This window comes from Scardinius erythrophthalmus (genome assembly GCF_964197995.2).
Source record: "Scardinius erythrophthalmus genome assembly, chromosome: 9".
NCBI classification, from domain to species: Eukaryota; Metazoa; Chordata; class Actinopteri; order Cypriniformes; family Leuciscidae; genus Scardinius; species Scardinius erythrophthalmus.
The window spans coordinates 38,358,984-38,431,072 of NC_138229.1; the positions used below are offsets into that span (position 1 = coordinate 38,358,984).

Consider the following 72,089-nt stretch of genomic DNA (forward strand, 5'->3'; position numbering starts at 1 on the left):
GCCCGCCATTTTCTTTGAAAACTCTCCTCTCTATCGCTTAGCTGGCCTGACGATTCTCTGCGTGAGCTCTCAACCAATGATGCACTGAAGCTACACAGTGACCTCCTTCCTCATTTCCATGTTAGTACAAATAAATGAATGAATAAATAAATATCTAAAAATGAACGAATACATAAATAAATGTAAAAATAAATAAATAAATGGAAAATAAATAAAAGAATAAATAAATAAAATGTATAAGAATAAAAATAATAAATTAGGGGAAATAATAATTTGAATGAGTCATATTTATTTTATCAAGTCATTTATTCCTTTATTTATTTTCCTATTATCACATTTATTCATCTACTTATCTTTTTATTTATTCATTTTTAATTTCTGCAGGTTTGGTCCTCCATAATCCCGTGTGTATCTGTGTAAGCACTCGTTGTAAATAGACATCTTTGAAGCTCTTCACCATGTTTGTCCCATCAACGCAGAAGTGCATCCAAACTTTGAAATTAAAACGTGGTTGGAGCATCTATTATTTTACTCACACTGCTGTCCGCCATTCCGTTAAAAAACTAGGGATGTGCGCATCGACTAATTTGACAGTCGTTTGAACGGAAGTTTTGTTTAGATTAGTCAACTATTCTCAAAGTAAAAAACTCTCTAAAGACTTGTGTAAATATGATCCATTTGAGCACTTAATCTATGAATCAAACTGTCAAATCCCATAATAAAAGCTGCTAAATGCCGCACGAATAAAGCTCATTCTGATTTTCTGTTTTATTTCTAATTCAAAATACTCCCGCACCTCGTTTGTCTTTTGGTCATTTCTGTGCTCTCCATGACTGACACGAAGAAAACGCATCTGAGGTAAAATAACAAGATTCGGCCCAAGCTCTTAAAGGTCCCCTGAAATCAAAAATGTACGTTTTTTTTGTTTTTAGTATGAATATGTTAGGCTTAAGGTTACGAATAAGCTGGTGTGTTCCAAACCAATGACAAAATTCGCATTTAGGAGATTCAAATCTTCCAGTCTCTCACTTCCGCTTCTCATCACATCTTCTGTCCAATCAAATGCTCTCTAGAAGGTAAAGTGTCCCGCCCCCTATGCTATAAATACCACCTGGCCAACGTGACCATGATTGACTTGTCGCGTAGCAATGTGGGTTTTTGCCAGGGCCAATATTGTCCACGGCACTTTTTGAAACAACTCGCTCAGTAAAATCCTGTATTAGGATGTACCTAATACAAATAAATAAAAAATCTCCAGTTAACTAGCAGGGCATTCATTTCGTTCGTTTGTTAAATAAGAGGCGTTCTTGCTTCGTTCCTGAAATTAGTGGTGGGCAATACTGCAAATTTCGGTATCGATCCGATATCAAGTAAATACATGGCCAGTATCGCATATATCGATACCGATACCAATACTTTTTCATTTTAAAAGCATGCACTTGAACTTGTATGCACTTTCCTGTGCTAGAGCAGTGTGTCATGATTTATGAGGTAAATGCATCATTAATATGCTAAATCTGAAAACTTTTTCATGACTACTAAATATTTTGTGATTTGTGCTCTCAATCGCCTGTAATTAGTCAGTGACTTTTACAAAACTACCCTAATTATAGTACTAGCCTACTGTTCAAAGGTTTGGGGTCTGTAAGGTTTTTAATTCTCTTCTGCATTTATTTGATTAAAAATACAGTAAAATCTGTAATATTACAATTTAACATAGGCTATCTGTTTTCTATGTTATAGTAAACTGTTATTTATTCATGTGATCAAAGCTGAATTTTCTGCATCATTACTCCAGTCATGATGATAATTCATTTTAATATGCTGATTTGCTGCTCAGGAAACATTTCTTATTATTATCAATGTTGAAAACAGTTTCATATTTTTGTGGAAACCATGATACATTTTATGCAGAATTAACAGTGTTAAACCCTTGACTGTCACTTTTGATCAATTTAATGCATTGATCCTTGTTGAATAAAAATATTAATTTCATAAAAAAAAATCTTACTGAAGTCAACATTTTGAACCGTTATGTACACTTTTGGTTTGTTTATTGCGAAATAACTCCCGATTGTTTCTCTGTCATCTCAGCAAGGCTTCGTTCCCCAAACGCACTGGGCCTGTGAGCTCAGCGAAGCACCAGCATCGAACGCTCTCTGTGATTGATTGGTTTCGTCTTGAATCCAGATGACTAGGAGAAAAAGTTCTATCCTACACAATTATCCGCTAACAATCGCTTATTTTACGCACTGATAAAAATTTAATATCAGTTTTTCATTTAATAAAAAATGATTGGTAAAAAAAACACATTTGGATCGATATTTTTATGTGAGGATCGATCCTTTTCGATACCACGTCAGTATCGAAAGTATCGATACTTCAGGATCGATCCGCCCACCCCTACCTGAAATGTGTTGGGGTTTTTTTTTTAAATAAAGCTGAGCACTCACCGTTGCTATCAGTGGCGCGGATACAGTGTTCTCTTCTGGCTCGCGCACAGTCTTCACTTGGACGCACGCTTCAATCTATCGCCGTTGTGGAGACTCTCTATTCGTTCCGGTGAAATCACAAAACAAAATGCACACAAACGTGTCTCTGCTTGAAATACAACCACTGATAACATATTCGGTTTTGATGAGAAAAAAAAACCGATACGAGTGCGGCTTAGAACCCGGAACCCAGAACCTCTGACACGCTTGGCAAAAGTTCTGCCACTAGACCATGAAAGTGCACAAGCTATAGTCACGGATCTACGTATTTATTCTCGTTTTCCAAAAGAAAAGCTGAAACATGGACTCATCCGGACCACAGCACACATTTCCACTGTCTTCTAGACCATCTGAGATGAGCTCGGGCCCAGAGAACTCGCCGGCATCTCCACGTAGAACTGATGCATTGCTTTCTCGTAACAGATTCAAGTGGCATTTCTTAATGCAGCATCAGACTGTGAAAATTGTTTTGTAAAGTATTTGAATTGATTTTATTTGACATGGACATACAAATGACATAGGACGAACCATATGTATTAGTATGAGTGTAATAGCACACATGCTAATTTTCAACACCTGTCCACGGGAGGCTTTTAGCAAGGAAATACAATATCAAGACTAATATCACAATAATAATTACGATATTAACAAAAAATAACTACAGTATACCATATAGCTTAAAAACAAAACAAAAAAAAAACAAGAAGAGTAAACAACAGAACATCAGAATCAAAGACTATTAATAGTAGGCAATTCATGTGAGCATTGTTGTTTTGTTTTTAGCCATTGTTTAAGTCCTCTTTTAAAAGCATTTCCATCGGTCTCTAGTTTTAAATCAGTGGGTAAAGCATTCCAGAGATTTGGCCCCTTTACTGAGCAAGCAGACTGACCGAACGAGGTCTTACACTTCGGGACTAGACAGTCACCTCTGACAGTGGCTCGTGTATTCGCCCGATGATGGCTTTGACGCCTACTTACTAGTTTAGAAAATGATGGTGAGACATGATTATTTAGACATTTATAAACCAATGTAATATAATTAAAATCAATAAAACTTTCAAAGCCCAAAAGCTTATGCTTTCTCAAAACATCACAATGATGCCATCTCATGGGTTTCTTGTCCATAATTTTTATTGCCTGTTTGTAAATTGAGAAAATTTGTTTTAATTTAGATGGAGATGCTTGTGACCATGATGTAATACAGTATGATAGATGTGAAAATATCATTGAATGCATATATAGTTTAGCAGTGTGACAAGACAAATCCCTTCTGATAAAATGAAAACAATTTATAGTTGGTTTGACCTTCTTGCAGATGTGCTTAACATGATTATCAAAATTAAAATTTTTGTCCAGAATAATTCCAAGATACTTGTACTCAAGTACTCTTGAGCACATGTGCCTGTATTTAACAGAGTAGCATTATGGTTTCTCATGCTGTCTGAGGGGTCAAAGGTCACGCAAATTTAACAGAGTTCTCCTGCCTTGTCCTACATAGACTAAGATTTCTCTGGATTCCCTGAATCTTTTCAGGGAATATTTGTATGGTAGATGGTGAAAGACACAAATTCTTTGCAAACTTGCATTGAGAAATGTGATTTTTGAATTGTTTGACAATTCTCTCATGGTGTTTGTGGTGAGCCGTGACCCATCTTCACTTACAAAGACTGAGAAGCTCTTTTACACCCACACACTTTTAACAATTCACATTGTGGACTGTTGGATAATCTAACTTGGATAATCTTCTCACTTTTATGTTGTGTTGCAGCCATCAAAATAAAAAAATTGTTTATATTTACAAAATACAATTATGTTGGCCAGTAAAAACAGTGGAAAACTTTTCTTTGTACCTTTATCAGTTAAAAAAAGTTTCAAGAGAATTAACAAATAATAGATTCTTGATTTTATAAAATGTCCCAACTTTTCTAGAAATGGGGTTGTATATAAGAATATATTCCAACATTCACTTAAACACACGCTTTCACAGAAGAAGTATTTTTACATTTCTGTGTTGATTTGGAAAATATTATTTTGTAGTTTAAATGTATTGTAATAATTTACCAAAACCTGGTTGTTACTTGAAAATGTTTTTGTTTCCTTTTACTAGTCTTTGTCTTTATACAGCCAATTTAACTTAGTGAAGACCCTGTCTGTGCACAAGTAAAATAAATACATTTGAAAAAGATGTTAAAGAATGATTTTTGTTACATATTAATAAATCTTGCTACTTTGTCTATGTATCGCTAATTTGCACAAATATTAGCATTTGTTGCAACAGTGTGGGTGGGTAGCTGGTATATTGTAATAAAATGTTGGATTTCCAATACAAACAGTCTCTGAGAAATTTAAGGAGATGCAAAAAGGGTTGCGTTGCACCCGTCCTCAATCTCACCCTAATGTTGAAGCACAGTTTAAAAACAAAAACTGAACAGTTAAAAAAAAAAAAAAAAGATGATCAAGTGATCATCTTATATATGATTCTAAGAAGATGCAGTATTACATACAGAATTGTTCTGAAAGAAGAAGTCAAAATTATTTTTTATTTTTTATTTTTTTTTTATAAATCTGTTAAAAATGTTACAAGTTCATGAGATAACTAACGTCATGACCTAATAAGCATAGCCGCTTTATGTCCAGGGAAATATGAAAATATGATACACCAATGTTGAGTAGAAGATTCTTACACGTCTTCTGAGGTGCGCTGACAAGTCTGTACATCCAGTGAAACCGATGCCCCATGTTAACATAGGCGTGTTTTCTGAGCTTGACACTAAAATATTTTAAGCTTTGAAATTGCGTCAAATACACAGGAATATACACTTCAAAAACAAATTGCTTTATTATGCATACCAGTGTGTATACAACTTGTGAAACATACGTTTTTAATCATGGATCCGTGAAAAATGGCTGTGACGAATCTGTATTGTCTAACATCTGCTGGAAATCCAGGTAAAACTATCTGCGTGCACGCGCGTTCCCCCAGTTAACATGATCCCCAGTTGATCCGTAACAACACCCGGGACTCCTCAGTCGGCTGTTATTCCACAGGGAAAAGGTGTTTTGATTTTGAGCCTTTCAGTATCTAAATTGTGTTAAACGATGCGGTTTCAACTAATGCCTTTCACGTGGTAATATTACTTTAGCTGATTTTGCGTTGGTACAATGAAATTAATGTATTCAACATAATATTGTAATGCAGCAAGTCTCTCGTAAATAGCGCCAAGTTGTATTGTTTTCCCGTGTAAAGCGCATCCACGCACGAGGAACAGTTACAGATCAGTGATTTACTTTTTTTTTTTACTCCTTTCTATTTAGAAAAGTAAAATATACTTCGAGAAAAGTAAAGTTAGAAGGAAAAATCTTAGTGACATGGACATAAAGGTGGAGTTTATTAAAGAGGAGCGTGAAGACACGAGCGATCCCGAACCCTGCAGAGTGAAAGACGAAGAAACCGAGGAACAAATAGGTTGGTGTTTATTCTGAGTTGCTCAATAACTGTTGCTTTACAGTACATTTACATTACATTGTGCATTTGAGAGCATTCAAGCTACAGGGAAAACGGTAACAAAACTTTAGATTTTTTTTTTTGACCACATTTGATTTGTGTTGCGTTCAAGTCCTACTGGGAAGTTCGTATTTACGAGTTGAGAAGTCGTGTTTACTACATTATGTGCGCTCAAGTCCCTTTCGTTGGTGTACCTTCCCTTAATTAACTACACATAAATACAGCAAGGTTTTTGTACTGCTAGAAAATGAAGAACAAACAATGTGCATCAGGTGGTTTGCTTTCTAACATTTTTTTATTAATTTATGAAGCCACTGTAAGCTATATTGTTACATAATTTGTTTTATTGCAATGCTATTATACTTTGTCAGGTTTTTATTTGCAACAAAATAAGCGAATTCCCGGCACAAAGTGTTTTTTTTTTTTTTTTTTTGCCTCATGATGTCACTGCTAAATACCTATAAATATTGTGGTATTACACCACATTTCTGACTGAAATGCCCCCAACTTGTAAAAATCAGGGCTTAAAGAAAATCCTGAGCTTCCCACTCATATTTACGACTTTGTGGTAGCATTCATGTGCTTTCAAATCGTAAATATGATCTTTTCGACAGGACATGAAGACACCTTTAGAACAGTGTTTCTCCGACTGTGGAATAGTACCACCAGTGGGAAAAACCATTGGACTGACACAGAGTGTGAATGTCGCCTTAGTGAAAAAAATGTCCCCCCTCTAAGAAAATGTTGTGCATTTTAATGTTAAATTCATCAATCTGGTACACTTTGAGAGTTCAAAGTTAAAAGCTCCAACCCATTTTCAGTGTGCAAATTAAACAAAGAAAAATTCAAACCTCTTTTAGTTGTGTCTGTCTACATTACACTAATCTACAACATAATAATAGTTATAATATTATTAATCCCATGACAGTAATGGCCATATATTGTAAAACAAATGCACTGAAAAATAAAGGACGGTCATTAAAGCAGTAATGTTTGCACTTAGGTTTTATTACGCATTTAAGAGAGTATTGCAAGAAGCTGCTTACATTAACCTTACTTTCGAAAAATAATACAATCATGATTTTTCATGAAAAATTATGTTAGAATTGTAGGCCGAAAATACCTTCGTGATCAGCTTGTTTTCATCAATGGTGTAATTAATACAGTTACAATTAATTTGGTTTGTCGGGATTAATTTGTGTTCATAATCAGTAAAACAAACTCTTCTAACAAGAATAAACACATATGAACAATTAAATTATTATTGTATTATTAATTATTTTTATATCTTGCAACTACCCAAGCAGCGTTTCGTGCTCAGATGTGACGGCGGAATGAATATATTACCAAAATGTAATTACAGAATATATTTAAGTTATCCATCAAATTGTCATTTTCTCCTTAATGTCTTGCGAGTTAACAATAATGCCTGACCAGTAAATTACTTGAACAAAGAAAACATTTTGGCATTAGGGACTGGAATTAGTTAATGCCTAAAAATGTAAAAGTTTGACCTTATAAATAGAATTTAGTTTAATTTTAAAGTTCGTCGCCGGAGTGAATGGGAACATGATTTATTGAAAGTCTTGATTTGTTTCTTAAGTCAATACTTTTTAATGGCTTGTCAACTTTCCATTCCTCCACTGCGTGATTCTTGTCAGCGCTGGATTCTAGTCAGTCACTGGTCTATGACTGGAAAAATCGTTGCAAAAGTAATGATACATAGCTCAGGCTACATGTCGCATTAAACTGGAAGAAGAATCACAACAAGCGTATTGGTGAGAACACTCATTTAAACAGCATATACACACACCCGAACTTGACTGCACATCATATTATTATATGTATAATATGACATCACACTCTGCGCATATGTTTTACAACATAATTTAACATATACATAGTCCTAACACTTTTTAAATAGCCCACCTAAAGTGTTTATTACAAATAAATTACTAAATGCTTAAAATGAATAAAAGTAAATGAACAAAAATTTGCATTACATATTTAAACTCGTGAACGCCCCTCATTAATACCTTTCAAACGTCTTGCTTCTAATGCCTCCCGTTGTTCTTTGAACGCCACGCTGAGATTAAGAGAATAAATAAGAGTACTATTTAAATATGAAGTCTGCATGCTCTGCACTGCACGTCTCTGTGTGAATGTGTTTTTAGCGTCTGTCGTTTCACTAAGTCACTTCACTACTCACTTTTCACCAGTTTATTTGATAAAACTACACACACACAGAAACTCTAAGGTCTTCACGACAAACCGTCAAAATTAAAGTTTGTTTTAACTTGAAGAAATTATAAACTTGAAATTATAATAGAAAAATATTACTCTTGTACAGTAGAATGTCCTGAAAATGATTTGATTAGATTTTTGGCTATACTTTATACCAGAACTTGAATTGAACTTTATTCTAAGAGCTTGTGACTAAACCTCATAACTCGAGTGGATCCTCAAACTGTCGGCAAAACCTCATACAGTAGATCCACCCGCCTCAATCGTGAATGAAGTCCTGCACATATTTTGGAGACTGTCTAATAATAATAAAAATATTATTATTGTTATAATAATTCATTTATAATTATAAATATGGTTTTTTGAATTGAAGTACAGCATTTTCTTTATTTAACACACTATGTGTGTAAAGACTAATGTTTTATGTTTTTGAGAAGCGGAGAAGAGTGTCTTAGGCCGCATCCACACGTAGCCAGAGCTTTCCCTATCCAATATTTTTTTCCTCGTTCTACATTTTTTCCGTAAACACGGCGTCGTCTCAAGAAATACCTGCGTACACACGAAACCACTGAAACGACTCAAAATGATGTAGTATACATGTCAGACCAGTGTGTTGCACTGTAATTCTGCCACAAAGATACACTAAAAAGGGAGAAGACTTGGAGCATGCGCATAAACATTGCGCGCTGCATACAATAATAACAGGCTCAGTAGCTTTTTTTTTTTCTTTTTTTTTACCAAGAACTTTATTGAATAATATAAACAACCATAAATGATCTGGTACAAAATATGTAATGTCTTAATCAGACAACAGACAAGCATCATAGCATAAGAAAGACAATGTAACTAAGCGTTCCTGCAAAATTAGCCAAAAACGCCTAAAAAAAAGGCCTACCCAAATTAAATTGCATGCTGTTCTTGAACCATTTGGAGTATATGCATCTTTTGAAGGGGACACTTTGAATCACTTATCACCCAAACAGTCAGAATCACTTACTGGTATTGAGTAATAGAAATTTTTTCCCCTTTTTTTAGTGTGTTCAAAGTTCTGTGTAAACAGATGCCTGCAGATAACTACAGCTGGGATAACTATAGCTGGAAAACACAATGGGATCACAGCATGAAGCCTTACCAAACCTAGTTCAAAATTTTAATTTTATAACAATACCTTAGAAAATGGGTGTTTTACACGTTTATCTAAGTTTATGTCTAGGCGCTTCCTAAAAAAAGGCCACTTGGAGACTCCAAATGACCCTTTGTAACCACAGACACATAACATGCTGCTGTTCTTGAATGCTTTACTCTACAGTCATCATTTTGGGCTCTAATGAAAGGTTACACTTAGAGCTATTATACTCCTTATCCAGATTCACTGTCAGTAATTGCTGACACATAATAACTGAAGCATAAACACATTATAGTGTTTTCTTCCATTCTTGAAACCAAACTTTCTACAAATAAAGAGACAAAACAAGTGCTATGGTATTAAAACACTTTAATATTAGAACTCACACTATAATGTCATATATATATATATATATGACATTAAAACATGTAAATAAACATTTGATATGAAAATTAATGAATTTAATAACTAACCTTAACAGTAAATGAGAGAGAGAGAGAGAGAGAGAATAGTTAATGGTTAATGGTTGCTTAAAGGTCCTCTTAGTAATCTGAGGATGCACCGCAACCGCCACGGCAACTCCACTCTCTCAACTACCATCTTTATGACCGACGGTCTCAGTAATGCCTGCAATATGTTGTGCAGTTGGCTGCAACAACAGCCGAAAGAGGAACCCCGAACTGGAATTTTATTCTATACCAAAAGAAAAGGATAGAAGAGAGAATCATTTATTTAAAAGACTTGAAGTCTCATGTTGGTTTGTGGTTAATTATATTTCCATTATACTCTCAATGCCCACCATTATACAGACAGATATCGACAGATAATGTTTTTTCTTCATTTTATTTGGTGGATCTGTTGTTAAAGCATTTTATCATGGTAAGTTAGTAAGATTTGGGGTTGTTTTGAATATAACTGTATGTCTGTCTGTTAGTTAATACCTACCTAAATCTAATAAATAGTTTTCTTAAGTTCATAAAGATATTGTCTTCATCACATGTGCTTTAGATGTTATTTTGTGTAAGTAACGTTAGCTCTGCAGACAATGCATAATCTTAGCCTTGAAATGCATATTAAAGGACTAGTTCTTCCAAAAATGATAATTCTGCCGTCATTTACTCACCTTCATGTGCAAATCCTTAAGGTTACTTTCCGTGGAAGACAAAGGGACATTTTTGAATATGTATTGGAGACTCTTCTTGTCGACGTAATAAAAGTGAATGAGTAACGTTAGCCTACTGGGGGCTGTCACGCAAAAAAATAATAATAAAAGACAAAAAAAACATCACAAAAGTGATCTAATACGACTCGTCCGTTATATTAATATCGTTATTTATTCATATGATAGCTTTATGTGACGAACAAACTGCAATTTAAGTCGTTATATTATAATCACTGATGAGCTTTACCTCTTGATAGCTTTTAATCGCAGCCAAATCGTGAGTGAATCATTCAAAAAGATTCGACTCGAAAGATTAATTCATTTCGATATTTGTGTGTATTAACCCTTCTCTATAATTGAACATTGTTCTTTCGGACAGATATGGCAGTCTTTTATGATATTCGACTGATGTCTCTGGCTGTGCTGATGCTGGTGTCTCTCTGGACTCTGCCAGTGCTGCTGTTCAGATTAGATAGATTCATTCATGCCAGCCGAACAGCTGCAGATTCATAGATTCATTCATGACATCGCCATGAAGCTCTAAGACTTAAGTATTTCTATATCATGAAAGGCCAATTGGGGCAAGCCTGGGGCAGATAATAATGGACAAAACAAAACTGGGGGTAACAAATAAGGATCGGAGCCTAAAATTGACATTTTCTCCAGGTATCTCTGTCTCTCTCTCATTCAAATGGGCAGTTTGGGCGGCCATACCAGGGCGAGATCGGTCGTAAATATGGCGTTGTTCTATTAGGTAGTGACGTAGGTGGAATATCTACATCTATGAATATCCCTGTGACCCAACTAAATTCATGGTGGTCACACGTGTGTATATATATATATATATATATATATATATATATATATATATATATATATATATATATATATATATATATATATATATATATACACACACACACACACACACACACACACACACACACACACACACACACACACACACACACACACACACACACACACACACACACACACACACACACACACACACACACACACACACACACACACACACACACACACACACACACACACACACACACACACACGTATGTATATGTATTTCAAACAATTTACAAATTATATTTTTCAGAATCAAAGAAAATATCTCTTCCAGGGGCACATCTGGTACTCAAACAAAACTACGGGTGCTCTACAACAGATCCCAGCTAACATTTTTCAAAGGTTATTAGCAACATGCCAATCATTATAGCAATCCCGATTTGGAACAAAGGCACATCACAGGAGGAGCACTTTATTGGTGTCTTTGCCTGGCAGTGTCTGCACCTCAGACGACCTGCAGTGCTGTGTCCAGTGATATGCACAGGCTTGTGATGTGCTATGAGTGGAGTGGGTGATGGAGCTGGTCTGGTCAAAGGCCTTCTGGTGCATGGGTACCTCTCCTTTACCTTTAGTGATGTCCTTGTAGAGAAGGAAGGCATTCACAATAGCAATGTCCATGAAGTGATAAAAAAATGTCTTCTGGGTCTTGTGGATGACTTTGTAATAACTTATTAGGGTATCAGATAGGTCCACTCCACCCATGCACCTGTTTGGACATAAAAAAAACAACAACATTGAGATATTTTATTTCATTTCAAATAGCATAAAAGATTGTTGATTATATAATACATACCGGCTGTACTCCTTCACTGCTGGTGGAACAGAGATGTCCTTCAACACCCAGCGCCCATCTGGATCTCTTGACTCTCCTCTGAACAGTGTCCCTCGCATGGGCTGTGTGGAGTGTGGAACACATGAACATGTCCCTTGTGTCTCGCCACTGGACAAAGAGGAGGGAGTCCTTCCGGATCCATCTTATACTCCCACAGGGAGATTTAGAGTCCAGAACATTGATTTTTGTTTTTGGAAACCCAATTCTGTTTGTGCGTATGGTTCCGCACGCCCAGATCCTCTTCTGAAGGAGGTCGCTGAAAAGAGAGGGACTGGTGTAGAAATTATCTACTAACAACTTGTGGCCTGTGCCAAGCAACTGTGTGTCAAGAAGCTCCATCACAGACTCATAACTGAGCCCCTTGCCACTGTTTCCTTGCAGCTTCACTTCATATACAAAGAAGTCCCAAGTGTACCCATTGCTTGAGTCTGCAAGGACAAAAAGTTTGTATCCCCAGCGAACAGGCTTCTTTTTCATGTACTGCTTTATCTCAATAGGTGCTTTTGAGGCAACCATCCTCTCATCATTGGAAATTTCTTGGCCAGGGTGAAAGTTCCTTTTGCAGGCATCCCTCATCTCCATGTACAGGGGCTTTATTTTGCAGAGGTGATCAAATTGTGATGTTCCTCTTCTCTGCTCATTAGCAGCATCGTCCACCCTGCTACTGAGGTGAAGGGAGCGGCAGATCCGAAGAAACTTCTTTCCTGTGATAACCTTATAGGGAACGGCAAGCTGTAGAGATTTCCCCCTCGCCAGAAATCCGTTATTGAAGGGAGTTTCACAATACCAATGTAAATGACCATGGCCATGAATGCAAAAATATCCTGTAAGGTAACGTCAATCCACGGGTTGGAGGGCTTTGAGTAGTGAGTTGACCCAAAGTCATTAGTGTTTTTAATTATTGTCTGTAACAGGGTGTTTGAAAAAAAAAAAGTTGGAAAAACTGGAGAACTGTATAGGTTGCTGTAGTAATGAGCTGAGGTCCTGGTGCATTGGTGGGTCTGAAGGTAGGCTGTGGTGGTGTCACGTCTGGAAGGTCAACATCATTCCATCCATCTTCAGAAGTGTTAAGCCGCGTTTCCACCGCAGGAACTTTCCCCAGGAACTAGGAACTTTGCGCTGGTACTCGATGTGTTTACACCGCAGGAACCAGTGTCTAAATGAAGTTCCAGGTAAATATTTCCCCCTCCGATAGTCCCTGCTCATGAGGTAGTACTTTTTCAAAGTTCAGGAACTTTCAGGGGTGGGACTTGTGCGCTGCACAAGCTGATTGGTTGTGTTCACGCCGCATTTTGGTTGGATGACTCCACGCAGCATTTTATTTATTTTTAACCTCCCTTTAAAAAAAATCTATTGCGGTTTGTGTCGTGGCTTCATGCAGTAAGAGTTGTCTGTCTGCAAATATGGAATTTAATAAAAAAACTGGTGGAGTGGCGACGAGTTTCAGGCTTTATTAAGGGTATTTGTGGAAGAGGAAACTTTCTGCGCGTTCGTCCCAACCATCTCACGGTCAATGTCCGCAATAGCTGATAACATACAAATTTTATATCTAACGTTAGCATTACGAGCTTACTGAACACCCTTTATCAGTGCTCGTCTCTTTTCTGCCACAGCTTTTATTATTAAGTCATTATGTTTACACATTGTCATCTATTGCAAGGCAGTCCAAACCATGTTACAAATTTACTATAACAGGATTGAAATAGCGCTTTGAAGTTAGTAACAAACAACTATTTACAAGACTCTCACTATTTATGATTGATAGACGGGGTTCAGGCTTTTTTTAAGCGTATTTGCGAAAGAGGACATTTTTGCACGTTCGTCCCAGGCATCTCACAATAACTGATAACATATGCATACGCATACAAGCTTTCTGAACACGCTTTAGTATCAGTGCTCGTCTATTTTGTTTTGTTAATTACCTCGTCAGTAAACCAATACATAACTGCAGCACAGTTTGAATCTCCTCCATACTTATTATAAATGTGGCGCTCAAAACTGATTACTGTCCGTCGCAGACTGGGAGGAGCAGTTGCGCGCAGTTTACCTTCCCGGTACTTTAGACCACGGTGTAAACTTTTGAGTCTTACATTTTTTTTTTCATTCAACTGATTAAAGTAGCAGTTACACTTTACTTCGATAGTCCACTTTAGACATTCTACTAACTATAAGTAACTTTTCAACTACTTGTCAACTAACTCTTATTAGAGTATTAGTAGACTGTCAGTAGACTTATGGTTATGGTTATAGTATAGTTATGGTTAGGTGTTAGGGTTAGAATAAGTTGACATGTAATTGCAAAGTGACTTTTTCCAAATTTCCCCTAGAGTGGTTGAGCCAAGATCCAAACCCAATATAGTCTTGACCTGAAACGTTTCTGACTTAGAATCATTTGGATATTTTACTGCTTTTATGATTTTCTGACTCAGACAGAGAAAACACTAGCCTGGTAATACCAAACTCTGCTACTTCGCTTTGCTTCGTAGACAGAGTCTGGAATTGCATAATAGAGAAGTGTTTTCTCTCTCGCGGGGGTCGCTTGTCTGAAGTTTAAAATCATTGGTTACCTGTAAGCCAATCACATAACGTTTGGTTATGGCATGTGTTATGCGCATGCTCAGCCGCATCTAACTTCCACTGTAAACACATGTATGATGCGAAAACAAAACCATCGAGCGAAATACCGGAGTGAACATGGCTGTGAAGGACTTTTGCAGATTATGTGAAGTAAATCTACGCATCCACGGTACAATCATCGTCTACGTAACGGCTCTCAGCCCGCCCTCTATTCGTTGATTGGCCCAGCTGTTTTCAGGCCGGAGGAAAACGGAAAGCTATGACTCTGTCTCAGACTGAGTACAGAAGCGAAATGAAATTGAGCGGAAGTACGAAGTCTGACGTAGTCAGGCTAAGAAAACACCAAAATGCATCTAAAATGACCATAACATTGATAACATAACATAACAATGACCTTTTTGCACAATAAAGATCAAATAAAAGAAACGGAAAGAAATAAGTTAATTTGTCTTTTGCTATCTATCTTTAATTTGGCTTCACTTTTTTGTATTTTTTGTTTCACCTTTCTTGAACTAATATTTGTCAATTTAATGTTACTTCTAGGCCTGATGAAAGAAGTGAAAGAGGAAAGTCAAGAACTGAATGAAGTGGAGGACAACTATCATTTCCAGATACCTGAAAATTTCGCAACTGAAGAACCTGTTAGTAACCTACAGTCTGAGCATTTCTCACAAAAAGGACACCTTGGGGATCACATAAAAAAACAAACCAGAAAGAAGACTTTCACATGCCCTCAATGTGGTAAGAGTTTCAGACATAAAGGGCAACTTAATGTTCACTTAAAAATTCACACTGAAGAGAGAGCTTTTACTTGCTTTCAGTGTGGAAAGAGATTTACAGATGAAGAAAAGCTTATGCGTCACATGGAAATGCACACTGGAGAGCTTTTCTCATGTAATCAATGTGGAATGAGTTTCATTAGTAAATTAACTCTTCAGAATCACATGAAAACTCACTCTGGAGGGAGGCCTTTCTCATGCCAACAATGTAATAAGAGTTTCAGTCATAAAGGACATTTTAATATTCACATGAGAAGTCACACTGGAGAGAAGCCTTTCTCATGTCCTCAGTGTGGAAAGAGATTTATTCATAGAGGACACCTTAATGAACACATACGAATTCACACTGGAGAGAAGCCGTTCACGTGCCATCAGTGCGGAAAGAGTTTCACACAAAAAGCAAGCCTCTCATGGCACAAGAGGATTCATACATATAAAGAACTTTTCACATGCCAACAGTGTGGGAAAAGTTTCACAAATACAAGAGAACTTAAGGTTCACTTAAGATTGCACACCATAGAGAGCCCTTTAACGTGCCTTCTGTGTGGAAAAAGTTTCACAAATGAAGAAAAACTTAAGTGTCACATTGGAATCCACACTAAAGAGAATCATTACACATGCCATCAGTGTGGAAAGAGTTTCATTCATAGAGGACACCTTAATGATCACCTGAGAGTTCACACTGGGGAGAAGCCGTTCACATGCCATCAGTGTGGAAAGAGTTTCACACGTAAAGGAAGCCTTAATTGGCACATGAGAAATCACACAGAAGGAGAACTTCTCGCATGTCATCAGTGTGGAAAGAGTTTTACAAATAAAAGAGAACTTAAGATTCACAGAAGTATTCACACTGGAGAGAAGCTGTTTGCATGCCATCACTGTGGAAAGAGTTTCATTCATAGAGGACACTTTAATGTTCACACGAGAATTCACACCGGAGTGAAGCCGTTCACATGCCATCAGTGTGGAAAGAGTTTCACACATAAAGGAAGCCTTACGTGGCATATGAGAAATCACACTGAAGAGGAAATTTGGCATCAAAGTGGGGAGAATTTCACAGATAAAGAAAACCCTGTGAGTAACACAATAATTCACACTGGAGAGAAGCCTTACACGTGCCCATTGTGTGAAAAGAGTTTCACTCGTCAAGTAACCCTTCAGAGTCATGTAGAAACTCATTTTGAAGAGAATCCTTAAATATGCCCTCAATGTAAAAAAACAACAACCTTTGATCAAGGGAACCCTTGGGAGAAACAAGGCAGGTTTTTTCTTTTACTACTACCACTTTATGGAAAATTTGTCTTTGGCTTGCTCACTGTGGGCATAACAAGAATTTATCAATATATGAAAATTATATTTTTCATGAAGTTTAATGGAACTGTTAAATGATTACTTATGGAAGATATCATGTTATGAAACAATGTACATCATCATCAAACATGTAAATCATTGTAAATAAAATTGATTTGCCTTGCATATTTTTCTCTCTGCATGTAATTATTTTTTTGTTAAAATAAAAGGAGGCCTGTCAACAAATTAAAACAAAAGCAATTCATTTTAAATACTTGAATGTAGTAAATGCTTTAACAATTACAGTTCATTTTAATATCAAACTACATGTGCAAAAGGTGGGTTCCTGCAACAAATCTTTTTGAATCACACTTAGTAGTAAAATTGATTGTGTTCACACCTAAAGTTTTGGAGAAGGCAGAAAATGGATAATATTACTTGCCTTACTTTTTCTACTCAACTCATTACCAAAACAGCTGATTGTGCACCATCTGTGAATGTGGGATCTTGAGCTGAATTTGAATTTAGGTAGAAAACAACACATTATTCTGCAGAATTCAAAATATATTTTTAAGAGTGTTTGTAACCAAACAACTTTGATTCCTTATGGCTTTCGTACAATGGTTACTAACATTCCTCAAAATACTTTTCTTTAATGTTCCACAGGAGAAAGTCAGTCATACAGGTTTGGAATGATCCATTATTGGGTGGACTATCCTTTTAACTAATTTTTACACATTACACTTTAAGCCAATTCTTAAATTATGAATTTTGCCCAACTCTAGTGGGGTAGACTGATATTGCATCATAAGTTTTATCACAACTCATGGAAGTGAGTTTTGTAGAGGAAACGCCATGCTATCAGCCTTGCAGCCCAGCCTTTTGCACATCAAAACCATTTCCTGGCTGCTGTCCCATGTCTGTTTGCTTCATACCTGCAAACTCAGAAGAGGTGAAAAAGGTGACATGGTCAAAAATATTGAGAATTTAACATAAACATGTAAATGAAGCATACTGACAAAAAATAAACAACAGACAACATTTGCTTCAAGTGTAAAAGCACATTTATTAATACCAATTAAACTTTTTTGAACACCAGCCAAAACTTGGTCAAAATGTTTATTTCTTCTGTCTTTTTGCCTGCACAAGTCTTTCAAGTGCCCATTTTCGCTGCTTAGCAATGGGTCTCTTTCTTGCTATATGTTCTTCCTCTGTGGCTTTAAGCCTTTTCTCTGCAGCACTTGTAGTTGGCTGGCAGTCGAACTCCATCCTCCTCTCTCGGACTCTCAGCAACTTCCGTTGTCGCTGCCTACCTCCCCAAACCTATCATCCCTCCTGAACATCTCTAAGGCACTCTGATTCCTGGACACCAAAGTGTACTTGACAGTCTGGATGGAACTGAATGTACCGATGTTCATGCTGTTGCGTCTTGGGTCTATAATGTCACCCAGCAGATTGAAGGACGATTCCACCAAGGGACCATGGAAGATGGACAAGGCAGCTTTTACAGCTTGGCACAGGCCTGGATATTTTCCTGTTTTAAAGACTGAGGCCCACCATGTCACAATATAATCTACGTCTGTGAAAGTGGGCAGGGTCTGGTCCACACTATAATGAAGAATCTCCTGGTGAGTGGCAGCATGTGACTCAACATTTGTGTGAGCTTCTTTCATTCAAACCCAGTCTAAGAGTGCCCTCTCACAACAGGATCTATGGCAGACAAACACTGCAGGGTCTTGCTCTGCAAAGGCAGCTTTTTCTGCAGGTATTTGGCACATGTAATGTATGCCCTGGAGACTTGTTGAAGGAATGGCTTCAGCAGCTGAAACAGATCAACAACAAGCACACATACAGACCCTTTCCAAAAAATTTGAATATCATGGAAAAGTTTATTTATTTCCATAATTCCATTCAAAACGTTAAACTTCCATAGATTATAGATTCAGGGCCCACAACTTAAACTATTTCAAGTATTTAGTTGTTTATTTGTACATAATTTGGGCTTCCAGCTCATAAAACCCACGAAAACAGGATTTCAAAAAATTAGAATATTACATGAAATCACACAGTAATTACACAGTGATACCATGGTCATTGAACCAGGTTGTAACAACTGAGACAAGTCAGACACGAATATTTGTTATAGTTTAACAATTGATATTTAGAACTCACTCGGGGAATCTGTGTCCCAGTTTAGCAGTTTAATATGAATACAATGACGTAACGAATAATAATAAGGCCTTAATTGGTGAGGAGGAACATCGCTCAAACACCTTAAAAATTGCTGAAAATGGGGATTCCTTCGCCCATCTCATTTTATTTGTTCTGGTACCATCTATACGTGCGGCTAATCTGAGATTTCTTCGTCAGAGAAGGCTTACGCTCAATTTAGAACTAAACTACTATTTAATACCTTTTAATATGAGGTGTGTTTCAGGGCACGATATTTTAATAAACTGTAGGGCTCGTTTTATGAAAGCTTAGACAATCAGACCAATAAGAGACTATTAAATTCGCCTCTTCCTTTTATCAAATGCGTCATTAAATGTGTACAAATCTATAAAGTGATACAAGATCGCATAGAAATCAAATACACACTGGTTCACGAACCGTTAAAATTTAGAATAATTTCGAAATATCTATGACGCGCAACAAAGCCTGGTTACTAAAATCCCGTGACTTTAACAGTCTGATACATGCTCAGAATCACTGATTTGAGACAAATGATTCACATTGGTTTCTGAGCTTCACAAAGCACGGATAGGCGGTTTAAACTACTCCGCCCTCTCTCTCTTTCTGTCTCTCTCTCTCTCTCTCTCTCTCAACCCCCTCCCTTTTGGTTTCACTTTTAGTTGAAACCCAGAGACCTTGGGTTTTTATTTGTTTCATTTATTTCATTGTTTCATTTATTCCTATTCAGTTAAGTTGAATTTAATTAAATTTGAAATTTAATTAAATCAATTTGCTTATTCAATTTCCCTTTTAGTTACCAGGGCTATGAGGACAATCCCTGTTTACTTTTGATTTTGATTTTATTTCAATTTATTTACTCACTTTATTTCAGCCTGAATTTCCATATTCAGCTAAATAAAGTTTAACTAAATTTTAAATTTAACTAAGTCAATTGTTGTCCTTTCCTTTAGTTTTTGAGCAATAAGGACATTCTACCTTTACTTATACCTTATCTTAGGTACTTCGTATCGACATCTTCCCCTCTCTCTATAGGATTACAGTAGTTCTAGCAACTGTTGTTTCCGTAACTACCCAGGTCATTAGAATCCTAACCCCTGTCTGTGCTTTACCCCTCCTCACTCCTTAGCACCAAGTTAAGTACATGAAGTACGGTTAACGTAAACGCACAGTAGGCCACAGACAGAACGGGAGACACTTCCCGCTGTTTCTTCTTCTTTTGACCTTTTGTCTGATGTTTGATGTGTCCCTGCTAGCTTCGTCTAACAGCAGCTTAACCCATACGTGACACCTGTTTACCTACGTCTCCTAGCTAAACTTAAATAGGTAAAACACTCCTTCCTTCCCTTTCCTTTCCGATGTCTATTGTTTCTATTTTGTTTTTGCTCTATTTGCTACTCTCGTAGTAAAACATGTGAAAAGAACCATCAGTTTTGAGTAATAGTTTTATGACATGTAAAAGGCCAGTCATCAGTCGATGCTGCTTAAAGCACATCAGCTTGAATACTCAAGACCCTTGGGTTGTGTGTTCACCAACACTAAATTTAATGGCCCACATAGCTGTTCTCCCACAGAGCTTACCACCTCTGTAGAAACTTGCATTTGCCTTTGCCACTCCTCTCTTGTGTTCCCACAAGTATGCCAGTAGGCCTCAGACATCCAGCCCTGCCACCCACCAGAACCACCTGGAGACCCGGCAGAGCAGCATCCTCGACATCCTTCAGCCCGAAGCAGACAACGACCTGCCGAGGCAGAGAAGGGAACCGTTAGATGACAACGAAAGCGGACGTCTGACACCCAGCCTGAGCCACCAAGAGAGGACCAGCATCATTTTCTCCTTGACCACGTTCCCATAGGCCTCAAACAGGAGGTAAATGAACTAACGCTGCCAGCCACAGAATTCCACAGAGAACGAACCCTGCTCAGTGTCAGTGGGCACAGGAAAGAGTTCACCAGTCTTCAGACGGCTGACAGCTGCTGAGAACCTGTCAACAGACGGGTACAGAACTTTCCATCAAAGAACTTAAAGAACTGGTTGAGCTCAAAGAGAGACACTAAAGCCATCAGTGTCCAGCGAGAGCTGAAGTCCAAACACTGACTCAGCAATGCTGCAACATTATAGACAAACGCAATGTGGTCCTGAACAGAACTGAAACAGTCCAACCACCTGCAAACGGACCCCGCAAGAAAGATGTATCCTGCTAAACTTCACATCATCCACGTAAGCTCCCCAGCCCTGCACAAAGGGGGGAGGAGTCAAACCCTCGGCTCGACAGTCACCCACCAGTGTCCTGAGAGCCTCTGCAGGCGCAGAGTAAAAGGTTTAATTCAGACAAACCCTGAAACGACACGTGAAGTGATACTCCAAGATCCCAAGCGAATGGTCAGAAACATCCCTGCCAATCTATGAGACATTGATTTTCACCTGCAGTCTTCGACCGGTGTGACACACCAAGACAGACTCCATCTGCCCTGGATCACATCCAGCCCAGAGTGGCACCGCATTCTGGCTTTGGCTGTGGCACCACCAGCAGCTGGAACAAGCCATCATAAAAGGATTCTCAGACTTAAGAGTCTGAATGCAGACTGGGCACTGCCCAGACACCAAACAGACCTAAAAGTGCCTGTGCTACTACCACAGACTCCGAACGAGCTTACCCTGGAGCATGCAACAAACATGTGACAGAGGAAAACACCAGCTCCAAGAACCATTTCTTCCAATACCAGTTTGTCACCATTTTTGGCCACCCCAGGCAATGCCCACTCAACGATGTGTGACTTGATGCAGAAGGCCTTTAACACAAGGCCACGTCAGAAAGGGTTCCTAAGACCCCAGTGACTCTGAACTGCAAACAAACCAGAAGGCACACCGCCTGACCACAATGCAAGACTCTGCTACAAAGTTCATAGTCAGCATAGGACATAGAACTTTTAAAGCAGATGAAAATGTGTGATCAAATGAAGCAGGAAGTGTTGTGGTTTAATTCTTTTCAGGGGAATGACTTCAGAGATATTTGACATCAGAAAAAATTAGACTTTATTAACAAACAAAGCCGAGTGTCCCTCTGCAGACAAGACCCTCCAGAAAAATTGCCCAGCAAACGTATATACCCTCTCCTTGTCCCAAACATGGTAATACATTCTATAGGTATTTTGAGAAATAGTTTTGTACCATGTGACATTACTGAAATAGAATTTTCTGCTGTGACAACACCTTGTGCTCTCAGGTTCCAAAGTCAGCCAAAGTCACCCACAGACAAGGAAATAATAGTGTACAAAAAAAACAGTTAAATTACTTATTTTCTAAATAATAAAATCTTCAACATTCCCTCCTCTGGGGCTTATTTAAGCCCCACATTCGCTATCCTTTCCAGAGTGTAGTTTCAAAATCCAGTCCCCTCAGTTATACTACCTTAGTGACTAAATTAAGTCACTCATTCTTATTTTCAATGACTGAAATTATGCCACCATACTCCGGAGGAGCAATCGAGCCAAACATCTTTCTCCATACATTTTCTTTCTTTCAGTTGTTTTTTCTTTTTCAATGGAGAAAGTAAAAGACTCGAATCCTCCCTAATCAAAAATCAAACATTGTTACAAGTGTGTGGATGAAATTGGTTCAGCATTGTCTTATTGTCACAGTTATGTAGAACATGTCAAACACAAAAATCCCTTATACAGTTAAGAGTTCACTTGCGGTGTAGATATCCTCTTCGACCCAGACACTCAGGATCTGGCTTATTCATTTTCTTCTTCATCCTTATTCGAGGTACTTCAATCAACGTCCAATGATTGTAAATCTTAATTTGGTTTATAAGCTCAATCTTAATAATATATGATTTATTTGCCCTCTCAAATTAGTTTTCATTGTCTTCTTAATATGGGAAGTACACAACTGAATAATAACCCTCTTTTAATATTTCAACTCCAAAAAACATTTCTAATTTTTTTTAATCAAGCTTTCCTTAACTTTTTTTTTTATTCAATTGTAAAGTCATTCTACTTTTTTTATGTAATTGTTTTCATTATTATAAAGTCAAATCATTATAATAAATCTCTGCTGATTATAATAGAATAAATGATTCAGTTTGCGTTTTTTCCCCGTATATTCCATATGAATTTCGATATAAAATAGGGCTGGGTAAAAATAACTTTTCCTCATTTTTATTCCCTTCTTATTTTTATGAAGGAATATCAATTCTTAAATTTGAAGAATCAATCTTTTAGTCAGTCATGTTTTAGTTGATGAACAACCATAACACTGTAGTGCAGCTACATTAAATCACAATTTTCTTCGTTTATAATAGAATAAATGATTCAGTTTGCGTTTTTTCCCCGTATATTCCATATGAATTTCGATATAAAATAGGGCTGGGTAAAAATAACTTTTCCTCATTTTTATTCCCTTCTTATTTTTATGAAGGAATATCAATTCTTAAATTTGAAGAATCAATCTTTTAGTCAGTCATGTTTTAGTTGATGAACAACCATAACACTGTAGTGCAGCTACATTAAATCACAATTTTCTTCGTTATAACGTTTTACATTTCAAATTCTGTCTACTTTATTACCAAATTTAACAATAAATACCATTTTAAAATGTTTAATCTCACGCGTTGCAGCTCTTTCTCATTATAGCTCCTCAGTTCAAGCATACCTTAACTGAATACCTTTTCTTCCTTTCTACTAATTTCTAAATGAACTATCATGAATTAACTTAATTATGTCACATGTAATCACTCAAACTAAGAAAGCTTCAAGAGCAATGTTACATTTACTTCATAAAAGTAATTCAATAACCTCATTAGACAATTAGAAAAAATAACTCTCGAAAATAACTTTTTATACTCTTACATATTCATTGTACGGTCATTTCTTTTTCTGTATATCTAAGTTTTTTCCTTAACCTTTTCAAACATAAAGCATTATAACTTAATTATTGTTAAAACTTCCTTTCTGTAATTTAAGTTTCTGCATACAATTAATGTTAATTTCAATTTTTCTAGAATGACTGCTAAACCATTATCTAAACTTATTTCTGATAGAATTTCAAATCTAAGGAATAATTCTTTGGTCTTAAATTTAATTACTTCTCTTGACCCTCCTCTGTTGATCTCATTGCCTTTACCCATCTCTATCTTGTTCATATGATCCATTACCAAGAGTTTTATTAGTCCTTCTGGTACTGATATATGGCCTATTTTTGTCACTGTTCCTTTCCTACCTTTATTTTTGTCGCAAATTTCTCTTGTATACAGTCAAAAATTGCAAAAAATGCCTTTTATTTAATTTTCCTTATTCTTTTTCCTTATTCTTAATTTAGCCTTTTAATTATTGTCCTTCCTTATTAATTTTCCTTATTCTTTTTCCTTATTCTTAATTTAGCCTTTTAATTATTGTCCTTCCTTATTCTTTTAATCCCTCCCCCCTTGCACAGGTGAATACCTGTGCATCTGGTTTGAGAATATTCAAAAGTATGTTTTTGTGCAATAACCTGTCATTCTTACCCCCCTCTGGTACCACCATATAGATTGTTCATAAGGCAATAATCTACATGGTATTGAATAGTCTATATGCTATAACAATTTGTTTGTTATTGAATTTGAACAATTTCCATCTGAGGTGGTCGTTCTATTAGCACCATTTAAAATACATTTAATTAGTCAAATAGCATATTGAATCAAATAATAATTCAAATCATAAATGAAATCAAATATCTGTTAATAGCCAGTGTTAATCTTTCTTTAATTTTCAACTGTAGTCTTAAATTAATTACTTATACCCCTTTATTGACACTAGTACCCATTATGATTTATTTTAAAATGTTATATAGGTCGATTTGTATTTTCCTTCATGACTTGTCTTAATTCTCACTGTGCTATGACAGTTACTTGAATTAATCGCTTATCATTCATTATTTTCATTTGTTTTCTGATTTTTCATTATCGTTTACATTGTTTTTGATATATTCTTTAATTCAATATTTTCCTTTCTGGGGTTATTATTAAGTTGCTTCTAGTATATTCAATGGCTTTAACATTACATTTAAAGACAGTTTGGTTGATGTTGACTATTGTTTGAACTTGTACTCATCTCTGTTGATTCTCTCTTCTTTGCACAACTCCTTGTATGTTTCCACATTCTGCAACTTTTCATTCATGTGTTTCTGGTCATTTGTCCTTTTTTCCATTCATGATGGTCATTGTGAGTTGTTGCAATTGGCTTTTTCCTTTTCTCTCACTGGCAAGGGAAGGTCATTGCCAGCATGTCCTTGAACCCTCACTCGCTGTTGTGGGGGTTTCCTGGAGTCGTTTGGTGTATTTTAAGTTGAGAACCATGGACTCAAATGTCACTTGCTGATCAATGTTCAAGCTTCTTCTGAGATGACAAAGCACAGTCACTGGTTCTTTTTGTTTGAATCGTCCCAGAAACCTTCCTGGAATTTAACTGTTCTCATCTGTGAATGAAACCTTCATTATTTCTGTTAGTTCTGTTAGTGACAACAACAATTTAAATCATTTGCTCATCTGGCCCATTGTCCTTCTTGGTGTCATCTGTAAAATGATCATGTGGGCTGAGTGGTGTTCTGGCCTCTTTTGTGTGATTTCTGCTCATTAACAGTAGGGCTTTACCCCTATATTATTTTTTACAATTAGTCAATTCAGCTCAGCTATCTCTTTGTTTTGAGTCCCACTATCAGCATACTAATTATCAGGCATCTTGGACAACACTCAACCCACTTTGCTAAAAGACAAAAGTTACAAGACAATATTTCAGTCGTTTGACAAAACGTCAGCTCCTTCATGATATTCTGAAAAGAAAGTCAGATGTGTTAAGCTCCTTCATGATATTCTGAAAAGAAAGTTAGATTTATTAGGCGCTGCGCAAAATGTAGTACTGTTTTGTTTTCTTTTACAATTTTTTCCCATTTTCTTTTTCCATTGTTACTACAGTTTCGACCCGGATTTTAAACAAATCCATCCATGGTCATTATTTTATTGGGCAGAATATGCCCTGTGGGCCCACATATGAAATTTAGATACAGCTGTAGGCAAAATAATTGATTGCCTTAGTGTACACTCATTCATTCATAATCAGTCACTCATCGGCCATCACACATTCTTCTTCCGCAGGTTGTGCTCTAAATGCGGAACTTACAAATTTAGCTGTGGAATTCCAAAGGTCTGACAGACAACGTCACAACAGCTATTCAAACACTATTCAGAATTGTCAGTTATCTTAATGCTTAGTTTACTACTGTTGTTATAATCCCTTTTTTCTTGTTTTTCCCCAAACTCTAATAGATTAAATATTTCAGAATAATAGGCCTTAGTATGGTGCAGTTGAGAGTAAGACAGCCAATTGTAATTTCTCAAATGCATTTTGTCATTTGTTTGGTCTACTTTTTCATATTCTTTTTGTTTTTGCTCATGAGCTTCTTTAAGAATAAAATTGGAGATCTCTGCCTAATCTTGGATCCATGGCCAATAACATTTCCATCTCATTATCCCAGTTTTGACAGCATTTTTAATTTCATATTTTTGGACTTTTGGAGTTATTTATCCTTCTCCAATTTATCTCTATAAAAAATATTAAAACAAGATGGAGTGACCAGTATCATTGTTTTGCAAGCAAAAATAATAATTCTTTGACATATTGTGTCTATCTTTTTCTTTGCCAAAGAATAATTCTATCATGCTTTTAGCCCTATAGTCTAATTTAATAGCCCTCACTACACCAAATCCAGCCTCAGTTTTAACTATCTGGTGAGTTCGGCACCCATTTCTCTGTATTTCTTTTTCTTATAGAGCTGGACTTGTACCTATTGAAAGAGCAGAGAGGGTTAGTTTAGCAGAGAATATAAAGAATTGCCATGAGACCAGTGAATAATCAGAATGAATTAAGTTAATATAATAATGAACTAAATTTGAAGCAGTCTCTAGAGTGTTCATTAGTTTTGTCACACCTGTGGTGCCGTAAGGGTCAGTTCTTCTGTTTTTAGATCAGTGTTCGTTGACATGTTTTTCAGCCTTGCTGTCACTCAATGGCCATTGCAGAGTGGAATATAGGCTCTGCTGCTTCTCTGTCTCTTCTCAGTTTGGGATTTTGATCAATCCTGTAACAGTTTTGCATCTCAGGATTTGTCTTTGTCTTTAGGAAAAGTCTCAAGTGAAAGATTCACCTTTTCCAGTCTTTCCATTAACTCAGTCTTTTTGGGTCTTTTTGAACTTCAGGAGGGGAGCTGAGAACCCCTCACCCACTCTCTTCTTCTCTGCGTCAGTGTCTCTGCATTCATGTCTTTGCCCTTTGCCCTCTTGTTGCTTCCACAGGACACAGAAGCAATCTGTAATTTGAATACTCAGAGATCTGCATGAATCAAATTGAACTTTTACATATAAGCTATTAGCTCTTTATCTACATGCCACTTTTTTAACCTGCATCTTTTCACTATTTCTTTTATATAAAAATCTCACTGGTTGACCATAGCATTTCCCTCATTCTATTAATAAGCAGTTCTTCATTGCAAGAAAAAGCAAGCTAGTTCTGTTTTTCTATATCAGCAATAATGTAACTCTGTTGATCTGAGAATAATTCAGTTAAATAATTTTCCCTATCATAAAATCAGACTTCAATCTTTCTTCTATATTTGCATGCTGTGTTCACAATAATCTAGTATGTTTCTCAACAAACATCAAGGAATTCCTCTTATTTTTTACTCTCATCAACTTCTGTAAAGTATTTTTGACTTTTGAAACTTGGTCACTCAATCTTGCTAACCCTCAGCACACTGCACCAGTTATTTTTCTCTTTACACAAACTTATTAATCTGCAATGGAATACTTTTTCCACTCTGTCTTCAGGGATAATGAGATACAAATTTTAGACGTCTTCAGATATAATATATAATATATTAAGCACGTGCAATCTTATTTATATTCATCTATTAATATTCATCATTACATTTATTGATTAAATATATATCTTATTATTTTAACTTATTTTATACTACTATATTCTGCTAAGCTAATATCTTGAAACAATTGTTTTCCCTTACTTTTCTTTCTTTCTTTTTCTAATACACACCATTTCAGTCCCTTCATTCACAGGTCAGTCACACATACTCTGTCCCTCCAAGCAACCAGGGTCAGAGGTCACTTATTTTCAACCATAGGCACAGTCACACAAGACACAGGATCCCATAAACACTTACACACACACACACTATTCTGTACTCCCTGTCAGATCTGAACAATACATTAAAATATTCACTCATCAACACAGTGACACTTTTAACTATCCTATTCCATAAACCTCTGTGATTCACTTCCTCAACACAACAGAGTGAAATAAGACCTTAATTCCCCTGAGCAGACTCTTATTAGATTAATAAGGTACCCGGAAATTGACTTTATCTGCAATCATGCTCATTTGTATCCTTCAAGGCCCTCTTACAAATGTCTGCAGATCAACCATCTATAGGCTATAAGCTAAACTACACCTGTATCAATCAATGCCCACTTACAGGTATTACACATCAATAACTGATATCCTTATATCAGTACGCTTGTCATCCTCAAGGCCCTCTTGACAAGTAACACAAAACTTAACTGATATCCTTATCAGTGAATTCAAACCCTCTGTGTGCATGCTTTTTGCTCATCATCCTTCAAGGCCCTCTTGATGAACAAACACAGAACCTTACGTACGTACGTCAAAACTCTTTGCGCTAAATCAGCATCACCAGTAGTTATAGAATCCACTCAGGATTAAACAAGCACTGACAAACACTTTTGGGAGCTCCCTCGCGCTTTTACCAACTACTTGACATCTACAAAGACAATGCATGCAATTTGTCTGATATCAAACACTCTTTTTCACTTTTTAAGTTCTTTAAATTTGGAGAAGCTTTTCTTACCACATCCGGGCCACTGGTGACTTACACACACCTTATTCAAAAGCAAAAACTGCTCACCTCAAAGTACAGCGGCCACTGTTGTCTGTGTCAGTCACCAGCGATCCCTTTGTGGCTCCTTCAGCTCCTAAGCCACGTCCCTTCGTGGTCGCCATTTGTTGTGGTTTAATTCTTTTCAGGGGAATGACTTCAGAGATATTTGACATCAGAAAAAATTAGACTTTATTAACAAACAAAGCCGAGTGTCCCTCTGCAGACAAGACCCTCCAGAAAAATTGCCCAGCAAACGTATATACCCTCTCCTTGTCCCAAACATGGTAATACATTCTATAGGTATTTTGAGAAATAGTTTTGTACCATGTGACATTACTGAAATAGAATTTTCTGCTGTGACAACACCTTGTGCTCTCAGGTTCCAAAGTCAGCCAAAGTCACCCACAGACAAGGAAATAATAGTGTACAAAAAAAACAGTTAAATTACTTATTTTCTAAATAATAAAATCTTCAACAGAAGCTGCATTAGTAAAATTAGAATTTTACTGACTTAAAGAAAATCCTGAATGCATACGTAAGCCCCACGTGCCAACAGACTATGCACTGCTTTCAACCATACAGACATTTGCCACCTTCTGGTTGAAATTGGCACTGCTGCATATTAGTTTACATGACAATGACTTGTCACATGACATACTAACTTTAAATAGGGCATGCGTCACCCTGACGCCAGATAACTGCTTCCCTTCGATAACTACTGTTATCCTAAAAGTGTGCAGTTGATCATTCCGATACAAATAGGACACAACATGCGATATGCATTTTGATCACTAGTTACTGGCTTGTTTAACCCTCTGAGGTCGACAAACGCGCCGGCGCGTTTTGCTGCATTTTCCCCACATTGTAGCACTATAAACTTAAATTTCTCCGTCATTTATGGTCATACAGAAAAAAGAAATATAAAAAAAGAATCTGTGATATTTCTACTTTTGTATGTGTCCACTTCCAATCAAATCAAAACATTGTGCTTTTGTAAAATAAAGAAAATAAACAGTGTGTGCGTTCTGCCTCTCCGTCGCGGTGAACTTTTTTTTCTTGAGCACGTCTATAAACTGAAACCAAACTCAGCGAATACTTGTCACACATTTATGAGCCATACACCTTTATAAACATTTAAGTGTGTACTTTTAAATGATCGGATTCAAAACGAAAACAAATATTCTCTGTTTAAGTAATTTGTATAAAACCAACAAGATGTCCAGCTTCTCAAACGCTTCCTAATTATTTTTTAATTTACCACGCCCACTCGCGCAAAAGACGTTCACGTGCAAATCTCCACATGGAACGCGATCGCGCTCATTACCTCAACAACAAAACACTTCACTTCACTTTTCGTCGAGTTTGAAAGACGTGCCTGAGCTTACTTACATCAGAAGAAGAAGAACGTGATTTGAAGACAAGAAAGATAAGGTAAGAAATTCTTACATATTAGTTTGCTATTGTTGCATAAATTTCACATTGCAGTTGAACTGTTGCTAGATATATGGTGAATATTATAATATTTAGACCCATGTTTACTGTTACTGTGTTTGTGGATATCTGCTCAAACGTAGATATGTATATGGTAACCATACTGTTTTATATTTGAGCGCGATCGCGTTTGAATGTATCTTATTTTGGATCGTGATCGCATTTGAATGTATCATCATATTTTGGATCGCGATCGCGTTTGAAAAGCAAACAGCTTCATGTTTTTACTATTATCTCATTTCATATCGTCATAACGAATGGAAACATTTGAAGTAACATGATAATCAATATATTTTTCTCTAGCTTAGTTGTTACTGAAATCTTTTGGAAGATTTATACTGTTATGGGTTATTATTATTTTATCCAGCACTGCGCATAGCTTATGCCTACAAGGCACAACAAACCTGGTGTTCACTGTTCATTATATCTTGTTGGAAACATTGTGTGTGTGTGTGTGTGTGTGTGTGTGTGTGTGTGTGTGTGTGTGTGTGTATTCTGTGAATTTTAAAAAGCTATTTTAACCAGAAAAATCTAAAATTTATTCCCAAAATCGTGCAGGCCTTTCTCTTGATATCAGTATGTTCACTTTTTTTTTCAGGGCCCAGATGACACTGAGGACTGCTGAATTCAACATTCACATGAGTCTCTGGAACATGAACAAGGTAAAGTGAAAATCAAACACCTTGGAAATTAAAGGTATGTACAATGTTTTTAGGAATGGCACAAAGGTCTCTGTCTTTGGATCATTGTTTTCAATAAGAGCTTTTTGGCACTTGTTGTGTATCTTTGGACGATGCTGTGTTGTAAATAAATCCAAACAATTTAAAAGCCATTATTTTTTAAATCTCCTCATTTACAGTATTGTGCAAGGTTGCTCAGAATGATAGGGGCCTGATAGCTCCTAATAGGGCCGTTAGGGGAGGGTCTTTGTCTTTCTCAGGTGAGAAAAGCTTACATATTAATGAGCTCTCGCATAAGGCTTATTCACACAAAACACGTTGTAAAATTTTTAAATCAATATATTGTCTTATCTGAATGAGCAGTCAGGGTGATTTTCACATTGTTTTAGAGCAAATATTCTAGGCTACGTGATACAATTTTCAAAAGTCTTGTGAAGAAATAATCAGTATGGGTTTCATGGCCTTATTTCAGTGAGAATTTTTTTTGTATTTTCACAAACCACGCATAAATGTCATTATCTCAAAACTACAATTTTTTACATACATGCTGTTGATATATTATTGTAGCAGAGTTTGTGCTGAATACAGTGTAATTAGACTTTAGCCATGAAAATGTAACAAGAAACAGAAATAACCAGAAATGTCAGAGCATGTCAGAACACCTCCAGGGCCCAGAAAACAGCTCAGACCTCAGAGGGTTAAGTGCAGATAAAACGATAGCTGGAATTGACATCTCTACTAAGAATAAAAAGTCTTAGATTTTTAACTAGTATCGGTAATTTCAGCATTAAAGCGTAAGTCTGTTTGACAAAGGAAGCTCAACTCAGCGGCATGCTATATCGGTATTTATTATTCTGCTTGATCGGAGAAATCCAAAGTGCAGCACTGTTTAATCTGTTCGGACGAAGAAATCTCAGTACAGTGTTATATACACGTAGACTTGGGTGATGCCCCCTCCTGTCTACAATGTAAAGGCCTTACAAATTATTGTTAGATTGATGTAATTTATCTAAATTTTGGGCTGCATCTACAAGCAGAGCTACCTAGTGATCAAAATTGTTTCACCCGCTGAAAGTCAATATTTATGCACGAGATGGACGTAACCTTGTATGCTTAGACAAGCTTTAACTTACATCAAACCCGTTTCCTTACTTTTTAAGCAAGTAGAAGAAGTTGTTTAAAGTAAAGAGAAGCGTTACACGAGTAAAAGTTTCAAATGCCAAACCACATTTGCATTTTACTGAATGTAACATCAAGTTTTGGAAAGACTCAAAGTATAGGCGCCACATTTTAACTTGTTTAAACATGTATGACTCAATTCAAATGTGCAGACATTCTTCATAGACTGTTGAGTCGCTCTGATATGGTTCCCATGACAATGACCTGTCACAGGAAGTGCAAACTTGTGACGTCATATTGTAAACAAACCAGCCTAGATAGTTAAGCTAACCTAACCTAGCGTCAACTCAGCTTAGGCTAAGCTAAATAATAACTGCTAGAGTTAGCGGTTAGCATCATTTACTTGAAGCCTTTAACTACAGCTTGTGCTGTGCACTAGGGCTGCACGATTAACCTTTATCGCATCGACATTGAGGTTTTAACTCCCGCAATAACCTAACCTCAGGAGTCTGAGGTTTTTTCCCCCACCTCTGACATTTGAGTGACAAACCTATTAGCCAATCAAAATGGTCGAATCTCGCGTTCCTGGCTTGCTGGCCAATTAGAAATGGCAATGGAAAGTTACAAGGTTGTATGCAGTGCACCGTATTTCTGTCAGCAGCAAAGCAGCTAACACACAACGTGTAGGCTACCTCGAATTGTGCCAATAGGCGGATCTTTTGTGACGTCATTGTTTATGTTTGCCGCGTTGCATCACGGGAATCGTGTGGCAGGAAACACCGCTAGATACCTGTAATTTGATTGTTTTGCACGTTTGGAGGAGGATTTAGAGAAGATGATGGTTCACTCTTGCTGTGTGGTCGATTGTACGGCTCGTTGGGGGCCTGATAAAAAGTTTTTTTCGAATTCCCTCCGAAAAGGATCGCGAAAAACGAAATAAATGGTTGCGTGCAATTAACCTGGACGCTCTGAAGCCTGGATTCCTAACGTTACTGATCGAGTTTGTGAGGCTCATTTTGTTCATGGTAGGTCTAAGTCTTAGTGACTATGTATTTATAGAAGATTGAATAAAATAAAAAAATAATAAAACTGAGTCAAATCAACCGAGTCATATGTTTTCGCGTTCTGATTCAGGTGTCCCAAACCGCGATCCACAGCACCCAGACTACCGTATTTTCCGCACTATAAGCAGAGGAGCACCTTCAATGAATGGCCTATTTTATAACGGTTTTCATATGGCGCAACCGGGTTATAAGGCGCATAGAATAGAAGATACTGCAGTCAAACGTTTGACTGGGTTTGCGTTATGCAGTGGTCACCAGCCTTTTCAAGCAGATCACATCCAAGTCCAAATGTAAACCAAGATCTTCCACTTGCAAAAAAATATGAAAAAAACAAGTGGCTAAGCTGTAAAACCTTGTTTATACTCGACGCGTCCGCATGAGCGCGAAGGTAATAAAAAAAAAACTAATATCCGTCTGCTCGGGCAGATTCGGCTTTACAGAGCGCGCGCCTCCGCAGATGCACGACTTTGAGCCGAATCTGCCCGAGCAGACGGATATTAGTACATCTCATCATCACCCAGTTTGCGCGTCTAAATCAGTTGTATGGTCTGGTGTTCAGTCTAAAACAAAACAGTTGCGTCAAGTATAAATGCCTCGTCTGTTTGGGGAGTTGCACGCACAGTCAGCGGAGATCTCATATGGGCTTTGAATAACTTCGATTTTGTCACCAATACAAATTTTGAGCTTCTCTCCAAACCTCCTCCGGTCTTCAGATGTTAAAGTGCTTATATATTGTGGATTTTGCCCGCTAACTCTCTTGAAAGTGCTCGTCGCGTCTTTACAGCCCGCAATACTGTTTGATTTGTTGCCACACAACCACTCGCGCATGCGTACAAAGATGTCAACAAAGATCCTCCTATAGAAAAAGCTTGTAACTGCGCAGAAATGGCCGAAATATGCGACCATTTTTTGAGAATGTGCGAGTTAAAATTTTATGTGGTCGCATTTGTGCGAGTGCATGGTCATGTAGCCTACTAAGTTAAATTCACGCATGAATTTTCTGCATTGAACTTGTTTTAGCGCCCGCCAAAGTGAATTTTTGTCCCGCCAAAGTATTATTTGATCGGTGAGTAATGTAGATGAACTGCTGCGCTTGTGAGTGACAGGGCGCATGTTTAACAGAACGAGCAGAGAGAGAGCCGGTCGCATTCTCTCTCTCTCTTTCTCTCTCTTCGGAGCCTGGCGAAAGTAAACAAGACTTCACAGTCTCCAAACTAAGCGCTGTCTTGCTCTCTCTCCCTCGCACAAAATAAATCGACACGGTGGTAAAAGGTCGGAAGACCAAAGTTTCATGTGGATCATTCGGAGATTTTTTTTCCCCCTGAATTACCGCTGGGTGTGAATTGTGCTAAATAAATTGAACTCAAAAGCGTTCCGGACATTTAACTGACAAAAAAAAAAAAACTCTTTAATTAAACGAAAAAAATATCCAGTGATGAAATGTTTTCTGTGTTGACAGAAATCTTGGATGTCCATGTCCTAACTGCTGGGATAATCACACAACGCGCATGACACGTCCAATTCGCGAACTAATGACTCCTTTGAACCGATTCATTTTAATGAATGGTTAAAACAACTGATCTTTCCAACAGTGAACTCAGGAGACGTCTGAATCGGTGTATAACTAATCAGTAACACTTTACAATAAGGTTATATTTATTACATAAATTACATAAAAAGTACAGTTTTAAGCTTTAAAATAAATAAAACCAAAAAAATCGAAAATCGCACCGCAATCGCAATATTTGTCAGAAAAACCGCAATTAGGTTTTTTCTCAAAATCGTGCAGCCCTACTGTGCACAGTGCAAAGTGATCTAACGTACTTTTCCTCTAGCCCCAGTTAGGGTTCTGCTCTCTCACTTTCTCTTTCCTTACTTCCAATTCTTCCCAGCTGAATTTTACCGCCAGTAGTTTAGAGGTAGTCCTTGCTGAGTGCTGTCGGATAAAATTTGCTATCTAAATCTAAATTTAATTACATGTAAACTGTGTAGCTAGAGAAGAATTCTTATAAGTAATGAGGATTTTCATCAGCATGTTGACTAAACTTTTGTAAGAACACACCCACAGGGATCGTGTGTCTTGAACACACAGCAGCTGTGACCCACTATGGAGTCTGGTCCAAGCACATCAAAAGTTTAGCCACTCAGGCTATTGATTATTCCCAATTTCAGATCATTCCTGCTGTTTGATCACTTATTTAAGCCCTTTTTTATTTTTATTTTACTTTAAGAATAATAGCTGTCCGCTTTTCACTTGTCTATTCTTTAATTGATTTGATTTATTTACATTCCCCTTTTGTTCTAATGTGGTTTCAGTTCCCATAGGGCCCAGAATGGAACCAGAGACACCTTTATTTGTGGTTTTGTTTATTTTCAACAAGTGCACTCATTTTTATGACCCTGCAACACAAGTAAACTCAACGATTACTAGGGCATAACTATAGTTCTGATGATTGATAAATTATAATAAGCATAATCTGAATAGGAAAACTGTCCTTTTCCTCCTATCCTTCACTTTGTCAAGCCCGTTGTGAACCACCAGTTAAGTCCAGAGAAATAATTTAGCCATAAGAACCATCTTAAGTCATTTATTCCTCTCGGCTTATGCCCTTTCCAGAAAATAAGTCTTAGCCTAACACCCACAGCTCAGATGATAAGGATACAAGACACACTTGACAAGCTACACATAAACACCTAGCTTTATGCTACATACCTAGCTAACCAATCAAACCTTAGCTCTGAACTCTTTAGGGTCATGCATTAGTCTCTCACCCCTAGTGTGCCAAAATGCCACAGATCCTCTGTTTACCCTGACCCTAACCAGACAGGAGACCAAAAGGACTGACAAGCCATCGTGAGGAACACTGTTCCACCCAGGCTGCTGACATCCTACAGCACCAGAACCAAACGTAACTGCACCTTGAGAGAAGAGGAACAACGACCCCTGACCCAAGCCAGAGTTATAGCCTCACCAGGCTGATCAAGAGTATCATCTCCTTACCCCACCTTATGGGTGTGAAACAGAAGGTACACAACCTTAAATAAAGATCACAGCGTCCCGCAAGGAGCGGACCTGTGCTCAAAGCCTCACACACCAGCTAGAGACTTGAGTTTCAAACCAGATTCAACGCAGCTGGACTAAGCATGCCCAGCACCAGCGCAGAACTGTCACCATGGCAACAACCCAGGTACCAGCAAAGCCCCTTGGAGAAGCCATGGAGGACAGCACCCTCCACCTGCAAACACCACATGATGACCAACGGCTGTCAACGACAACATCCTCCTCCACAAGGACAGCTGGATGCATCGGACGCAGAGCTACAGGAGCTGCTGACACACACAAACTAGCTCCCTGAACAGGACTCACCAGAGGAGTCCTGTAAAGTACAAGCATCCAACTCCTTGCCTACCCCAGCTTAGGCAAGCTCACATTAGCACCGCCATAAGGACGGAGCAACACTTCAATCCTTCAGACTTCTTGTGACTGAGAGGTTAGCAACTACTTTCTGTCCTCCTGCCACCAGCACTAAGTCGGCCCAAAAACCTCTCTATGCTACATAGAGCCCTAACCACTTCCTGCAACCACAAGCAAACGCCTGCCCCGAAACTAATTGACTTCAGAATGACAGGTGACACCCTGTCAAGGCACCTGCTGCCGCGGCACCTGCTGCACCAACTCAAATACCTGTACTTGGCTACTGTCTACATCACCTGATGGAACGACCACCGCTCCAGGAAACACCAGGAACCAAAGGCCGCCATGGCCTTCCAGCCTTGTACGACAGAGGTGTGTCTGATCTTTCTGCACTTTCAATGTCGTTCGTGGTTGTCCTTGAGAGGGACAACAACGACCGAAAGGGGGGAATCTGTAACAACTGAGACAAGTCAGACACGAATATTTGTTATAGTTTAACAACTGATATTTAGAACTCACTCGGGGAATCTGTGTCCCAGCCCCCAAAACAGGGCAAGAAGATCTCCGTTACCCTGGTTGCCATGGCTGCGATCAGATAGGATGGTTTTTATGGCTCTTAGGAATGCTAACAAGTAACTAACTCAGCCACAGATATCAGAACAGAGTCTCCTGCATTCATTTAATCGTAGACAAACTGATCTATAAATGAACATGCATCCAAGAAACTGTGTGAATGATTTACTGGCTTATGTACCATTATGTATATACTTTGATATATATTTGATTATACAACCAAAACGGGACTCTCACTTAATTCTCGCTGAGAAGGAGAGATAAACCCTATTAATCACAAGTATTCTATGTATAACCTCTTGAGAAATGTGTAGACATGTATCCAATCTTCCCACCTCATGACTTTCAGACCTTGTTGCATACTATGGTTTACCAAAATCAGATGTGTGGCGTGTTTGGCCTCTATAAACTCCAATCTGCATTCCCAATTTGTTCATTTACATTACATTTTGCTAACTTTGTAACACATTAGAATTATAAGGATCTTGAAGATTCTTTTCTTAAACACCCAATGAAAGTACACATTGCAAATGTCCTGCTAGAACACAAAGGGTCGTAAAATTTCCCTCCAAAGGGAAATCTTCTCATTGGCTCTTGCACCTCCAGAGGTTGTGCCATCCTCACGCTTTAAAAGTCACTGACCACAAGATCCGTCCCTTTTTTTTTACTCTGAAAATGATAAGCTTATGGTTCTTCTCATACAAAAATAGATCTTGCTCCATAGTTCTATTTCCTGCTTCCGGTTCCATAACACTCACCACTTTACCTATGCATGTATGTATGTATGAATGTATGTATACGTATGTTTGTTTGTTTATTTTAGTTATGTTTGTGATTTAGTTAATAAAACTTGTGCACAATTATGCATTTGGTTTCTGATCCTCTGTTTGCATACAAAGTCCCTTTTACGATTTTGATCTTGTTACATGCTCTAATGGCTGTACATAAGGAATAATTATTTTATATATATTTTTATATATTTAAAGATACATTTTCCTTAGAATAAATGAATAATCAAAGAGTTCGTTGGAACTGATTAATTGATTGTAATATTAATTTGGCTTACCTAAAAGTTAATCTAATTAACTGACCCAAATATTAATAATTAATCATAATTGGTAATTATGGATTATTATTAATATTTCCCCTTTGAGCTAATATTGTTACAAGGTTTTGGTTATTTTGGCAGTGTGGGCAGGTGCAAATCCTGCTGGAAAATGAAGTCAGCATCTCCATAAAGCTTGTCTGCTGAAGGAAGCATGAAGTGCTCTGAAAATGTCCTGGTAGACGGCTGCGTTGAGTGGACAGCACAGTGGACCAACACCAGTCGATGACATGGCTCCCCAAACCAACACAGACTGTGGAAACTTCACACTGGACTTCAAGCATCTTGGATTGCGTGCCTCTTAATTCTTCCTCCAGACTCTGGGACCTTGGTTTCCAAATGAGATGCAAAATTTGCTCTCATCAGAAAAGAGGACTTTGGTCCACTGTGCTTTATTAAATCCACAGTCAACGCAGCCGTCTACCAGGACATTTTCAGAGCACTTCATGCTTCCTTCATTTTCCAGCAGGATTTGCACCTGACCACACTGCCAAAATAACCAAAACCTGGTTCAATGACCATGGTATCACTGTGTAATTACTGTGTGATTTCATGTAATATTCAATTTTTTTGAAATCCTGTTTTCGTGGGTTTTATGAGCTGGAAGCCCAAATTATGTACAAATAAACAACTAAATACTTGGAATCGTTTAAGTTGTGGGCCCTGAATCTATAATCTATGGAAGTTTAACGTTTTGAATGGAATTATGGAAATAAATAAACTTTTCCATGATATTCTAATTTTTTGTAAAGGGTCTGTACACTAGTGTACATATAATTATACAAACACAGCAGAGGCTCCAAATTAATCATTCCAGTTACTCACAGGGTGTTGTGGATGAGCCACTCTGAACCGATCCGTGTCTCGTCCAACATACATTTCTCTCGCAGGTAGCAGTTTGCCATCAAAGTCCAGAGTAGTCAGAGCTTTGGGCACTGGATTCAGGTGTTCAGACTGGACAAAGCAGGCAAGGAAGTTTGTGAAAACTTGCAGCTGTTTGTTGTGAAGTTTATGGATAAGTGTCTGACTGCCCTGTGAGGAAAATAACATGAAGGTGTGGTTTAATGTACATAAATTCACACAAAGAATATATAGAAGCACAAGCATAAAAGAACATGTCTAAGGTCCTACAAAGAAAGTGTTCTAAGTAATTAGAAGAGATTGCTATAATTTCTTTTTTGAGGCCAGCAACCACAAAATTCAGTTACATTTTTATCATCATAATCCAAATGTCAGAATTTTTTCTCATTCTGATTAGATAAAAAGCTTGATGGGATATGTACCATTCATTTGAGTCAAATTGTCAGTGGAGGACTCAATCTGTAACTCACCTGGAACACCATGACATATTCTTTAAGGATTGGAAGCACTCCTGTATAAACACTTGAGGTGCAGCTCAGTTGTGGAGGCTTCATGCCACACTTTCTGAACCACCCTCTTCTTCTGGTCTTTTCCCAGCTGCGTCATTCCTGAAGAAAATAAATACATAAAATCAAGGGCTCTTGAAAATCCTTTGGTTACAATTGTGCAGGTAGACAATCAGAACCAAAGAATAACAACTGTGATGAGTTACCTTTTTTGCTGAGGTCTTCGTGAAAGAACCGAATCTGTGTCTGTGCCTTTTCGCTTACGTTGTAATCAGCAAACAGCTGCTGCAGGGGGTCCTTGTAGAGAGTCTTCTCTGTCCATGAAGCCGTAGTAAAGGATCTTGTAGGCAGGAAGCAACCTCTGGGTGCTAATGGCAACATCTTAAGCCGATAGCCAGCGGTGCTGAACAAACCTTTTGGGAGCTGAACCAGGAATGCCCATGAACTCACATATCTCTCTGAGGTACGTCAGCTGATAAAAAGAGACAATGGAACACATTTGTTATGTGGAACACATTTGTTAAGATCACTAAGGTCACATGTACTTGGTGACACACTGTAACTTTTAATGAGTAAAATTAAGGGTAAAATATAGTTTAGTGTAAAGGCAATCATTGTAGTCAGTAGTAGGCTGAAAAGTGTTTTATTAATGAATTTGAATGTTATTAGCTAACCTGGTCTGAGGCCCATTGATAATCTGAATGCAGGTCACTGAACAGCTTTTCAGGGTTGTTGCAGAAAGGAGCTGCAGCATTGTGAATATGGTGACAACTATCACCATCAACATCAAGAAGAGCTGGACAGTGGTTTTGTCGCACTTTTGTTTCCAACCCCATCTTACTGCCTCACATAACATCACAGGAGTCCATCAGCATGCTGACAAGGTTGGACCATGGGCTGTTTTTATGCTCTTCACCCTGTACATGCTACCCTTGGAAGAGATCATGAGGAAACATAGCGTTAGTTTGCACTGTTATGCTGATGATACTCAGCTCTATATTTCTTCACGCCCTGACGAAACTTACCAGTAATAAAAAATGTATAACGACAAACTTAGGACCTGTTTACACCTGGTATTAAGTTAAGACCAGGGTAAAGCAAGGAAAACTACAATTTACCTCAAGGCAACATAATGAACAACACATCTCATTCGTGGAGGTGGAAAAATAAGTTCTTCGTGACATGCAAGATTTATTGTATTAAAATTTAAATTTAAATGCAAAAGAAAAGGCATGAGAGTCGGCTGTTTTTGTCAATTTTAAGTTTTAATTAAAAATGTTTGTGATTTTAACATAAGTACATGGTTAAATATTTTACCACTTGCTTGAGCAACTTTATATATAAATCTATATAGAAGTAACATTGAATAATATGTTGTTTAAATTGTGTTTAAACGTGAATATGTCTATTAAAGAGTGTATATGTGTACAAAGAGAATTGCAATGCTGACAAAACTTTTTTTTTATAAAAGTTGCTGATAACTTTGGATTTGAAATAAAAAAGAGTGAGTAGGCCTATGTGTTTGTGGTATAGCCGTGGGTCAGTTACGCACTGCAAACGCAGCATATGTGAAAGCACCATAGCACGTGCTGCTCCTGCACCGCATACGCACTGCAACACGGAGTATGTGTGAAACGGGCGTAAAACGTTTTGCAGAGGTAGTTGAAAACACATTCGACCGGATTGCTTTCGTAGTGTAAACGCTCATGTGATCAAATGTGTTCAAACAGCCTCAAAAGACCGTATTCTCTCCGTCTACTGACCTAATGCTTAAACATTATGGGAAGCGAGCTAACCAGATGGAATTTAAACTGTCGGCTGGAGACACAAGTTTGGTTTGAAGACGAAAAACATACCAAGATTCCATATGTTCTCTCATCATTCCTGATTTCTAACACACACTCACAGCGTTCGGCTGATTTCTAACACACACTCACATGGTTCGTCTGGTCTTGTGTCTGTCAGAGCAGAAATTAAAGCTGATGTTCTCCATGTGTTTCTCCGTCATCTCTGGTCACGTTCATATGTAATTTGCGCAAGCTTATTTTCTCTATTAGATCGAAAGATCTGGAAAAAAATAAAAACCCATACATTTACCCACCCATAGACACTCCCCTCGAAGAAATCAGGATAGAAGTGGTTGAAAGTGGACGAAAGAGACGGATTAAAACACCAGGTGTAAACGGGTAACATTATCAGGGTTCCCACTCTAAACCAAATGTCAAATTCCCTGACTTTTCCCTGACTTTCACTGACTAAAAAGATGAATTTCCATGACCTATAATGAACGACAAAACAGGCCGCTGTTTTGCGGAGCACCGAGCAGACAAAAAACAGCCACAGACAGTGTTTTAAATCCATCCAATTTCAAACTTTATTTACCATTATAATCCTAGTTGTATACTAGGTCTAAAGTTAGTGCGGCTTAATACACAGTATACTACACCACAACTAGAATAGCGCAAACTTAGCTGCCTTTTCACATGACAAACGATGTCCGATGGATCAGAAGTCATTCATTTCCTATGGAGAGTCACAAGGGGGCTGCGTGAGGTGCCAACCATCTGCAGATGTGGAATTTTCAGATCTTATTTGAGCCGTGGATATATTAATATTTTAACTTGAATGACTACACCGTATGCAACCAACCGACTGGATGTGATGTATTAAGATCAAAGCTATGAGTGTAAAGTTTGAAAAACTGATGTTTTCATTAAAATGTTGTTCTTTAAACACTAGGCTATTTCTGTAAAATGGTTATGATGATTATTTACTACCAGTCAAAAGTTTTGGACAGTAAGATTTTTTTATGTTTTTTAAAGAAGACACCCCCCAAGCCTGCATTTATTTGATCCAAAGTACAGCAAAAACAGTACAATTTTGAAAAATGTTTACTATTTAAAATAACTGTTTTCTGTTTGAATATACAGTAGTCAACATTTGAAGTGGATCAAAAAAGTGCATCAAAGTTGTCCTAAGACAAGAACTCTTAAAAATCTTACTGTCCGAAAACTTTTGACTAGTAGTGTAGGTCTGAAATAATTATTTGATAAATATTAATTAAGTCCTGGAAAACCCATGATATTTGTCCTTCAGAAGTAATGTTGGTAGTTTATCTAATGTGCATGTATTGATTTATTAATTCTACCATGGTAAATTAATGAAGGTAAGGGCTGCGCATGATCAATTTTAAAATTATGTGCTACTGCCACTAGGGGGCGAAATCGTGTGAAATCGTATCCTAATGTTGTGTGCAGTGAAAAGGCTGCTTACCGTGACCCTTTTATAATTATTATTATTATTTTTTAGCTTACCTTGTCCTAACCTGACGTGACAAAGCTACAAGACGACAAAATCAATCGTAAATCACAGCCAATCATAACCGCGCGTGGGTGCTGTTCGCAGCTAAACACGAAAACCAAACGGAATTAAACAAAATTAAACCATTAAACATTATTCAAAATACATAATCTGTAGGCCCGTTTCCATTACAGATTTGCGCAAATGTTTTGCGCTATTATCAAAATATCGATAAAAAAACTATTGCGAAATGTCAGCGTTTCCATTAACCGATGTTATGCGACTAAAACGTCCTTTTTTCTCTCGTGATAAGTCATTCCAAAAATCACGGCAACAGACGTTGGTTTATATAATATCACAGCCGCCGCATTAGACATTATTATTATTAATGGAAGGAGACGTGGTGTGTTATCCAAGCATTAATGGCAGGGAAAGACCCTTAAACTGCGAACGACACATAAAGCCTAAGGAGTTTCTGGGTGTTTTGCCCTCATTTCTGCTCCAAGGTTTTGATTGTGGCATTTCTTTGAGATTTAGAATCCAGTATTCCTATAGGCTAATTATTGTTTCTTTTATTAATTTAATAAAGAACTCTGTCTCGTATTCTGTCCAAACGATCCATGTAGGCTACTTTTGTGTCCATTCGTTTTTCCCTTTTTTAACCCGTAATTGAAAAACGAAAAATGAACGGTTGTTGTCTTTTTAAAACGCAAAGTTGAACACCAAAATTTTAATTTGAACTGGCTACACCAACTGCTGCGCAAAAAAGTAAATATCAACGAATTTTCAGATTTTTGTTTATGACTTTTTGCCCCTTTATTAAACATTTAAAATATTCACAAATTAATATGGAAAACATGTCGATTTTACTGGTTTTCTAAGGCCAAATTAGAACCTGGAATTGATGTTTTTCCCGCAGTGCTGAATGAGAAGAGCCATTAACATTATTAGCCTAATAAACTATTGTTTTGGCTAAAATCACATCTCCATCTCCGCTGTTAAGCAGATGCGCTTTTAGAGAGAAATGCACATTTCATACGGATTAATCAGAAGGTATTAGCTTTCGATTCGAATTTGTTCTTTTTAAAGTGGACATTTCAAGCTTTATCCTACATAGGCTATATTTTGTTTCAGTTCTTGCGCTCCAGTTTACGGAGATCATGAAAGTGCGTCTGATTGTTTTCTTTTATTTTACAAAAGCACAACGTTTTCTTGTTATTGTGAGTTTACACAAATAAAAGTAGTTGAGAATAATGTATTATTATTTTCTGTATGACCAGAAATGATAGAGTATTTTAAGTTTTCACTGTTGACAGGAAAATGCAAGTGTTCGCACCCGCGCCTCCGTGTCATGCAGTGCGCGCTCCACACTCAGCTTGGTTCCTTTTTTGCATAAAAGCGTCTTCTAAATATAGCCTATTAAATGTTATAATAAAATAATATAAAATTATTATTATTTGCGTTGCTATACATGGACCTCAAACACACCGCGTTTTCTAAGTCAGGTGACTTTAAATGCGCAAAAACTTTTTCCATTGCAGTTTTGCAAAATATTCCTTTTTCGAATTGCCTGAAAAACCACCTCATGAGAGCGTAAAAACTTTTTTGCGATAAACGGGAGTTTTTGCGAAATTGACGTGTTTCCATTGTGCGTATTTTCAATTCGCAATTTCAATTTGCGCAATTTGAAGGGTAATGGAAATGCGGCTTGTGTCTCACACTGCCGTCACTGCTGGGGGTGGGAGCGGCTTCATTAGCTGATTGCGGTTCTCTTGGAGCTATATGGGGAGGCTGCACCCTCACCCATATTTGATAGCTCAATAGTAGTTTTACAAACTTTACATTTAGCTTTTCTGTCGTCTACTTTTAACACCCAGTCTTTAAATTGTTCATTTTGTAGCCAAAGCTCTTGATATTTACATTTTCCTGGCATGTTTGCCTTAGTCGAATGCAGTCACTTGTACCTGTTAACTAAGTGATTTCCAATTGAGCGGGAAGGGAATAAATATGGCGCTCAAAGCCTAAGCACAACAATACAGAAAGATGTGTGAAACAGTGCGATAAAAAAAATCGGTATAGAAAAATTACATTTTGATAAATGGAAATTAAATTTAAAGCAACAAACTAAATTCCCTGATATTCCATGACTTGGACAAAAAATGTATCAAATTCCCTGACTTTCAATGTCTGGAATAGACCTTTTAAAATTCCATGACATTCCAGAAATTCCATGACCCGTGGGAACCCTGCATTATGTAATCTCCCTCGTCAACTTGTGTTCGATCGACCAAAACGCATCTTAATACCAGCTGTAAACAGAGCCTTACTTGACTTAATAACAGACTAAACTTGATTTGGCAAACTTTAGCAAGTTACCTAAGGTTAAGTTTATTTAAAAGCATTACATTGTTGGCAGCAAACTTAACTCAGAATTGTTGATGTATCGCGAGAAGTTGTCCATAGAAAAGAAGAGGGTGGCCTTATCTTGATTCTGATTGATCAAAAGGATATGCGAGGATGATTGCGTCAGCTCGAGAAATGGTCTCGCTCCAGCCTATGAGCTTGCAATTTCCGTCCGTCTAACACCCCGAAAAAACTCTTCAGATCTGCACGATTCACATAAATGACATATTTTGATTCAGAACGGCGAATTTTACTGAAAGGCGACTAGTTTGCAGGTATGTTCTTTTTTGTGGGAATACTCCTGTACTCGCAAAATTCTGAGCTCGGAGCCTTCCCCTCAGACAGCACACCAAATATGACAATTTGACAATTTCTTCACATATTGTACTAGACAGTTAGGATGGCTTTCCTCTCCCAGCATTTTCAAAACGTGTTCCTGCAGAAATTGGTCACATTGAACAGTAAGTTCAGGTATTCACATACAGTACAATTACCATTATTGGGGAACTGAATGTCTCGATATCACCTCTGAATAATAGACCATGCTCAGACAAAAAATGTATGGTAGCTACAACCCTTTTAAGCACATGCACCCAGTACTGGCACTCCAATTTTAACTGAACCCTCAGGCCCGCATCAATCTGCCCCCCTTTTCAGATGCCCTTGACACCCAAGTTATCATGCACTCTCTGTGATTTTCAGAGTTCTTATGATCAGGAATGCGATTGTGCGCGTTTCCAGTCACTGTATCCAGAAGGTCCAGAAAATGATGAAATGCCTCCAAACAGTTTACAAAACACAGATCCTTGGATTGGAGAGTACTGAACAGACTCACCATCACAAGTTTTCAGCTGAAAAGGCAATTTGAAAACGTCCGTTTTTGGGTTTAATATTGTTTTTCAGAAGCAGGAAAATAACAGTTGCGATTCTGACATGCCACTGGTCCTTTTCTGATGTCACTTTTTGTCAGTTACAGCAGGCCAACCTCCTGGGTCAACACAGTAGATGTATTTTTTCCATGCAGTCTGATCCGATATGGTGTCTGGTATAAGAGCCGATGCCAATATTTCATTGTCCTTCAGAATATTTCTGTCATATTCATCTAAAGTGGCAAGTAAGCATTGATAAAAACCCTTGCTTTCTAACTGATTGTAGGATCTGAGAGCAGATCGGACAGAGATGATTCGTTCAAACAGAACAATCTAGGCCCATAAATTATGTGGGCGCCATTCAGTCTAAGCTAACTAATGAATCCCCCAGCTAAATAGGGTTACAGGCACAACCTGTGCAGAGCCCATGCCCTTTTTGCCCTTACACTCCGAGGTGCCCTTTTTTTTTTTGGTGGTGGTGGTGGTTTTTTTTTTTACCTCTTTTTTTTTTAGTCACCCTTTACGTCTGTCTGTCTGTTTTAAAAATATTTAGCCAATTAAAAGTATTAAAAAGAGCTTGTGACTCAATCTGTTTGGATCCTCAAACTGTCAGTAAACCTCATAACTCCACCCCCTCTATCTTGACTGAATGAACTGAAGTTTTGCAGCAGCCGCACAGCAGACAGCAGCTGAATGAAGTCTTGCAAGGGTAAATAAAAATCTTGTTTAAAGAAGTACAGCGTTTTCTTTACGCAAGAAACACTATGTCTATAAAGGCTTATATTTGATGTATTTGAGGTCTAAGACACATGGGACTGGAGAGAGAGGGCTAGCATTTGCCATCTAGTCATAGCCAATAGCCTACACTTAAATAGCCTGTGCATACAGTAGCATTTCATCTTTTATATAATGAGATTTTGGGCAAATGTATTTTACAACAGGAAAAACTGAGCACCTTGCAACTACAAACTTTGTAACCTGTTGATGAAAACGTAATGTTAAGTCGCCATTTTAATGGCAGACAAAATGCACATTTGCACATTGCACAAAACCCTGTAACTGCATTTGAGTTTAACACAAAGCGACTGAGTGATCCTCGTCACCTAGGTAAAAATATATTTCTAAGAAATGTCTTTGAATTATGATTGCTGATACTCTTAATTTAACATTTAATCATATTATGGTTGCATGGTTAATTCATGTTTACGCTTTTAATATGCACGTATTCACTAGCTAGCTTTATCTAGTATTCTATACTCTCCAGTCTCCGCTCGTGGTTAGAGCCCTGCACGGACCAAAAAATCCAGCCCTAACCCAGCCCTGGCCCTTGGTGTTCAAGCCCTAACCTGGCCCCAGCCCGACAATGTCTGCAAATTTTATTAAACACACTTAAATCAGATTATCAGCTTGTTAGGTGAGAGCTCCATGAACTGAACAGAGTGTGTCAGATAAGGGTACTACAAAATGTGCAGTGAAAAGTGGGTGCCCAGGAACACCAGACATGTCTATTGACCAGTAGGAGCACCAGGAGAAATCCTGTTTGCTTAGCAACTGTTTTGTAGCCTGGTTCTACCAGACTCTCGTCCATTTCATTTGTACAGAGAGTCTGTCCTCGCTCCATTGAGAAACGTTTACTTCCTTGAAGGCGGGTTCTCTGTTAAAGTTCAAAACTATTGGATCTGCCCAGAGTCACTCAGGATCTGCCATAGCCAATCGCTAACGTGTGGTCGTCCGAATGATCAGAGGATTATGTTTAGAATAAGATGTCTGCCTTTTATAAAGTTTATAAAGCGACGAGAATACTTTTTGTGCGCAAAAAAAAAAAAAAAAACGACTTTATTCCACTATTCATTTCCTTCTCTCTGTTCCTCGAGTCTTGATAAAGCAGCGCGTCTGTGTGTTGTACGTCACACGTAGGCTCACTATTGGCCGACGCTAGTCATGTGTGTGATCACATCAATGTCATCGTTCTCAGCCACTCCCTCTATTCGCTGATTGGTCCTACAAAAAATTTGTTTCTGGAAACCTAAGAATATACAGCAGTCCCAGACGTAGTACTGAAGGAAAATGAAATTGAGCGGAAGTACGTAGGAGGGCGGAGCCAGGCTAACTGTTTTGTACTGCTGACCTAAACATTCATGTATGTATTTATTTATTTATTTATTTATTTATCTTATTTATGTATTATATTGTTTCCTGCTGACGCACCAAAGTTGTTTCTGAATTTGGCATTCAATAATAAATGATAAATCCACTTAGTTTTAAGTTTTCTCTTAAATTATTTTTGTTCCATTTGTATCCATTTTTACACTTTTTTTGTATCCATTTTTACACCTGTTTAGTCAGTTTCTTAGATTACAAATGATCACATATTTCTAATTAAATCATTATTACCATCATTAAAGCACTGTTTAGATCCACACTTTGTGTACTGATTATTGGCCTCACTCAAGGCAATCTCTACCTCGAGGACCACAGGTCCTGAGTGACATTGGAGTAGGATCAGATCCAACCCCAGAACCTTACTCCTGAGTCAGTTACAGCCCTGAAGCTCATCCCTGAGTCCGCTCCACTCCTCCTGGAGCCACCCCAGTGTTCTTCACAATTTTCCTGAAACTACCTCCATCCCTTGATCTAATTCCTGAGCCTGTAGTGCTGGATACTCACCCAGAACTCCTAATAACCTTTTTTACATGACCACCGAGCCTGCACACTTGTCTGCCATGGACTCTTATCCAGAGGCCTTGTTTGTCCGGGAGAAGCCAGCCATAGAAGCCATTTCTCCTTATCCGATTCCATTTCTGTCTGGCTTAGAAAACTCCAGGATTATTGACTCTCCTCCTCCGCTGGATTCACCCAGCATGATAGACTCCCTGGTTCCACCCAGGACCTTAGCTTCTCCTCCTTTTCTGGTTCTGCCCGGTATTATTCCCGGTCCCGTCCAGGGCAATAAATTGTCACCCTCCTCAAGCTCCATCATTGTCTTCATTTGCTCTCCTGAATCTTCCTGCTCCGCCGGCTTGCCAAAGACCTCCTTCTCCTCCAGCTCAACCACTGTCTCTGATCCCAGACTTTCTGACCATTTGGCTCCATTTTGTTCCTACAATCCTCCACCTTGGTCCTACAATCCTCCGGCTCTGCCTTAGGCCTCCACCCTCCGCAGCCACTATGCTGGTCTGTTGATCCCTTGGCTCAAAGTTAAATTTAATAAACCTAGCCTAGTCAGTCTATTCACAGTGAAAATGTCCAAACTGCATTTGAAAACTAAATGAATATTAACTCACCCAGGACTATAATGCCCAGAATCTTTTGCTTTCTGCGATCTTCTCCCATACCTGTTCCATTTCACATTACATTCTGTTTTGCGGTTCTGTGTATCATCCTTTCTATCTGCTTGCCTGTGTATTACTATTGCCTCATTTCCTCACATTCTCTGAATCATCACCGCTTCTATCACGTTGTGACGGTCATGCATAGTTAGGTGTTTAACTGTGTGGTGTTGGGCAGTTTACAGTCTCCTTTTGTCCCTGAAGGTATCAGCGCCCGTAAACCAGATTGGGAGCACCTGCGCTAGAGCCAGATTGGGAACACCTGCGCTAGACGCTGTGGGGAGGATAAATACTCCGGCTCTTTTAATCTCGCGCTCTCTCTGATTTGGTTCCACTCCTGCCAGCAGCAGCAACACATCTTTATTTTGTTATATTATGTTTTGTTACCGCTTCTCAACACCAAAACGTCATTCTAGTCACTCATCCACATTTACACCACTGATGCCACTGACTAACACTCTCTTCATTGTTAATTGTTAGTTTATTGTTTAAGTTGTTATAAGAAGTATGTTTACTTTTGGCAATCCTCCGTGTCCTCTTCGCATTTGTCATGACCGTTAAGCTGGGTTATGACAACGTCAGAGTTCCATTTGTGACGGGAGACACACCTGGCATCACCCCTTCATATGTTTTTATTAAGGTGAGAAACTACAGGTTTTATTTAAAAAAATGGCGGCCGAGAGTTCGGTGGTGGGGGTTTTGAGTTTTCATTTACTCAAATAGCCAGCGAAACCAGAGTTAAAAGCCACAAGTTTTTCTTTCTTATAAACTTCATCTTAACTCGAGTCATTACCATTGCGTGGCTTCATTTGTCAGGTGGTTTGAGGCAAAGCTTGTGCAGTACAACCTTCGGGATAGTCCATATGTATATATCCACATAACTCCTTCAGGGAAGAATGTGGATTCCGCAGCGTTCTCCTTCCTAACAGAAGGGCACTCTTTCCCAATGTTATCCAATAATCTCACTGTATGGGTTATCACGGATCAACATTGACAGATATACTCTTTGTAAGCCCTCTCCTATCGTCCTTCCAGGCAAGAAGGGGCAAAAGACTTGCACAGGGCGCTGGATGGGGTCAGCAGCTGTGGCCCTTTGGTAGGGATTCCAATTCGTCGGTTTCGACGTGGCGTCGACTGACCGACTGAAGAGGAACGTCTAGGTTACATATGTTAACCCTCGTTCCCTGAAGGAGGGAACGGAGACGCCACCTCCCGTCACCACATCTGCTGTGGCTCGCTGTGGCAGCCAGCTTATCGGCTCGGCTCCTCAGCAAAAAACTGAAGTGCAGTCGCACCTTCTGCTCATTAAATACCCACGCTGCGTGGCTGAACAGCTGATGCAAATGATTGCACGCCAATGTGCATTGGCTCATTTAGTTTCACTCGAAGTAGATTGGCCTCTCTAGCGAGATTCGGTCTCGACATGGCGTCTCCGTTCCCTCCTTCAGGGAACGAGGGTTACCATATGTAACCTAGACGTTCTTTTAATATTGTGATTGCAGGGCTTGTTTGAAATTATACAAGGTGTGTGACTATGCCAATGAACTCCAGGAATGTTCATTCTGGTTAAGAAGTTTCATCCTGGATTTTTGAATGATCTGAAATCAACATTTTGTATTGGATGAATTACAAGATCACATTGTTTCAAGTTATGTTTTATTTTTTCCAAAAGATTAAGATAGCAAAAGTGAACAATTCTGTATGTAATACTGCATCTTCTTAGAATCATATAATAATTTAAATAAAGTGAATTTTATAAATGCTTATATAGTAATATTGTTTTTGCATTGTACACTATGCTCAGTTATGACGTGAATCTAATGATTCGCACTATTCAAACAATTCGGACGTCTGAACAACACGTCCCGTTGATGTATTGTAATGTAATTGCTACTGCTGTACTGCATTTTGCCCTGAAGATGTCTGTGTGTTAGTCTTGTTGTTCTTGTTGTTTTTGTTGTTGTTGGTTTGATTGTTGTTTTTATGAGACCGAAGGCAAATTTCCACATTGTGGACAATAAAATGAAAATGGAAATGGAATGTCTTGCAACACAGAACAGCATTTTCCCACAAACTCATGTGAGTTGTGTCACATTTATGAAGTTTTAATTTTCATGGTGACATCAAGTGTTTAACACGTGTTTAATAAATAACCATGCTGTTGGATCCCTCTTAAGGACTTCTGGGTTCTTTTTACAGCTTCCACTGTTTTAAAATCCTGTGAAAACCCAGGTGTGGCAACCACACATTTTATTACTGAAATAAGCAGAACCTATGATATAGTAATGATGAATTATTACAAATATGGCTGATATTCTCCATGGCTAATATTCACATACATCACTAACCTATTAATCATTTGTCATCTCACATGAATGCCATGCCCCTCTCCAAAACAACAATTAGAATAGGAAATGCTTTATTATTTACTTTTTAGCTGACCTCTTTAACCCTCTGGGGTCTGGCCTGTTTTTGGGGCCCTTGAGATGTTCTGACATGCCCTGACATTTGTGCTTTTTTCAGTTGCTTATAAACATATTAATGGCAAAGGTGTAAATTCACTCTATAAAGCACAAACAGGGCTACCATAATATGTGAGCCACGTGTATGTACATGTTTTCATTTTTGAGAGAATAATGTTTATGCATGGTTATTGAAAAAACTAAAAACTAAAATTTCTGAAATAAGGCCACAAAACACATAGTAAATATGTGTCAATAAGACTTTTGACTAATGGATGTCCTCGCCTAGAGTTTTTTCTTCAAAATTATGTGAAAATAGTCTTGCTTTATCGTTCACATAAAACCATACATTGATTTAAATTGATGTAAAACAGGTTTTGCTTGGAAAGCCAATATGCGAGGGGGCGTGAACGAGGAGTGGTTTACACCATAGAATACAATGTCCCACCCACTCTGCATAATGACTCTGCATAATTAGCCATTCATTCAGGTGTGACACTGACTGAGCCAAAATGCAAGGACAAAAGATATATTTAGAAGAAGACTTATATTGACCATTTAAGATTTTGCTTACATCTAACTTGTAAATATGTTTTGCTATTTTATTAAAAAGGTTACAATTACAACAATAATTACAATTTCAACAATATTTCAAGTGTACTCTTTCTTTGTAAAAAAAAAAAAATGATTATAGGCCTACATTTTATCTATGTATTCATTACTTTCATATTTCGCCTGACTGTAACGTTGTTTTCATGAAATATTAGGGCATATTGTTAATTTGCAGTTTAATACGTTGCTTGTACAAATAGCCTACATTTTATTTCAGCATATTTCAGTCGATTTTTACTCATCTCAGTATAGCAATACAGTTTGCTGAAACATCATCATTCATTCACACACGCGATTTAAATTTAAACTGTCTTTGCCAGCTGTGGTAAACAGCGCGCATCTCTGCCGTTCATTCATTCATAAACAGAAACCCACGTGAAGAAATTCACGTGAGAAGGAAAAAACTTACTAGTATTCCTCAGCTCGCTCCTCGATATACCCGCACTTCTGAGGGACATTTTCCATTACTATTATTACTCACAGCGCTGCAAGACGGTGTAAACAAGTAGTGATCTGAATAAACTTGTGTGTTTTCTCGAGCTGATATGGGGGCGTTCACAGGATTGCGCGGATTGCCTCAGCCATTTGCGTTTGAATAGCGCGCGCTCTCCGTGGGTGGAGTCACATTACATCTGAATCAGCTGTAATTAGCTCGACTGGAATCGCTCTCTTTTAATACAGATTTCACAAGATGAGAATATTTGTTTTTTATATAAATTACTTCATTTAAAAGAAGATAATTCAAGCTTCATGCCTGTGTGTCTGTATGCCTGATTGACTGAGTATTCGTTGAGTTATTGTTCATTTTCGGACGCGTTTCAGAATGGACTACACTGGCAGAGAGAAGGCAGAACTCGCCTCGTGTTTATTTTTCTTTATTTGGCAAAAAGCACAACACTTTGTTTTTATTGTGAGTATACACAAAAATAATACACATTTAACAGAATCGATTGATGTATGAAACTTGTTTTGTAAAATCAAAGTCAAAAGAGTATTTCGGGTCTCAATTCAACTCATAAGGAAAAAAGCGAGCAGATCACGCCGGCGTGATTGCCGACCTCTGAGGGTTAAATAAAAAAAATTACACAATAGTCTATCAGTTTTATAAATACAATTTAATGGATGTGGGCCTCTTTTTATGTAATATAAATTTTAATTATGCCAGTTCTCTTTATTTAACTGGTACCATGAGTCTCATTAACATGCTTTCTTTCCTAAATCATCTCATCATTTGCTTTCATAGTTGTCGTCTGCTAACACTTAGGAACAGATGAAAAGGTCTATAAATTAAGTGTCATTATTGTAACCAGAGCATGTGAGCGGAGTGGAGCGGGAGCGAGCGGGGAGTGCAAGCGGGCGGGTCTTAGACTGAGTGCAGAGCGGCATTTTTAAAAGGACGGAGCGTCGCTCTATTTCCCACTCCAATTTCGCTCCGCTCACCACGAGTCTGAAGCATGCTCAGTCCAGCCTGACCCAGATTCCATCTGTCTTTCACTGTCATCAACAGACAAATTTCATTCAAAACTCGGCTCAATAATGGAGTTCAAAAAGTACTTCAAAAAAGAAAACGAGAAATCATACAGGTGTACTATTAAAAAACTAACTAACAGTGACAATGTGGTACAAGAAAACGAATGTGGAGACATTGTTTCAGTAAGTAAAGATTCCTTTTGGAATCTAAAAAGGCACATTTCCCGAAAGCATGAAAGTGTGCTACGTGAACACGCTGGGAAGAAAGCCAAAGGTTAGCAAATTGAATATGGTAACTTGTAACAAAGTGTAAATTAAATATAGATTAATATTCAAACTAATTCGTTTTGTCATTCAAGTAGGCATAATGGTTCACTTTATTTCATTTGTGTCGTCCGTGAATTTGTATTTGATAGAGCGAGAGGAGGAGCAGCAGCAACAAGAGAAAACGGTTGAGGAATTCAAAAGTTTCTTCACTGCACGCAAAGGCCCAACCATAACAAGGGAGAGAAAAAGAGAGCTGGATGTAGCATTTTTTTAAATGGTTTACATGGACTATGAACCGCTGAGTAAAGGAGAACGCGAAGGGATGCAACACTTCGCCAGCGCAACTCAACCGGGCTACACACCCCCATGCTACAACACCGTATGGGACACGCTTATGCCACATGCTCTGGAAGAGATGGAAGCCAAACTGCGAGACCTACTGCAAAATGGTGATGGGCTCGTTCTGTCAGCGGACATTTGGACCAGTAGAAGAGGGCACAGCTTCCTTGGCATCGTGGCCAGTTTCATTGATGGGACGTTCCGGGGGCACACGGTTTTGTTGGGCTGTGAGCACATACAAGGGCACCACACCGCAGATCGTATTTATCAAAAGTATGAAAGTGTACTGAAATATTGGAACATGCAACGACGTGTGATTCGTGTCGTCACTGACAGTGGCAGCAACATGATCAAGGCGTTTAACCTCCTCCCTGGCACTGAAGAGGAGGCGGAGGGTGAAGTGACCGCGGATGCCAGCAGCAGCGCAGAACATGAAGAGGAGGATGAGGAACCACCGGCGCCCACGCAATGTAGAAACTATGATAAATCAGTACTTTACCGTGTCAAATTTACATCTGAGATGCCCCATTCACATGCTTCAGCTGGCGATCAAAGATGCCGTTAACGAGCACGACAACATTAATAGGCTGTTAGTGAAAGTCGGCAAGCTGGTGAAAAGTGTACGCAAGAGCACCCTGAACACAGAGGAAACAGACCAATTAGGGGTCCGCCCCACAAATGCCTGCACCACTTGATGGAGCAGCCAGCTTCGGATGATTCAGTCGGTCATCCGGTTGTTCCAAAAAGACCCATTATGGCAAAACAAACTCAAGTCTAATGTTGCTAACATCACCCTGAATCAAGTACGCCAGCTGACGCACCTTGTCAGTGTGCTGACACCTCTGGCAGACCTCACAGAAAAAATGCAGAAGGAGCTGGGGAACCTGGGGATGATCCTCCCTGCTGTCACAGAAATAAAATCCCTGCTCACCGATGACACTCACGCTGCACTTCCAATGGGCATCGCTGCTTTTGCAGAAACATTGGCAAACAACGTGTCAACTCGCTATGGAATATACTATACTGATAAACATCTCATTTTAGCATCAGTGTTAGATCCCCGTATCAAGACAGAATGGATATTCCGAGATGAGTCTGTATGCAACAAACTCGGGGAGATCCGTGACCTCCTCATAAAAGAAGCGGAGGAAATTAACGCTCCCAGTGGGACACCCGAGACCGACACACCACCCGTCGCTAACCTGAATCCCGAGCCTGAACCAAAAAGAGCTCGCCTCTTCGGGTCATACTTCAACGAGCAGCAACGCATTACCGGAGACGCCAAAGGTGAAGTTGAAAATTACCTCTCATCCCCGAGACAGAACCCGGACGCAGATGTCATTCGATTTTGGAAAGAAAACTTGACGTCTTTTCCCCGCCTGTCTAAAGTGGCTTGCATTGTGTTCAGCATCCCAAGCGGGTCTGCGAGCACAGAGAGGGTTTTCTCCGCTGCTGGCCTGCTCTCAAGAAACCACCGCATGAGTCTGAAGCCTCAGACATTGTCCAAACTTGTGTTTTTGAAGGTGAACTCAAAAGAACTGTAGATAAGGATTTTTTTTTTTTTTTTTTTTAAGTTTGACAACATAAGCCAATTTAAATTGAAATCCACGTGCACTCTGCGCAAAAGTTCAGTTAAGAATTTTGGCCTAATAGTTCATTTTAAAACTTTGATGTAGGCCTATAGCCTGTATATTTTTATTTATATAATTAGGCCCATTAATTCGTTTAATTTTACAGCAATTATTATTATTTTTTTATATTATTATTATAACTGATATATAAGCCAATTTAAATTTGAATCCTGCGCGCTGCGCAAAAGTTCAGTTATAAGAATGTTGGCCTAATATTTAATTTACTTTTAAAACTTTTATGTATATTTTTGTTTATATAATTTTTATTTATATTATTAGGCCCATTTATTCGTTTAATTTTACAGGAATTTTTCTGACTAATTTGTCATTTGTAATTTGAAATAAAACATTTCTATTTGAAAAATGTTGTTGTTGCTCATTAGTTCTTTAGGAGGTAAGGCTGTGGTCTTAGCTAAAAGTGTTTTTTTTTTTTAAAAAAAAAGACTTTTTTGGAGCGAGCGGGGGGCGATTTGAGTGGAGCGCGAAGCAAACTGCATTGAGCGCTGAGCGATAATGAGCGGAGCGGCCTGATGTAGCTTTGAGCAGGGGAGCGGAGGGGTGAACAGTTCTGTGAGCGATGAGCTGAGATTCTCACCGCTCCACTCCGCTCATATGCTCTGATTGTAACTGGTGTCATTGTTGTTAGGCCATTTACTACACCACAGCAAATACTTACTTACTTATGCCTGCTACCCCTCCTGGGGCATAGGCCGCCGACAAGAGCTCTCCAGACATCCCTGTCTTGGGCTTTTCTCTCCAGCTGGCTCCAGGTGTATCCAAGTTCTTTGGTATCAGCTGCCAGATCTCGGCACCACGTATTTCTTGGCCTTCCTCTTTTCCTTTTGCCTTGGGGATTCCAGGTGAGCGCTTGCCTGGTGATGTTGGAAGCACAGCAAATGGATGCAATCAAAGTTAGACATATCAAAAACTTTTTGCAGGATAACCAATATCCTGACAACTGCTCAAGAAAGGAGCGCTATTACATAAAGAGAAGATGTGAAAATTTCATAATGAAGGGTAATGGTGTATTAAGTTGGTCTCACCATAAAAAGGTAATGTAACTCTGACCTTTATTTATTAATTTAACATGATTACATTAGATGGAGAGCTGCATTACATCTTCAGGAGAAAAAAGGACAAGAGTCAACATTTAGCTAAAGTTGTCTTTTCACCCAAGGAGGCGCACAAGGTCTTTGTGGAATTCCACACAGGCCCTCTTGGTGGACATTGTGGAGTTAAGAAAACTCACAATGCCATAATTCTTTGATTTTACTGACCTGGGATGAAACAGGACATCAGAAAGTGCGTAAGTTAATTGTTAAAAATACAATTTTTTTTTTTACTACACTAACTCATGGCCCACCTCTCTTCTTTCAGATAGCTCAGTGTCCTCAGTGTCAGGCAAGGAAAAAATCAATAAAGAAGACTTACAATCCTATAGTTGTATGTATAAAAATGCGTGATTACACATTGATGACACTTCAGGTGGCGCTGCATGGCTGGCGACACGGACTCATGCTGTTGCTGACATTCTTAATGTGTTGAGAGGACAGGATACTTGTGACATTTTTTCAAGTTTGGACAAGTTTAAAGCAAGTCGATGAAATAGCGATAATCACATGGCTCTTTATTGGGTTGTTTATCGCGCACCAGTTTGTTACTCAAACACAACGGCGCCTAGGAGCAATGACCCAACACTAACATACACAAGAGAGGATCTGCTTCTGTACCATTCTGCTGATTACAATATACCTGTGGACCTTCCAGACTGCTTGACAGCATGGAAGGTGGAAAGCTGACGCCGGCGGAAAAGAGGGCACAGAGGTGGTGTCAGAAGGCATCTTCTGGCAGATAGATTTGTCACCTCTGGGAAGAGCAGAGGCGGTGACATCTGTGTGTTTGTAAATGACCGCTGGTGTAGCCATATGACAGTTAAATCTACGGTATGTAATCTGGACATCGAACTTTTATGTTTAAGCTTGAGACCTTATCTCCCTAGAGAGGCTGGGAATATTTTGATTTGTGTTGAGTATGTCCCCCCGTCGGGCAAAGCGGCAAACATCATAAGAGACAGTATTCAAGTCCTAACCTGTGATTAAAAGTGTAAATGTGTGGTTGAAGGACAGTGTTGAATCTTTGAAAGGTTGTTTCCTCTGCACCGATTGGGAAGTTTTCCATAGCGATACTACCGTGGTAACGACAGATTACATTAAATTTTGCACTGATAATGTGGTACCCAAAAAGGAGGTGCTCACTAACAACAAGCTGTACATAACTAAGGAAATTAAAGACTGGCTTTTCGTAATTAAGATAATCTCGCATTAAGTTTGGCTCAAAAGGAATTGAATGGACTATTGAGAGAGGCCAGGAAAAAACACAAAGAACTCCTGAACCCTAAACAGCTTTGGGATTCTATGAAATCCATAACTAATATGCAGCCTTCAAGGAAATTTGTATCTACTTTTGATGATTTACAGAAATCGGCAGGCTCTGATGGAATTTCAGCCTACATTGTTAAAAAATGTGCAGATGAACTGACTCCAGTTTGGCTCCCTATATTTCAACAATCTTTGGATAACCGGTATTGTTCATAGCCTTTGGAAAAGGGCTGTGATCATGCCGGTTCCAAAGATAGTTAAGCCCGTAGATAATAATGATTTTAGACCAATCGCGTTAACCTCTGTGGTTATGAAATGTTTTGAAAAGTGCATTGTGTCTATGTTAAAAGCAGAGGTTGCTATCAATTTTGATCCTTTACAGTTTGCCTATAAAGAAAACGGAGGTGTTTATACGTGACCAAAACATCACTCAAACGCAGACTTACAAGTATTTGGGTGTTTATATGGACAGCTCACTTACTTGGTAAACAGACGCTGAATGGGTTTGCACTCGTCTTCACCAGAGACTATACTTCTTACGCAGATTACGTCTTTGTGGGGGTAATAAAAAGATTATGATGCAGTTTTGTACAGCTTTAATCTAAATGAGTACACCTGGTGTTGACAGCATTGAACATTGTTGGGCAAGAAGAATACTTTAATCTTAATCTTCAATACTTATATGAGAACTGCATTCTTAATCAGGTACAGAACATTTTAGGGGACCAAACTAATTTCTTGTAATCATAGTATGAACTGCTTCCCTCTGGTAGAAGATACAGATTCCCAATGTGCAAACTAAACCGGTATAAGAATTCCTTTGTACCTGGTATCTGTACGAATGTTGAATAAGTGTTTATCCTGGTAATTTAAAATTTGAAAGTTTAAACGGTCTTTTTTACTACTACTAAAATGCAAATATAACAAACTTCTAATACGTAATAGTCTTAATCGTGATTGTTTAAAACATTGATTTTCATTTCAGGTCACAGAAACACTGGAAATAATTGGGATGGAACTGATAGGCAAGTTAACTCCAACTGAAATGGCCACCGATATATATGTGTCATGGTGGACTATTTTACCAAGTGGTCTGAAGCCTATCCTCTAAAAACAAAAAAAGGTCATGGGGTGCATCCTAGAATTATTTTTATTTTTTCAAATTTGGAGCACCAAAGCACCTTTTAATAGATCAGGGAAGAGAGTTTGTCAACAAGGTTGGTTCAAAACAACCCAAATCAAGTCAAAATAAATAAATATGAGCATTAGAAATATTTGAAAATGTTTTTTTTTTTGTTTTTTTTTGGTCAATTTCAGCCTGTGTGAGAGACAGGGCATCACCAGGAGTCTGTGTTCTCCCTATCATCCCAGACAAGTGGCCTTGTTGAGAGAATTAATGGCACAATTCAAAGGTAATTTACATATGTACAGGCACAGGTTCAGTAGTTTTTGAACATTTCATGATTGTCTTTTTGATTGTTAAAGTCCAGAAGCCAGAACCAAAAATGATTAGGGAAAATCCTTCAACATGGCACCTGCATCTAAATGCAACAATGTTTGCACTAAGAACAAAAAAACAACTAACAACAAAGTTTTCCCCATATTATTTAATGTTTGGGAGAAAGGCTCCATGTCAGGTACCAAAGGATTATGAGGTTAGTGATATGCACTTTTTTTTCTAATGACACTTGATCTTGAAAGATGTGAATAATCATTGTGAATGTCCAGCCCGTTCTCATCCCAAGGCGTCATAATACTGACGCTGTTGACATTTCGTCTGCATCAAACGCACATGGCACCCTTTATCGTCAATATGAGACGCAGATAGATATGAGCCAGAAGGCGCCTCCTAGCGGTCTAACCCTAAACCTACCCCAGACCTAAACCTACCCATATCCTGTGCGTGTCATATTGACGCTAAAGGGTGCCATGTGCGTTCGATGTAGACGAAATGTCACAAGGGTCAGTATGTGACGCCCAAGGATGAGAATGCGTTGGAATGTCTTACTTAGATCTGTCATGGAAAGGTGGAAGCCATGTTTGCAAGTGAGCTGCTCTCTGAGGGGTTGAGCGATAGGAGACGATGGATGTTGTAAAACAGAACAACACAAAGAGTCAGAGGAAAGTATGGAAGCGAAAGATGGAAAGAGGGCAGGAGGACAACTTAATATGCCTGGGAAAAAAGTGTTGGTGAGGAATGTAAGACAGGAGAAAGGAAAGGGTAGAAAAATTGACAAAGACATGCTTGATCCATTTAAAATGGTTAAAATCGAAGAAAAGTGGTTTTGACTAAAGAAAACTATTTTTAATTCAAAGTGGATCACTTAATAAAGTATATGGAGCCGGAGCCTCACATTCCAAAAAAATGTATCCCATCAACCCCTCTCAGTCCTCCAGTCAGTCCTCCTCACCCTGCAACTCTTCCATCTCCTGCCAATCCTCCTTCTCTTAGTTTCACAAAGGGTCTATCAGCCCCAATAAGCCACACCAGTCAGTGTCTGTGGAGGTGTTTATACGTGACCAAAACATCACTCAAACGCAGACTTACAAGTATTTGGGTGTTTATATAGACAGCTCACTTACTTGGAAAACACACACTGAATGGGTTTGCACTCGTCTACACCAGAGACTATACTTCTTACGCAGATTACGTCTTTGTGGGGGTAATAAAAAGATTATGATGCTGTTTTACAAAGCTGTTTTAGAAAGTATTGTTTGATATGGTGTTACGGTATGGTTTGGGAACATAACTGTACAGCTTTAATCTAAATGAGTACACCTGGTGTTGACAGCATTGAAAATTGTTGGGCAAGAAGAATACTTTAACCCCTTAACGCCCACTGTCATAAATATGCGACAAACTGTTTGACTCAATCAACCAGCCGAGATAGCGTCTACATTCCCCCAATGGTTAGTGCATATTCGCTACGGACCTAGGAACCTTCGACAAGCACTTGTTTCTAGTGGGACCGCAAAGTGGCGGACTTATTTCCTGTTTACGCACGAGGATTTCTCCGGGTCGCGAAGCTATGGATATGAGTCGGGAAAGTTTGATCCTGAGGTGTAAATAAGGTAAGTTGTGCTAAGATAAAAATACTCACCTGCTTATTGTGTGCTTATACACTCGACGTAATATAGAAATATAGAAATATAGACGCTATATAGAAAAACGCTTTTCGTGACGGCTTATCTAGGTAATCCTTTGTATTTTGCTTAGTTATTTTCAATAGTCTGTATACAAACACCATGCTGGGATACACCATGCTGGGATACACCATGCTGGGATATGAAAACAAAAGCTATATTTTTATGCAGATCCGAATGAAACCTTCCGTGTTTTACGGCAAGCGCGTAAATGCGCAACCTCACGTCAGAGCTCTCCCAGAGGAAAGTGAGGATAGTTGTCTCAGCGATAGTGCAGGGATGAGGAATATGTTCCCAAGCCAGGTGATGAAGAGAGCTGCAGTGAGAGCGACAGGAGCAGCAGTGATGAGGAAAATGTTGTCAAGCCAGGTGAATCAGGATTCAAAATTAGCACCAGCACCAGCCAAATGCTGGTTAATTTTTATGTTGGCTGGTACTAGATTTTAGACTGAAAATGCTGATTTCCTATTGAATGGCTAGTGAATTTCGCCAGTTTATCCATAGATTATCCATAGATATTCACATTTCTAAAAGTTAATTTTGACCCCTGCAGGTGTGAGGAGCAGCAGCAGTGAGGAGGATGTTCAAGACCAAGATGCGGGCAGTGCGGGCAGCGATGGCGAATGTGTTCCCGAGCCAGGGGATGAAGAGAGCAACAGGAGCAGCAGTGATGAGGAGGTTGATAGCACCAGTGCCCAAGCTGCAAGAAAGACACAAAAGAGACAAAACAAAGACAAAGTGGCGTGGAAGACGGTGAAACAGACTCAGAGCTCTACAAAAAAAGTGCCAGTGTGGTGGCAAGGTGCTCTGTCAGACAGTGGCACAATCAAACAGCCTGTTGATTATTTCAGACAGTTTTTTGACACTGAACTTTTGGATCTTATTGTCAATCAGAGCAATCTGTACAGCACAAAAGAAAATCCAAACCATGCCTTGAAATTAGATCAGAAAGAATTGGAGCAGTTCATTGGAACTGTTCTGTACATCCGAGTGTTATCCGCTTACCTTGCTCTAGGATCTACTGGTCTAATGCATGTCATGTAGAGCTGGTGGCTGATGTGATGCCCCGCGGCAGGTGGGAAGAAATTAAACATTTCCTTCATTTGAATGACAACTCGGCACCCAACAACAGTGACAGGCTGTTCAAAATTAGGCCACTAATTGATTCCCTGCTCCCAAAATTCCAAGCTCTGCCTCAAGATCAGATGCTATCTATTGACGAACAAATGGTGCCATTCAAAGGCAGATCTGTTCTAAAACAGTACATCCCCAAAAAGCCGTACAAAAGGGGATACAAAATCTTTGTTTTGTGTGACACAAAAGGCCTGGTGCACTCATTTGATGTTTATGCAGGGAAATCTGATCCTCCACCAGGTTCACAAGACATAGGGGCAAGCGGGAACGTCGTGCTAAAACTTGCACAAGTTATTGAAGGCTCTGTCAACCACCTGCTGTACTTTGATAATTGGTTTTCCTCGCTCGATTTGTTTGTAGCTCTTGCAAATAGGGGGATACCAGCCCTTGGCACTGTGCGGCAAAAATCGCCTGCGATGCTGCAGTTTCAGCGAAGACAAAAAGCTCAAAAAGAAGGGAAGAGGGACATTTGAGGAGCAACAGGCTGTTGTTGACCGTGTGGAGGTTAGGGCAGTCAAATGGTTTGACAACAGAGGGGTGATTGTTGCCAGCACTTTTGCAAGTGCCCAGCCTGTTTCCTTAATAGAGAGGTGGGACAGAAAGCATAGGAGGAAAGTGTCTGTGGAATGTCCTAGCATCATCACCCTCTATAATAAGTTCATGGGTGGTGTTGACGCACTTGATGCCCTAATCGCCTACTACCGCATCCACATCAGGTCTAAGAAGTATTACCACCGATTCTTCTTTCACTTCGTGGACATGGTGGTTGTCAACAGCTGGTTGCTCTATCGGCGTGATTGTGACAGTATGAATGTTCCACGGAAGAAGCAGAAGGACTTGCTGGCTTTCAAGCTTTCCATTGCACAGGCCCTCTGCATGCAAGGCAAAGATCTGTCAGCCAAAAAGAGGGGGCGGCCTTCGTCTGACGTGGAGCGAGAGTTCAAGAAGAAGTGCAGGGGACCAACTAAGGCTATTCCCACACAAGATGTCCGTGCTGATGCTGTGGGTCACTGGCCGCAAATCGACAGTGTGCGGCAACGCTGCAAATTCCCTACGTACACGGGCCACACTAGCTTCAAGTGTACAAAATGTGATGTTCACTTGTGCCTAAACAAGAACAAAAACTGCTTCTGTGCATTCCACGAGTGAGAAAAACATTGTTATGTTACATTGTTGTGTGTGCGTGCATGCCCGAGTGTGTGTATGTATGCATGCATGTGTGTCCACATGTGCGTGAATGCGTGCATGTGTGTGTTTGTATGTATGCGTGTGTGTGTGTGTGTGTGTGTGTGTGTGTGTGTGTGGAGGTTAACCCTGGGGCTACCCAAGAGGTGTTTCACGGCCCCTGCTCCTTAAATAATTAAAGAGTGGAGTAGCATTGTTATGTTACATTGTTACATTGTTATAGTACAAAGAACTGCTTCTGTGCATTCCCTCTCATTCTTTCAGGTTCAGCAACATACATTTGAAAACTTAATTTACAATTCAAATCAATCTACAATTCAAATGAATGCAATGTTTCCTATAGCCTTAACAGTAACGATTGTGTATATTGTGTTGGTGACATGAAAGTGGTCATAATTCTTATTATTGAATACCTGCTGTTGCAGATTTATATAAATAAATAAGTAAAAAAAAGGTGAATAAATAAAACATTGTTTTTTCACTGTTATTTTACTGTGTTTTTTTTGTTATCTTATTATTGACCATTATGCCTGCTGTTGCAAATTTGCAACATACCAAACTGACACCAAATTGACCATTATGCCCGTTGTCGCAAATTTGCAACATACCAAAATTTCTATTTATTTGTTGTGCAAAAGTGAAATTGATAATCTCAACATTATTTACCATCTACTTAAAGGCAAAAACACACATTAAACATTTTTTATATACAGCTATATAAATTCAGGCGTTAAGGGGTTGTCTTTTATATGTCCATGCAGCAACATGTAGTCCAGAACAAATTTCCTTTCAAGGACAATAAAGTATACTACTACTACTACTACTACTACTACTACTACTACTACTAAAATGCTAATATAACAAACTTCTAATACGAAATAGCCTTAGTCCTGATTGTTTAAAACATTGATTTTCATTTCAGGTCATAGAAACACTGGAATTAATTGGGATGGAACTGATAGGCAAGTTAACTCCAACTGAAATGGCCACCGATATATATGTGTCATGGTTGACTATTTTACCAAGTGGTCTGAAGCCTATCCTCTAAAAACAAAAAAAGGTCATGGGGTGCATCCTAGAATTAATTTTATTTTTTCAAATTTGGAGCACCGAAGCACCTTTTAATAGGTCAGGGAAGAGAGTTTGTCAACAAGGTTGGTTCAAAACAACACAAATCAAGTCAAAATAAAAAAATATGACCATAAGAAATATTTGAAAATGTTTTGTTTTTTTTTTAGGTCAATTTTAGCCTGTGTGAGAGACTGGGCATCACCAGGAGTCTGTGTTCTCCCTATCATCCCAGACAAATGGCCTTGTTGAGAGAATAAATGGCACAATTCAAAGGTAATTTACATATGTACAGGCAACCAAAAATGATTAGGGAAAATCCTTCAACATGGCACCTGCATCTAAATGCAACAATGTTAACACTAAGAACAAAAAACAACTAACAACAAAGTTTTCCCCATATTATTTAATGTTTGGGAGAAAGGCTCCATGTCAGGTACCAAAGGATTATGAGGTTAGTGATATGTACTTTTTTTTTCTAATGACACTTGATCTTGAAAGATGTGAATAATCATTGTGAATGTCTTACTTAGATCTGTCATGGAAAGGTGGAAGCCATGGTTGCAAGTGAGCTGCTCTCTGAGGGGTTGAGCGATAGGAGGGAGACGATGGATGTTGTAAAACAGAACAACACAAAGAGTCAGAGGAAAGTATGGAAGCGAAAGATGGAAAGAGGGCAGGAGGACAACTCAATGCCTGGGGAAAAAGTGTTGGTGAGGAATGTGAGACAGGAGAAAGGAAAGGGTAGAAAAATTGACAAAGACATGCTTGGTCCATTTAAAATGGTTAAAATCGAAGAAAAGTGTGTTTGACTAAAGAAAACTATTTTTAATTCAAAGTGGATCACTTAATAAAGTATATGGAGCCGGAGCCTCACATTCCAAAAAAATGTATCCCATCAACCCCTCTCAGTCCTCCAGTCAGTCCTCCTCACCCTGCAACTCTTCCATCTCCTGCCAATCCTCCTTCTCTTAGTTTCACAAAGGGTCTATCAGCCCCAATGCCTGCACCTCATCCCAGCACCTCATCCCAGCATTACTCACTTAATTCACAATACAATGGCACAAACACAAATGAACCCAGGCCCACCAACTCTTCACTCTTGCTCCCCAGACACCTACCCTGTGTCAACATATTCGGAAGAACAAGGTAAAAATTTTAGGCCGTTTCGGCCTAAGCCATCATCAGTGTGTGCCTCACACTGATGATGGCTTAGGCCGAAACGCGTCTGTGAGGACATAGTAATAATACATTTATGAAAATATAACATGAGAGTGCGGTTTTTCATCTTTATTCTTGCTCATAGAAAGGCTACAGCTCTCAAAGGGCTCCCGGTGTTTATGAAGGAAAAGTCAGGAAATTTTCTGAGGACTTGCCAGGTAAGAAGATGCGTGTTAAAGCCCTTATTTTAATTATTTTTGTAAATAGGTTGTGAATTGTTATCTACACAATCTTAAAAACCGATTAAATGTGTCTGGAATGAAAAGGGCATACTTAATCGATTCATACCAGAAGACTGCAATCTGGAAAGGAAGCCAAAAGGGCTGGAAAAAGTTTTTTGTATTTACACACAAACTTCAAAGTGTTTTAGTATATTGACAGAGTTTTTTTAATCTGTTATTATATTGTTTGTAGCTTGATCCATCCAGTTATGATATTCTTTTCGGGGTGGTTTGTGTCAATAACAACCATTGGAAGTATATAGTAAGTAACTTTCTAAATTGACACAGAAGTAGACACATATTAATTAATAGATGGTAATGAAGACTTAAGAGTAATTATCTAATAACAGTTAATGTTTGTTTTAGGCAATGTTCCCAAAATTGTCCAAATCAATAAATATTTACCCTTTTGGTCATTAACTTTATTAATAAAGTTTTCAGGCCATGATATGACTCCCTCTACATATTATAGATGATCTTTCACAGCTCTGTCGTTTGTGTTGAGAGCAGCATAGAGCATGCATGCCAAACTGCGCAATGGGTAAGAACAATTTATAAATATACATTGCAAAACACACAAGTAACTGTTCTTCATTAACATTTAACTTATTCAAATGTTTGTACGTACAGAATTGAATGTACAGAATGTGGAAGGTGGCACCATTAGGACTGTGTAGACCTTCCACAGTTGGCAAATACAGCTGCCCTGCATGCATGTTATGCAGATCTGCATAATAGCTCCACAACGGATCAAGTCCAGATCGAACTTCCCGAACAAAAATTTTTGTGGGCAGGGCTAAGTTCGGCTGGCATCCAGGCTAAGATTGCACAACACTCTGATGATGTTTTCTACTTGCATCCATACTAGAATGTTTAATAATAATATAACTTTGTTTGTTGTCTTCAATAATGTTCTCAAAAGGTTAGCACAAAAATGCTATTGATGCATTGTTAAGGTTTTTTAAACGTTCTCATAAGGTTGGCAGAAAACGTTCTTAGAACAACATTCTTAGAACATCATTTCAACATTTAGAATGACATAAATCTTCAAATGAATTAGGTTGTATGTGCCGTTTTGTAGCTTGTCCCAAAGTTATTTCCTAACTTTTCTCTTAAATTTATATACTGTAAAGCAGGGCTATTCAATTGGCGGCCCGCGGGCCAAATGCGGCCCGCCAATCATCTCCATGTGGCCCGACGGCACCAACTTCCCTCCTCCTCTTTTCCTGGTGGTGCGGCTAATTCAGTTTGATACTCGCTCCGATTGACCTGAGAAACGTTTTACGTACGAATATTTCAGCAGTTATTATATGTGTCCCGAATTTATGTCGACTGAACCAGCGATAGACTACCAATCATTCGTGAATGAAAACGGTCTAAAACTATTCGGATTCATTCGGACCGCTCCGTCACTGAATCATCTGAAGCGGTTTCTCGGCCAGTACAGTAACAACAAATAGCGATGTAGATCTGCATAATAGCTCCACAACGGATCAAGTCCAGATCGAACTTCCCGAACAAAAATTTTTGTGGGCAGGGCTACGTTCGGCTGGCATCCAGGCTAAGATTGCACAACACTCTGATGATGTTTTCTACTTGCATCCATACTAGAATGTTTAATAATAATATAACTTTGTTTGTTGTCTTCAATAATGTTCTCAAAAGGTTAGCACAAAAATGCTATTGATGCATTGTTAAGGTTTTTTAAACGTTCTCATAAGGTTGGCAGAAAACGTTCTTAGAACAACATTCTTAGAACATCATTTCAACATTTAGAATGACATAAATCTTCAAATGAATTAGGTTGTATGTGCCGTTTTGTAGCTTGTCCCAAAGTTATTTCCTAACTTTTCTCTTAAATTTATATACTGTAAAGCAGGGCTATTCAATTGGCGGCCCGCGGGCCAAATGCGGCCCGCCAATCATCTCCATGTGGCCCGACGGCACCAACTTCCCTCCTCCTCTTTTCCTGGTGGTGCGGCTAATTCAGTTTGATACTCGCTCCGATTGACCTGAGAAACGTTTTACGTACGAATATTTCAGCAGTTATTATATGTGTCCCGAATTTATGTCGACTGAACCAGCGATAGACTACCAATCATTCGTGAATGAAAACGGTCTAAAACTATTCGGATTCATCCGGACCGCTCCGTCACTGAATCATCTGAAGCGGTTTCTCGGCCAGTACAGTAACAACAAATAGCGTTGTTTTCTGTTGTTTCACTAGTTGTTCCAACAAGGCCCAGCACGGAGTTGCGTTTACTCCCGGTCACTATATTAAACAGTGTTGCGACAACCAGTGGGAAGCGTTTCATTTCGACAGAAACCACTCTATTACAAACCACAAATCACTCGATGATTTAATTAGTATTAAATCGGATGAAACAGCCTCAACATTCCCAACAAGACTGATGAGGAAAGCAGGAGAAACATTTTGGCATGAACGAAATTAGAAGACTTTAAATCCCCTAATCACCCTTACAAACATTTAACACATTTACTGTAGTAATATACCATGGTTGGGCAGAAATGTGCAATATTTATATTGAATACTATGTAGTAATAAATAAATATAGTAAATATATATACTATAATATTATATAGTAAAATAGTAAGTATAGGCCCGGTTTCACAAACAGGGCTTAGACTAAGCCAGGATTAGACCATAGATCAATTAGGACATTTAAGTAATTTTTATAAACATGCTTAGAAAAAAACATTACCGATGTGCATCTTAAAACTAAAAAGGCACTGATATATTTTTAAGATCAGTCAGTGCAAGTTTATTTCAGTGGAAACAGCTCAGACTTACATTTTAGTCTAGGACTAGTCTTAAGCCCTGTCTGTGAAACCAGGGGATAGTGATTTATATTGCATTAGTTTTATTAGGTGGGTAGAGGAATATATAATTAATGCTTGTTATGAAATTATGTCAGTTTCTTTGTAAAGGTGCGTATAGTTTTTAACTTGTGTTTAGGCATTTTTTATACAGTGGGAGTGAGTAGCCTGTGGTTAACAAGTCTCACTGTCAGAATATTTTCATTTAAGCATAACAATTATAAATAAAACTAGAAAAGTGCATTTCCGGAGGAACTGCAAAGTGTGCTTGCTCTGGTGCGGTTCACTAACGTTAGCAGGTAGTGGATAAGGGTGCGTTGAAGTTTGCTTGATGTGAAAATTTCAACAATAGTACTTTTTTCAAGATTGTGCATATAAAGGCCAAACAGCGTTATCCATGTTGTTGCGATTGCATCGCTAAGCTAATGGTGAAACTGATAGCGTTCTTCATTTAATTACAATATGAGGACTGACAGTAGGCTATAAAAAACAGCGTTTCTGTGTAGGTGATGACAGTCTTCATTTACTTTATCCAATAAGCCAATACAAAACTTACCCAGCTGTTCTGTGGTTGAGTGTTCCATTTGATTAGGAACAAATTTACTATCTCAAATTAAGGTCAACCGTAATTAGCGATGCTTTGATTGCTGCTGTCAAGATGGTTGTCATCACCTACACAGAAACGCTGATTTTTATAGCCTACCGTCAGTCCTCATATTGTAATTAAATGAAGAACGCTATCAGTTTCACTATTAGCTTACTCTAGCGATGCAATCGCAAAACATGGATAACGCTGTTTGGCCTTGCCTAACTTTATATAACATATGCGCCATATGCTAGAGTTACACATCCCGCTGCCATTTCAGGGCTTGAATTTCGGTGCGGGAATGTGGGGATTGCGCATTTACATTTACATGAACAAGCAAAATCCATTTAATGACTTTTAATGCTTTTTAATGCCCCGCGGAAACCCTGGCTGATCATAGCTGTACAGGGCGCCTTATTATTTTTCATCTCCATAAATATATCTAGTAGTAAACCAAGGCCGTGACCAGGGTTTGAAAATTAGTGAGGTCCGGGGTGAGGTGCAGGGCCGGATTAAGAATTCAGAGGCCCCTGGGCACAATGTCTTGTAGGCCCCCCCTAAGGCAGGCCAAATGTATAGTTTGTCCAAGTACATTTTAGGACATTAAAAGGAACTTTGTTGTACTATGCTGGAGTAAAGTTAATAAATTATCGTTCTTTACCATAGGATTTTTAAAACTATGTTGGGTAAACCTCTGTCCCTCTAGGGGGGTTCGAGGACATGCTCCCCCGCAAGAAAATTTTGTACATTTTAAAGTTAAATGCATCAGTCTGGTGCACTTTGAGAGCTCAAAATTAAGAGCTTTAACGGGCTTCAACCATAGACTGTAAAAAAAAAATGGCTTCAACCCATGAACTGTGCACAAAGAAAAAGCATTGACTTGTACCTGGACATTAAAGAGGGCTAAAACATATTTTTTTGTTATGATATAGAGTCTCAGTCTACATTAAATTATCACTGGTGTTTTAGGACGCCAAACAATTAGTATAATAATATAATAATGATTTATATAATTATTCCTATGACATAAAATAGCCTATAAACGTACTGTATTAAATGAAAATGAATATTTCAAAAGTATATTTTACATTACACTACAGGAAAATTACAATATTTTTGTCCTAATGTCTTCTCCACTAGCAAGAAATAAACTCTTTGATCGCGTGAGCAAAGTGCGCACTTTTCTTTAAATCACGCAGCACAAACATAATGCCTATATAGGATACTTAAAGTCTTGTGCTGTTTTATAAAGCACAAAACTGTAAGATATTTGTAATTTGTAGTGATTACAATTTAGCTCAAAGGAATTATTAATTAATTTATTTAGAATTCAAAAGAGTCACTTATTACAACCGAGCAAATGACTCGTTCGCGGTTCATTTGAACTGGCTGCAATTATCAACTCTGCAACGGATATAAATATCCGAACTATAGTGAAACACTATATAGTTAGCAAGGTAACTTAGATCAGAAGTTTAAGACATTAAATTTGTAAGCACAATAACACAAGTAATATTTCTCTTTAAAATACAAACAAGACTTTATTGATTATTCTAACACATACAACTAATATCTAACACAGACACACACATTCACACATTCATACGAGTTGCAGAAAGGAAGAGAGTGAGGAAAGAGTGGGTTTAAGAGTGAAATGATGAAATCTCATGATTCCATATGCACTTAGACATGACCTGAACGAACCATCAAACATTAATTTAACCCTTCTATCGTTTTAGGCAGGTTATTAAAGTTATATAAATACACCAGTTGAGTTTTAGTCTGGAGGTACTTGCGTCTTTGCTTTT

The 72,089-nt window shown here is 38.4% G+C and overlaps 1 protein-coding gene across 1 annotated transcript; it reads left to right on the top strand.

Annotated features, from left to right (window-relative positions):
• Positions 1–5,489: 5,489 nt before the first annotated feature.
• On the top strand, positions 5,490–17,053 carry LOC308695901 (uncharacterized protein). The gene is made up of 3 exons (XM_081374165.1): positions 5,490–5,547; positions 5,808–5,958; positions 15,349–17,053. Exons 2-3 carry the CDS (start codon positions 5,862–5,864, stop codon positions 16,779–16,781), a joined length of 1,530 nt encoding a protein of 509 aa, XP_081230291.1. The 5' UTR covers positions 5,490–5,547; positions 5,808–5,861; the 3' UTR covers positions 16,782–17,053.
• Positions 17,054–72,089: the final 55,036 nt, after the last annotated feature.

Bases quoted from the DNA above. Each gene is read 5' to 3' on its own strand.
- LOC308695901 (XM_081374165.1), top strand. From the start codon at position 5,862: ATGGACATAAAGGTGGAGTTTATTAAAGAGGAGCGTGAAGACACGAGC. The intron at 5,959-15,348 runs GTTGGTGTTTAT...TGTTACTTCTAG, and splicing joins AGAAACCGAGGAACAAATAG to GCCTGATGAAAGAAGTGAAA.